At 42.2% G+C, this 72,089-nt stretch overlaps 3 pseudogenes and 3 gene segments (V, D, J or C); all 6 read left to right on the top strand.

The window, feature by feature from the left end:
• Positions 1-4,343: 4,343 nt before the first annotated feature.
• LOC128772856 (immunoglobulin heavy variable 3-23-like) lies at positions 4,344-7,372 on the top strand (annotated as a pseudogene).
• Positions 7,373-13,307: 5,935 nt separating this feature from the next.
• On the top strand, positions 13,308-13,789 carry LOC128773085 (immunoglobulin heavy variable 1-69-2-like). The segment is given in 2 exon segments: positions 13,308-13,396; positions 13,476-13,789. Coding segments are annotated over 2 exon segments (366 nt in total).
• Positions 13,790-22,215: 8,426 nt separating this feature from the next.
• LOC128772854 (immunoglobulin heavy variable 3-23-like) lies at positions 22,216-40,651 on the top strand. The segment is given in 3 exon segments: positions 22,216-22,309; positions 25,734-26,044; positions 40,571-40,651. Coding segments are annotated over 3 exon segments (486 nt in total).
• Positions 40,652-41,095: 444 nt separating this feature from the next.
• Positions 41,096-42,903, top strand: LOC128772853 (disintegrin and metalloproteinase domain-containing protein 29-like; annotated as a pseudogene).
• Positions 42,904-52,876: 9,973 nt separating this feature from the next.
• Positions 52,877-53,432, top strand: LOC128773084 (immunoglobulin heavy variable 3-23-like; the record flags this gene model as incomplete). The annotated part of the segment is given in 2 exon segments: positions 52,877-52,983; positions 53,083-53,432. Coding segments are annotated over 2 exon segments (396 nt in total), but the record flags the coding sequence as incomplete, so codon positions are not given.
• A 15,156-nt stretch (positions 53,433-68,588) lies between these two features.
• On the top strand, positions 68,589-70,813 carry LOC128772852 (disintegrin and metalloproteinase domain-containing protein 21-like; annotated as a pseudogene).
• Positions 70,814-72,089: the final 1,276 nt, after the last annotated feature.

The raw sequence follows: 72,089 nt of genomic DNA, 5'->3' as shown, positions 1-72,089 counted from the left end.
GCATCGGCCCAAAAATTGCGATTTGCCCTGAGGTTACCTAAAAGTCACGAGGGGGCATTCAGGACAACAGGGGTAACTGAGATCTCCTGGGGTGCTCAGGTTACCAGGGGGAGCTGAGGACACCAGGATCGCTCAGTTCTGCATGGAGCACTCAGACCTCCAGGGGGATGCTCAGGTCTCCATAGGGCATTGAGGTCACTAGCTGCCACTCAGTTCACCTGGGGGCACTCAGGTCATCAGGAACACACAGGACACCAGGAGCCACGTAGGGAACCTGGAGGTTCACAGGTCTCCAGGGGGCACCCAAGATCTCAGAATTCATATCCAGAACCAGAGTTACAGGGTCAGGTTTCCTGTGAAGCATCTTTCTCATCAGGCCCTGCAAACTTCAACCTGACCAGCAAACAGTACACACTGTTTCCTAAACCATTTACAAACACAGATGTCTTCTAACATTTAGAGTGAACAGTCATATAGTAGTGCCGACCTTGACAGAGACCAAGCTCGGGGATAAATTAACTCTCATATGATCAGACCTGTGCCTCACAAGTACACGGGCCACCATTTAAAATAGATGTAAGCGATTTTCAAAGAGAGGAGACTGACTCATTCAAGTGATCTAAACTTAATATATTTGAGCAGCTCCTCTCTCCTTTTATTTTCCTTAAGGTTTTCCTTTGATGCCCATGAAGAGAGAGCATGAGTAAAGACTCTTGTATTTGTCGCAACCCCACAGCTTCTTCATCAACTCCACGACTTTCTCTCAAGGATTCTCAGTATATACACGTTCCTGTGAGAGAAAAGAGTAGTTTCTACCCTTCACTCCTTTTGTTCTCCATCCAGTTCAGGAAGCCTGAGACAACCAGTGGGCAGGCACACTGAGTCAAGTCTTACAAAACGGTCAGCCAGGGGTCCATTCTACTGAAGTAGTTAAGGAATCATCCACTGGATCCATCTGTCTCTGCACCTGCCTCTCCACAGAACATGAGGCCCAGACCTTCCTCACACTCAGCTGGACATGAAGTCAACTGTATGGGAGCAGATTAGGAACTCAGTTTAGTGGGTTATTTCGCCACAGTTTTCCATAGTAGCTACACGATGTTGCACTCCCATCAAGTGAATTCTAGGATTGCCTGTTCTCCACATCCTCAACAACACTTGAGATGTTCTCGTTGTGTTTGCCTTATTTTATAATAGCCTTGCTATCAGTTGTAAGGTGATATCTCAGTGGATCGGGGGTGGAATTCTCTGATGATTAGTGATGATGAACAGCAAGTCATATGCTGGATGGACATTTTTTCAACCTTAATAGCAAAATGGATATTTACATGTTTGACCCAAATTTTAATCAGGTGATGCGTTTATTATTATAATTGTGATTTTTGCTATTGATGTTAAGGAGTCCCTCCTGTATTTTCGATATTAACTCCTTTTCAATATTTTTAATGTAATGTCTCCCATTTCATAGACTGCCTTCTCACCCTGCTACTGTTTGATTTGCCCCCTTTCTAGTTTGATGCAGTCCCCCTTGTCTGCCATGGTTCTCTGTGATTTTGCTTTTGTATCAAATAAATCATTGTCAAGAGAATGTCATGATGGTTATCCTGTGTGTTTTCTTCGAAGGCATTTTGGGTCAGCTGTTCTGCTTAACCTTTAATCCATTTTGAGATTTTTTTGTGTTGACGTATATGTATGATGCAAGAGTACGGCCAAATGTCATTATTTTGCACGTGTATATCAACACCATATTTTAATGTTTCTTTTATTTTTGAGGGAGAGAGACAGATCATGATCAGGGGAGGCACAGGGATAGAGGCAGACACAGAATCAGGCTCTGAGCTGTCAGCACAGAGCCTGATGTGGGGCTCAAACCCACAAATCATGACAACAATACGTGACTGGAAGTTGGATGCTTAGCTGACTGAGCCACCCAGGCGCCCCTAGTCAACACCGTGTTTAAGAGACACAATCCTTTCCCCACTGTGCATTGTTGGAAATCTCATGGAGGATTTGCTGACTGCATCTGCACAATTCTACATCTTGGCTCCGTAATGAGCTCCACTGGTCTATATGCCTCATTTCATGCCAGCAGTACACTGTTGGAGCTAATGTATCTCTGCAATATATTTAGAAGGAAGAAGTGTTCTCCTTCTTCCAGGTTCTCTCCTCTTCATGATTTTTTTTTACTTCCATGTGTTTTGTGGTTACATATGAATTAGTATATTTTTCACATTCCTTTAAAAAAAAGGCATTGGTATTTTCATTGCGATAAAAAGATAAATATAAAATTAACATAAAAAGATACAGCAGAGAAAAAAAGACTATCACAAATACAGAAAACAAATCAACTTCATTAAAATTTGAATTTGGAAAGATAAGTGAAATTTAAAAAACATAGGTAGCCTAGGGAAATAGGTAAGATTCAAACAAATGCGATCGGAACTGAAAAAGGAGACATAACTGAACTAAACACATGAAAAGGATCATAAAGGAAAAACTTAGATATTTATAGGTCGATAATTAGATCACCAAGAACAAATTACACATTTTCTAGCATTATATGATCCACCAATACTCTTTCATGCAAAATACAGAGGAACAAAACAAAAATTAGTAAGAAGATATCCTTAATATAAACCTTCACCCTCCAAAAAAAACCAAGGCTTTATTAAAATTCCACCATATTTCAAGAATAATTAATGCCAATACTTCTCAAACTATTACAAATTGCTGATGAAAAAGACCACTCCCAGATGCACTTTATGAGGACACCTTTACGCTCACAACAAAGCCAGAGAAACACACCACAAGAAGGGAAACTACAGGCCAGTGTCTCAGATACACATACATGCAAAATTCCTTGATTAAGTCCGAGCCTACTGAATTCAACAGCACACTGAAAGGATCACACATGATAATCCAGTGTGATGCATCCCTGAGATGCAAGTTTCCTTCAACATACACAAATGCAAAAATGTGATGTCCTCCATTAACAGAGGGAATGATTAAACCAAAGCCATCCTTAATTTATTCATAACATCATTAGAGAAAGTTTTTTCATGAACAAAAAACACATGTTCATCATTTAAAAATAACTCAATTAAAAAGGAGAAGGAAATTACCTCCACATGATCATGGCCACTATGAAAGCCCACACCTGACAGCATATTGAACATAAAATACTAAAACCATTTCTGCCATATCAGGAGCCAGGAAATGATGCTCATCCCCAACATAAGTATTCCACATGATAACGTGAAGAATAACTATGCTGCCTCAAACCATATCATCGTGTCACAGTCCTTATTTGGATGAAAGTCACGGGAGAAACAGCCAGTCCAAGGACTCTCAGACCCTCCTTTGTCCCTTGACAGCAGGATATAAATCTCCCTTGGGAAACTCCCCTTCCCTGTACCAGAAGGGGAGAACCATCCTTAGCACCAGAATAAGGAACTCAGGGACAAGAAAGTTGTGCAAACAAACCTAGTTATTTGTTGACTAATTAAATACCCCAAAACCACACCTTTGCCTTGACTCTTGCCAAATCCAATATTTCGTTGTCTGAAAGTCACAAGTGCCACCTGCTTTGTTCATTGTCTGGGTGTCATATTATTAGCAAGCCCAGGCACTTGCACAATTAAATTTATTCTTCCCTTTAGATCAGTCTTATGTCAATTGAATCCTTACACCAGGTGAAAACCCAGAAGAAAAGAAGGGAAAGGCATTCTTCTCCTACAACTGGAAGAAGTACCCACAAACTTTGGCAATAAGAAGAAATAAAAGACATTTAAATCAGTAAGGAGGAAGGAAAATTATTTGTTTGCAGATGACATGATCTTAAACATAACAAAACCCTAGAGATACCAGAAAAAATATTAGAACCAGTTTTTTAAAATGAGGAAAAGTGCAGGATGCACAATGAGCACAATGAACAAAGAAAATAAATAAAAATAAGCCACCTATGATTCTACACACCAGCATGGAAATATATTGAAAACAAGTAACAAAATTATACAACTGAAAATGGCACAGAATAAAGTACCTGGGATTAAACTTCATAAATTATGTAAAATAATTGTAGAGCGAAAATGACCTTGGTTGATGAAAGACATGTAAAAATGCACGAGTTCCGCAAACATACCTGTGCTCACTGATTAGAATTATTCATATTGTCACAGCACCATCCACACAAACTAATGTAGAAGTGCATCCCTAAAGCTGCCATTCACTTTGAAAGAATCAAATCGAAGTCTGCAGTGTGATATATATGTGAGAGGACATGCAAATAGGGCCCTCTCTGTGCTGATAAAACCAGCCCAGCCCGACCGTGCAGCTCGGAGAGGAGCCCCAGCTCCAGGGGTCCCAGGTGTTCCCATTCTGTGATCAGGACAGAACACAGACACCTCACCATGGAGTTTGTGCTGGGCTGGGTTTTCCTTGTTGCTCTTTTAAAAGGTAATTCACGGTGAATGGGAGACACTGAGTATGTGAGTGGACATGACTGAGAAAGAGTGGATGTGTGACAGTTTCCTGACCAACATGTCTTGCGTCTGCAGGTGTCCAGTGTGACGTGCAGCTGGTGGACTCTGGGGGAGACCTGGTGAAGCCTGGGGGGTCCCTGAGACTCACCGTTGTAGCCTCTGGATTCACCTTCAGTAGCAACAGCAAGGACTGAGTCTGCCAGGCTCCAGGGAAGGGGCTGCAGTGGGTCTGACGGATTGATACTGATGGAGGCGGCACGTACTTCGCATATTCCGTGAAGGGCCGATTCACCATCTCCATAGACAAGGCCAAGAACACACTGTATCTGCAGATGAACCTGAGGGCCGAAGACATGGCCACATATTACTGTGCAAGAGACTGGGTGAGGGGACCTCGCTGGGAGCCCACACACAAACCTCCCTGCAGGAGGGGATCAGCACCACCAGGGGGCGCACACTATGCACAATTCTGCGTTGTGTTGCCAGGAGCAGGTGCATTTGGAGGATACAGGCAGGTTTCCTGTCAGGGTCTGGGGTTTCCTCTCAACACAGCAGTTCCTGGACACAGGATTCTGTGCTTACCTATTAACTTTCTGAATTAGCAACTGTGTTGTCATAGGAAAACTGCACTAACATGCACAAAGACACAGTTGTTTGCATTGCTTACTCCTGTCCCTCAACATGAGTGAATTACAGATTTCCTGAGGCACAACAGCTGAACCATTACAGGAGTCCCAAATGCACTCCCTGTGCAGCCAGGACCACAGGATCCCACAGCTCCCCATTAACTTCACCCAGCCCTTGTCCCAATCAAACAACGTGAGACTTCCCTCCTGGCACTTGCTACTCAGGACGTTAAATGAGCTACAGCTTTATTCAATTCCTCTAAACAAGAGATAAATCATCTCCATGTATTAGTCTGGATTCTCCTGAGGAACAGAACCCAAAGCACATTGGTTTCCATGACTAAAGAGGTTCGGAAGTCCCATGATCTACTGTCACAAGCTGGAGACCCAGGAAAACCAGTGGTGTAATAGGTCTGATTCTAAACTAGGGTCTAGCCTCAGAACGTAGGGATCTGATGATATAACACTCATAACAAGGGCCAGAGGGGACCACTGTTCCAGTTCACACAAGCACATCGGAAGTAAAAATGAGGGAATTCTTCCTCCCTCTGCCTCAGATTCTATTCACAACCTTAATGGAATGCGTGATGCCCAGACAGAAACCATGGAAGGAAATGCCAGTCTCTTCTGGAAACACATCACAGACATCCACAGAAACAGTGGTGAATCTGGGCACCCATGACTCAGTCCAGATAACCCATAAAGTTAATCATGACAAGTCAACTTCCTGTAAACGTGGAGCTCAAAGACTGAAGACTTGAATTTAAATTAAAAATAAAACAAGAAAATTAAATACATACATATATGAACTATTGGCACTACCTCAAAATAGCACGCTTCTGCACAGTGAGGGAAAAAATCAACAAAAGTAAAAGGCAAACTATGGAATGGAAGAAGATATTTGTAAATGACATATCCTCAGGGTTAGTATTCAAACTATGTAAATGCTTTTAAATTATTTTCACATTATCAGTAGAGAGTGTGTCCATGCAGTTCAGCATACTGTCATGTGAGAAGTAAAATTCGTGTCTTCCACTTTTGTTTTGTGTTAGGATCTCACTGAACATGAGACCAACACTCTTCACAAAATTTGAACCGTACAGTACAGTACTGTTAATGACAGGGGTAATGTTGTGGAGACCCCTCTAGAACTTAATCATCTTGCATAACAGAAAATCATAGCCCTTGAGATCTACTCCACATTGCCCCATCCTGCCAGCCCCTGACAACTGCCATTCCACTCTCCATTTTATTGTTATCAAATCCCAAATTCAGCTGAGTATTTCTGGAAAGGTCAATGTTCAAAGTTTTAGTTTTGGTGGGGAAAGAAGTTGAGCTTTATTTAGGAGACCAGCCACCCGGAGCTAAGGCAGACTCTTCTCCAAAAGCCAACTCTGAGGGTTTGTGCCCAACCCAGAGGATTTTAAAGGGCTAGACAGTACTTAAACAAGGGAGTTCCATGGTGGATACCATTTTCAATCATGTGCGTCCTCCATAGTGCAAGCTGCCAAGGTAACCTCAACTCCCCTGCATCTATCTCCACCTGAGGAGAGAAACTCACAGGCATGGGAGAGGACTGCCAGAGGCCAGGAAAGAACCACAATAAGGGATTAGAGGGGAAATCCCCTGGGGCTCACACATGTTCAGCAGTACTTTCTGTTCTCACCAGATGGCATAAGAAAATACTAAAATACAACTTTGTACTTCACCAATAATGACACAGAATACTGGGAAATGTTTCCTCAGTCAACACAGAGGAAGCTTCAAACCAAAAACCAAAAGGATCAAATGGCTTGCAAACTAATAGCCAACCAGAATAAGACATGTAACATTACAAAGCGATGTTTTTCAATACGTACAAAGGTAAAATTGACAGTCTACCTCCATATCCCATGGAAGTAGGAAGCATTGGTCTCCATAATGAGGAAAAGCAGTCATCCAGAGAAAGTGACCCAGCAGTACCACAGGACATGGAATTGGTAGGGAAGTTCAGTGTGTTATAATTGCATATCCCGTATCCAAGTAGAAGGAGAAAAGATGGAATGTGTTGAATAGAGCCGTGTTTCTGGGTCCAAGTCCCTACCCATGTCCATGTGAGCACTGTTGACCATGGCCCACCTGACTCTCCCACATCCACCCCAGGTGAACTGATGAGCAGGGTCACCCAATGCCACACCCTGTGACTGTTACCTAACCCCACAGGTGGCCCCGAGGTGTAGGGTGCTGGCCACCTGGTACAGCCCTCTGTTCTGTCTGATGGTCTAGACCTGGTTTTGCTGAGGATCCTCCATTTATCCATTCTCACTGGCAGATGTCCCTGAGCAGGGGCATGAGGCTGGCAGAGGACCAGGTCACCCTGAGGGCACCCCTCTTGCTGTTTGCGCTCTGGGCATTGCTGGCTCCTGTCCAAGGTTCTCAAGGTCGTCCCTCATGGCGCTACATCTCTTCTGAGGTGGTAATTCCCAAGAAGGAGTTGCACCACGGCAAGGGCGTTCAGATGCCTGGCTGGCTGTCCTATAGCCTGCATTTCGGGGGCAAGAGCCATGTTATCCACATGAGGCACAAGAAACTCTTTTGGTCCAGACAGTTGCTGATGATGACTCAGGATGATCAGGGAGCCTTGCAGATGGACTACCCCTTCATCCCTCCAGACTGTTACTACCTCGGCTACCTGGAGGAGATTCCTCTTTCCATGGTCACCATGGACACGTGCTATGGGGGCCTTGAAGGTATCATGAAGTTGGATGACCTTGCCTATGAAATCAGACCCCTCAGCCATTCCCAACGGTTTGAACACGTTGTTTCTCAGATAGTGGCAGACACCAATGCAACGGGACCTACTTATAACCTGGGATATAAGGAGGTTAGGAACCCCCTGTTCTCTCAAGCAAATATCAGTGCAGCCCCCAGGATCTCTAGTAAGTTGTATTCATCCCATCATGGGATTTTGAAAGGACTTGTTCTCGGTTCCAAAACAATGTATAGTGTGTTCAACAACGTGTCAAAATGTGCCCGATTCCTCATAAGGCTTGTTAGTTTGACTGACTCAATGCTTCAAGGGATTGATGTAAGGCACTATATTTGATGTAAGGCCCTCTTGCACTGTTGGTGGGATTGCAAACTGGTGCATCCTTTCTGGAAACTAGTGTGGATGTTCCTAAAAAATTGAAAATAGGTCTACCCTATGACCCAGCAATAGCACTGCTAGGAATTTACCCAAAGGATACAGGAGTGCTGATGCATAGGGGTACTTGTACCCCAATGTTTATAGCACCACTTTGAACAATAGCCAAATTATGGAAAGAGTCTAAATGTCCATCAACTTATGATTGGATAAAGGAATTGTGGTATCTATTCAAAATGGAATACTACCTGACATTGAGAAAGAATGAAATGTGGCCTTTTGTAGCAACATGGATGGATCTGGAGAGTGTTGTGCTGAGTGAAATTAGTCATATGGAGAAAGACAGATACCGTATGTTTTCACTCTTATTTGGATCCTGAGAAACTTGACCCAAGACCATGGGAAGGGGGAAAAAAAAAGTTGTAGGGAGGGAGTCAAACCATAACAGACTCTTAATAACTGAATAAACTGAGGGTTGATGGGGGTGGGAGGGTGGGGAGGGTGGGTGATGGGTATTGAGGAGGGCGCCTGTTGGGATGATCATTGGGTGTTGTATAGAAACCTATTTGACAATAAATTTCATATTTACAAAATAATCATATTTAATTGTCATTAGTATGTTTTTTTAGTTTTATGTAAATTTTTTCAAATTCCCTTTTATTTCCATCATTTTACTTTAGTCTACTACAGTATATTCACTTTTTCAAATTATCAAATTATTTCTTTTTTTTCTTTTATCTTTATTGTCTTTTTCATTTCTTTACTTTTTTCTTAAATACACAACAAAAAATTCATAATTTTTATTAAAAATATTTTTATTTAATTTTTTCTACTATATACTTTACTTTTGTCTATATTATTTTCAAATTCTATTTTACTCCCATCTACCCATTTTACTCTACATCAGTGTATTCATTTTTTCAAATTCTCAAGTGATTTACTTTGCCCCCTTTTTTTTCCCTAATCTGTCAAACCACTTTCAACACCGAAACAAAACACACCTAGGATCAAGCATTAACTATTAGATTTGTGTGTGTGTGTGTGTGTGTGTGTGTGTGTTTAATTTTTAATTTTAATATTTTTGTAATTTTATTTGTTTTATCTCAATATTTCTACTTCATTAATTCCTTTTCTCTCTTCAAAATGACAAAACAAAGGAATTCACCCCAAAAGAAAGACCACGAAGAAACGACAGCCAGGAATTTAACCAACACAGGTACAAGCAAGATGTCTGAACCAGAATTTAGAATCACGATAATAAGAACACTATATGGAGTCAAAAATAGATTAGAATCCCTCCTGAAGAGTTAAGAGAAGTAAGAAAAAAAATAGCCATAATGAAATTAAAAATGCTATACCTGAACTGCAATCACGGATGGATGCAGCTGTGGTAAGGATGGATGAGGCAGAACAGAGAATCAGCGATACAGAGGAGAAACTAATAGGCAATAATGAAGCAGAAAAAAAAAGAGGGAGATTAAGGCAAAAGGGCATGAATTAAGAATTAGAGAAACCAGTGACTCATTAAAAAGGAACATCAGAATCATAGGAGTCCCAGAAGAGGAAGAAAGAGAAATAGGGGTAGAAGCGTTATGTGAGCCAATCATAGCGGAAAACTTTCCTAACCTGGGCAAAGACACAGACATCAAAATCCAGGAAGCACAGAGGACCCCCATTAGATTCAACAAAAACTGGCCAGCAACAAGGCATATCATAGTCAAATGCACAAAATACTCAGGCAAGGAGAGAATCATGAAAGCAGAAAGGAAAAAAAAAGTCCCTAACATACAAGGGAAGACAGATCAGGTTTGCAGCACACCTATCCACAGACTCTCAGCAGGCCGGAAAGGAGTGGTGGAGTCTATTCAGTGTGCTGAATCAGAAAGTATGCAGACAAGAATTCTTTATCCAGGAAGGCTGTCATTCAAAATATAAGGTGAGATAAAAGTTTCCCAGACAAACAAAAATTAAAAGAGTTTTTGACCACTAAACCAGCCCTGCAAAAAATTTTAAGGGGGACTCTCTGAGGGGACAAAAGATGAAAAAAAAAAAAAAAAAAAAAATATATATATATATATATATATATATCAAAAGCAAGAAAGATGAGAAACGACCAGAGCACACCATCAGAAACTCCAGATCTACAAGCATCATCATGGCAATAAACTCACATCTTTCAGTACTCACTCTAAACCTCAGTGGACTCAATGCCCCAATCAAAAGACATAGGGTAACAGAATGGATAAGAAAACAAGATCCATCTATATGCTGTTCACAAGAGACCCACTTTAGACCTGAAGACACCTTCAGATTGAACATAAGGGGATGGAGAACCATCTATCATGCTAATGGTCAACAAAAGAAAGCCCGAGTAGCCATACTTATATCAGACAATCTAGACTTAAAAATACTGTATCAAGAGATGCAGAAGGGCATTATATCATGATCAAGGGGTCTATAGATGAAGAAGACCCAATAGTTGTAAACATTTATGTGCCAAATGGGAGAGCACACAAATATATAAATCAATTAATCACAAACATAAAGAAACTCACCGATAGTAATACCATAATATTAGGAGACTTCAACACCCCACTCACAGCAATGGACAGATCATCTCAACAAAAAATTGACAAGGAAAGAATGGCTTTGAATGACACACTGGACCAGATGGACTTAACAGATATATTCAGAATATTTCATCCTAAAGCAGCAGAATATGCATTCTTCTCCAGCGCACATGGAACGTTCTCCAGAATAGACCATATACTGGGACACAAATCAGCCCTAAGTAAGTACAAAAAGATTGAGATCATACTGTGCATATTTACAGAACACAATGCTGTGAAACTCAAAATCAACCACAAGAAGAAATTTCGAAAAGTAAAAAATACTTGGAGACTAAAGAACATCCTACTAAAGAATGAATGGGCTAACCAAGCAGTTAAGAGGAAGTTAAAAAATATATGGAAGTCAATTAAAATGATAACACCACAACCCAAAACCTGTGGGACGCAGCAAAGGTGGTCATAAGATGAAAGTATATAGCATTCCAGGCCTTCCTAAAGAAGGAAGAAAGATCTCAGATACACAACCTAACCTTACACCTTAAGGAGCTGGAAAAAGAACAGCAAATAGAACCCAAAACCAGCAGAAGACAGGAAATAATAAAGATTACAAAAGAAATTAATGCTATCGAAACCAAAAAAACAGTAGACCAAATCAATAAAACCGGAAGCAGGTTCTTTGAAAAATGAACAAAATTGATAAACCACTAGCCAGTTTGATCCAAAAGAAAAAGGAAAGGATGCAAATAAGTAAAATCAAGAATGACAGAGGAAAGATCACAACCAATACAACAGAAATAAAAACAATAGTAAGAGAATATTATGAGCAATTATATGCCAATAAAATGGGCAATCTGGAAGAAATGGGCAAATTCCTAGAAACATATACACTACCAAACGGAAACAGGAAGAAATATGAAAATTTGAACAGACCCATAACCAGTAAGGAAATAGTATTAGTAAACAAAAATCTGTCAAAAACAGGACTCCAGGGCCAGATGGCTTTCCAGGGGATTCTACCAAACATTTAAGGAAGAGTTAACACCTCTTCTCTTGAAGCTGTTCCAAAATATAGAAAAGGAAGGAAAACTTCCAGACTCTTTCTGAAGCCAGAATTACCTTGATTCCAAAAGCATACAGAGACCACACTAAAAAGAACTATAGACCAATTTCCTTGATGAACATGGATGCAAAAATTCTCAACAAGATATTAGCCTACCAGATACTACAATACATTAAAAAAATTATTCACCACGACCAAGTGGGATTTATACCTGGGATGCAGGGCTGGTTCAATATCTGCAAAGCAATTAACGTGATTCATCACATCAATAAAAGAAAGGACAAGAACCACATGATCCTCTCCATAGATGCAGAGAAAGCATTCGACAAAATACGGCATCCTTTCTTGATAAAAACCCTCAAGAAAGTAGGGATAGAAGTAGCATAACTCGAGATCATAAAAGCCATATATGAAGGACCCAACACTAATATCATCCTCAATGGGGAAAAAGTGAGAGCTTCAATGTGCTTAGTGTTACTACAGTAGTGAAGAACTAAGGTTTCTCTGCACAGCATTCTGGGGCCTGAATTCCTTTTTCTGGTGCTAAGGACATTTCTCCCCTCCTGGTACAAAAAGGGTGTATTTCACATAGGAGATTTATATTCTGTTTAGGGAACAAAGGATGGTCAGTGCGTCTCTGCACTGACTGTTTCTCAAGCATGTTTCATTCCAGCGGCATATTTGGGGTGGCATATTCTGCTCCCCTCCACCATGTAATGCTGGAGTAGAGACACTGGAATAAATGTCCTGTGAGTCTTGACAGGAACCTCCCTGCAGGGCCGGGTCTAGACTGCAGGGAGCTTTCAGTACTACCCAGCACCAGGCTGCCCCCCCCAGGTGAGTAGGTGCACAAGGGGTGAGGAAGGCTTTCCTGTCGGAAGCCAGTGTTTCCTTTTCCAGAAAGCAATCTAAAATATGAGTAGGATGAGGGATGCTAAAGGGTGTTTAAATATCCTGTTCCATCAGAGCATTTAATGAACTCAGGCAGTGAGAAGACACTTGACGCTGCTACTCCAGGGCTTTTAGGTATCTTCATCTAAGAGATGGAAGCCAGGACGCATTTATTACCCCATTTTGTGCAGCAGTTCGGAGACACGCTTCTCCAGGAATAAGACGTTCAGATATCTGAGCCAACAACAGGTTCAGGTGTTCTCTGCCTCATTCAATACTGGTCCACAATGGGGAGAATTTCCTGTAAGGTCTTATCAATCAGTGGCAGGAGCTCAGTCTGCACACAGTTCAGGAACCTGGCCAAGGACCCATGTCCTCAAACAAGGATTAGACTGGTGCTCTCTGAGTCACAATGTACACAGTCTCTGGGACCGTCTCCAGATGGTTCTGGTCCTGTGTATGAAATACTCTGTCTCATGGCTATGCAAATAGTCCTCAGAGCACTAGGTTAAGTATGGGTGTGTCTGTGCCCTGAGAGCATCACCGTACAATGCCATCCTCTACCGGAGACCCTGAGACACATCCCCTCACAATGGACTGGAGCTGGAGAATCCTCTACCTGGTGGCAGTGGCGACAGCTAAGGGTCAGCCAAGTCCCTGGACACAGGAGAGGACCAGGACCAGTCAACACTGATTTCATCCACTCTTGTCCCCTCTCTACAGGTGTGCACTCCCAGGTTTTGCTGGTGCAGTCTGGGGCTGAATTGAGGAAGCCTGGGGCATCAGTGAAGATCTTCTGCAAAGTATCTGGATACAGCTTCACTGATTACTATATTCACTGGGTGCGACAGGCTCCTGCACAAGGGCTTGAGAGGATGGGAAGCATTGACCCTGAAGATGATTCTACAAGCTATGCACAGAAGTTCCAGAGCAGACTCACTCTGACAGCAGACACATCCACAAACACAGCCTACATGGAGCTAAGCAGTCAGAGGTCTGCAGACACGGCCATGTATTACTGTGCAAGGACACAGTGAGGGGTTGTCAGTGTGAGCCCAGACACAAACCGCCCTGTAGAAGAAGATCAGGACCGCCAGGGGGTGCACACTATGCACCATTCTGTTTGTGTTCCCAGGAGCAGGTGCAGGTAGGGGTTGTTGGAAGGTTTTGTGCCATGGCCTGGGGCTTCCTCTCCATACAGCAGTTTCCCCCAGGAAGCCTCTCTGGACACATGATTCTGTGCTTACCTACTCGGGTCTGGTTTACAAAGTTTGTTTTACCAGGAACACTATACTTACATGAACAAGAGATAGAGTCTCTTACAATTGCTTACCCTTGTACTAAATATCGATGGTTTACACGTATCCTGATGCACATCAACTGAACATTTACAGGAGTCCCAGGTGCGCTCACTTTGCATCTAGGACCACAGGATCCCATAGCTCCTGGTTATCCTCACCCTGCTCTTGTCCCAGTCAAACACCATGACACTTCATTCATGTCACTTAGGTTCTCAGAACTTTATATGTGTTACAGTTTTCTTCAAATACTTGAAACTACAAGAGAAAAAGCATCTACATGTATTAGTCAGGATAATCCTGAGGAACAGAACACATAGCACATTGGCTTACATGACTAAATAGGCTGAGAAGTCCCATGATATACTCTCACATGCTGGATACCCAGTAAAGTCAAAGGTGTAATTCTCATCTGATTCCAAACTAGTGTCAAGTCTGAGAATGTGGGGACCTGATGGTTTAACTTTCACTCCAAGGGCAAGAGGAAGCCAATGTTACAGCTCAAGCAGGCACACAAGAAGTAAAAATGAGAGAATCTGCTTCACTTTTATTTTTATTCTATTCATAACCGTAATGGATTGGGTGATGCCCACTTACCAAGACACCAAAACGCAAGAACACAGTGCACACAGCACTCACCGCAAACCCTTCCTGAAGCGCCAGTCTCCGTACAGCATATGAACTCTTCTTAATGTAGCCATGACTCTCAGAAGCAGAAAACATAACAGGTTTTCTAAAACACAGAAGAAGACAGAGACCTAGACAATATGAGAATATGGAGGAATTCATCCCCAAAGAGAGAACAAGAAAGGATCATATCCAGGGATCTAATCAAAACAGATATAAGGAATAGGCCTAAAACAGAACTGAAAACAACAATAGTAAGGATAATGGATGGGCTTGAGAACAGCATAGAAGACATCAAGGATATGCATACCACAGAGATAAAAGACATAAAAACTGGTCAACGGTGAAATTTAAAAATTCTATGAAAGAGACATGATGCTTACTGCACATAATAATGGGTGGAAACAGCAGAGGAATGACTAAGTGATATAGAAGATAAAATTATGGAAAATAAGGAATCAGAAAAGAGAGGGTAAACTAACTTCTTGGGTTATGGATGTAGACTTAGAGAACTCAGCCACTCTGTACAGTGTAGTAAAATTCCTTTCTGAGGAGTCCCAAAAGAAGAGAGGGAAAAAGGGACAGAAGGTTTATCTGTGCAAATTGTAGCTGAAAGTTGCCTTAACCCAAGGAAGGAAATGAACATCCAAATCCAGAAGGCACAGAGAACTCCTATCAAAATCAACAAAAGTAGGCCATTACCAAGAGAAATCAGAAAATTGACATAATATAGAGATAAAGGAAAAATCCTAAAAGCAGCAAGAGAAAAGAAGTCCCTAAGAAGGGAAGGCAAATAAGGTTAGTTCCCTTCACAGAAACTTACCAAGAGAGAAGGGAGTGTCATCATACATTCAATGTGCTGAATGGGAAAAAAATGGGCAGGGAAGAATACTTTATCCAGGAAGTTTGTCATTGAGAAGAAGGAGAGATAAAGAGCTTCCCAGACAAACAAAATCTAAAGGAGTTTGTGACCCCTAATCCAACCCTGCAAGAAATACTAAAGGGGACTCTTTGAGTGGGAAAGGAAGACCAAAAGCAACAAACATTAGAAAGGAATAGAATAAATCTCCAGAAAAAAAATTACTTTACAGAAACATTGTGATAACACAATTACACTAACATCATATCTTTCAGTAATCACTGTGAATGTAAATGAACTAAAGAGTCCAGTCAAAAGGCACAGAGTATCAGAATGGATTAAAAAAACAAGATCCATGTATATTCTGCCTGTAAAAGACTCCTTTGAGACCTAGAGATACGTGTTGATTGAAAGTGAGGGGTTGCAGAACAATTTATCATGCTACTGGACATAAAAAGAAAGCTGTAGTACCATATTCATGTCAGGCAACCTGGATTTAAAATACAAAGCCTGCAAAAAGAGATGAAGAAGGGCATTATATCATAAAGTGGTCTATCCAACAAGAAGCACTAACAACTGTAAATATTTATGACCACACATTGGGGCACTGAAATATGTAAAGCAATTAATGACATAAAAAAACTCATTGATAATAATACACTAGGAGTAGGGGACTTTCACTTGTAAGTAGGGGACACCCCACTTGCAACAATGAACACATAGTGTAAGAAGAAAATCAAGAAGGAAACAATGGCTTTGAATGACACAGGTGCAGATGGACTTAACAGATATATTCAAAACATTCCATCTTAAAGCAGCAGAATACATTCTTGTCGAGTGCACATGGAACATTCTCCAGAATAGATCACACACTGGGTCATAAATCAGCCCCTACAAGTACAAAAAGATTGAGACTATGGCATGCATATTTTCAGATCAGAACACTATGAAACTTGGAGTCGACCACAAGGAAAAATTTGGAAACACCACTAATAGTTGGAGTAAAAGACCATTGAAGAATAAAGCGGTTGACCAGGAAATTAAAGAAGAAATAAAAATACATGGAAGCAAATGAAAATGTTAGCGTTGACGGTCCAAATCCTGTGGGATGCAGCAAAAGCAGGTTTAAGATGGAAGTAGATAGCAGTACAGGCCTAACACGATAAAAATAAAATTTTAAACACACAACCACTTTACACCTAAAGAAGCTAGAAAAGGAAGAGCAAATGAAGCCTAAAGTCAGACGAGGAGGGTAAACAATCATAGAGTACCTATAAATGGCATAGAAAGAAACAAAAACAGTAGAACAGATCAACAAAACTTTTAGGTTGCTTTTGAAAGAATGAATAAAATTGAACTTCCTGGACCAGATTATTCAAACAGAAAAGAAAAAGGACCCAAAGAGACAAAATCATGAATTTCATGGGACAGATCACAACCAACACCAGAAATACAATCAATTATAAGAGAATATTATGAAAAACTATATACCAACCAATTAGGCCATCTGGAAGAAATGAATAAATTCCCAGAAACATGTAAACTACCAAAATTTCAACAGGAAGAATTAGAAAAGGAGAATGACAGACCAATTGCCCAGGTGAACATGGATGCAAAAATTATCAACAACATACTTACAAATTGAATCCAACAGTACATTAAAAGAATCATTTACCAGGATGAAGTCGGATTTATTCCTGGGGTCAAGGATGGATCAATATTAACAATCAATCAAAGTTATACACCGAATCAATAATAGGATAAGATCCAAATGATCCTTTCAATAAATGCAGAGAAGCATTTGATAAACTACACTATCTTTTCTTGATAAAAACCATCGAGCAAGTAAAGATAGATGGAAAATTCTTCAACGACATAAAGGCCATATACAAAACACGCACTGTTAACATCATCCTCAATGGGGAAACACTGTGTGCTCTCCACATATGGTCAGGAACATGACAGGGATATCCACTGTCACTAATTTTGTTCAACGTAGTACTAGAAGGCTTAGTCTCTGCAATCAAACAATGAAAAGAAATAAAAGGCATAGACATTTGAAAGGAGTAAGTCAAACTTTCACTCTTTGCAGATTACATGATACTCTATGTGGAAAATCCAAAAGATTCCACCAAAAGACTTCTAGGGTGGAGACAAAACTCAGAAAAGTTGTAGGATACAAAGACAACATCAAGTTATTGGCACTATATACATACACCAAAAATGAAGCAGAAAAGAGAGACATTAAGGAATCAGACCCATTTACAATTGCACCAAAAATCATAACATACCTAGGAATAAACCTAACCAAACATGTTAGAGATCTGTATGCTAAAAACTATAGAAAGCATATGAAGCAAATTACACAAGACACAAAGGAAGAGCATTCCATGGTCATGGATTGGGAAACAAATATTGTTAAAATATCAATACTACCCAAAGCAATCTACACATTCAATGTGATCCTTACCAAAATAACACCAACATTCTTCACAGAAAAAGAACAAAGAATTTTAAAATTTGTATAAAACCAGAAAACACTGAATTGGCAGAGCAATGTTGAAAAAGAAATCCAAACCTGGAGGCATCACAATTCTAGACTTCAAGCTGTATTACGAAGCTGTAATCATCAAGAAAGTATGGTACTGGCACAAAAATAGACACATTCATGAATGGGACAGAATAGAGAACCAGATTTGCTGAACAGTCTGTTCAGCAAATGGTGCTGGGAAAACTGGATAGTAACATGCAGAAGAATGAATCTGGCACACTTTCCTACAGCAAACACAAAAATATATTCAAAATGGATGAAAAACCTAAATGTAAGACCAAAAAGCATCAACATCTATAAGAGAAAACAGACAGAAACCTCTTTGACCTCGACCTCAGCAACTTAATAGACACGCCTCTAGAGGCAAGGAAAACAAAAGCAAAAAATGAACTATTGGGACCTCATCAAGATAAAAAGCTTCTGCACAGTGGAGGAAACAGTCAACAACACTAAGTGGCAACTGACAGAGGAGTGAAGATATTTGAAAATGACATACATGGTAAGAGTTAGTATCCAAAATCTATAAGAACTTAACAAACACAGAAGAACAAATAAATATCCAGTGAATGGTCAAAAGACATGAGCAGACACTTTTCCAAAGAAAACATCTGGATGGCTAAGAGACACATGAAAAGATGCTCAACATCACTCATCATTGGGGAAAATCAATTCAAAATCATGATAAGATACCACCTCACACCTGTCAGAATGGCTAAAATGAACAATTCAGGAAACAACAGATATGGGCAAGGATGTGGAGACAGAGGAACCTTCCTATACTCTTGGTGGAAACGCAAAGTGGTGTGACCACACTGGAGAAGAGTTTAAAAAGTTAAAATAGAATTACCTTATGTCCCACCAATTTCTCTACAAGGTAGTTACACAAAGGACACAAAAATTCTGATTCAAATAGCTAAACGGGTGATGGAGATTATGTAGGTCACTTGTGATGCGCACTGGGTGTTAATGTATGTGATGAATCACTAAATTTTATTCCCAAAACTAAAACTACACTACATGTTAACTAACAACGATGTAAATAAATAAAATCTTCAGACATTAAAAAACAGGGGGAAAAAAGGAAGGGGACAAATGTTGTTACAAATGGCCATAACCAATGGGATCTAGGGCAGTGAGTCTAACAACTTGCATTTACCCATTTTATCCCTAACTGGTAGTGGACATTAATTAACAAACATACTCATGATTCCCAATGTAGGTGCCACGTGAGTGGGAATTCAAACCCGAGCTGCCCTTCCCAGCTCCTCTGTGACCACATCTCATGGGCAGTCTGTCTAGACAGCTGGCATCTATGTACTGCCTATGTGTAGACGTCCTTGCTCCTGGACCAGGCTCATTCACCCAGGTCTGCTGGGTACTCAGAAAGCACAGACTAGTGTCACCCGGCATTCCTTGTCCTTCCCATTCCTCACTAGGGAACAAGCTCAGCCTTGAGGATGCATGGTTACCATGTGCTGTTCCACTGGTCTACACCACCTGACACCACCCATGTATTCCAGTACTTGCTTCTGAAGGGAATTTCCAAACAGATGACAATTTCACTAGTGATTTACACCAAAAAATTATTGGGTCCAAGTGAGGGCACAATATTGGATTTTAGCTGCATGTTAAGGGGAACTTTGCTTTCATTCTTAGAAGACAGAGAAGAGGTTTATACCAGAGACAAGGTCACAAGGACGGATCCTCCCAGAACCAGCAGTGGACCATCGCCTTACTGAGAGAGGGTACATTTCACATACAATAGAAGCTGTGAATGTATAACATCTGGAGGGAGTGACCTCAGAGGGTGTAGGGGCCACAGGGTGGCCAGGACATCTCTTTACCCTCAGGTGAGGGACCTCCCGAGTCATGTCACTTGTCCACAATACAGTCAGCTTTGGGGGTGGCTATGGTTCTGGTCTTACATCCCAGAGCCCAGTTTGTAGGGCTGCCCCCAAACTCCACTGGCTAGTGTCCAACATCGTCCCATCAAGGCTGCAGAAAACAGGATGCATGTCAGCCCCAGAATTCCTCTCTCAATGGCAATGACTCCTTTATGTGACTTTCCTTGCTGTTATCTGTCTTTCTTCATGTTTCTTTCCTTACTGTTTCTCTTCACCTCAGAGCATTTTGGGGACATCCATGCATATCCACCTGGGTTCAGTTAGACACTCAGATCCAGAGGGAGACTTGAACTTCATGCAAGAAAGTGTCTGTGCCTGGTGATGAGGGGTTTCATCCCACAATTCTCAAGGTATTCCCTCCCACAGATGTGCTGTCTTCAGGACCCACTCATCTTCAGTTCCGAGGCGGACACTTGGTGACTGCCCATCTGTGTCCTGAACGCCATCCCCAGACTCATACACATGGCAGTAATATCAATGTGTCAAAATTAATCTCATGTGACAAGTCCCTTTGGCCACATAAGTTATTCTACACAGGTTCAAGAATGACATAGATGACCACAGTCCACACTGATGTCAGGGAAAGTTCACCTCCATCCCACATGACACTCACATTACCACACCCCCAAATCCTGCAACATGTCAAATCATTACATATTAAGTCAAGTCCAAAACGTTCCTAAATTTCACTACCTCTAAAACCCCAAATCTAACCATGTAGCTTGGGTAGGGTGAGACCGTGGTACCTTCCATCCTGGGGTGAAACCCTCTCCATCAGCCGACCTGCATTTCTAGAAAACCATTCATGTTCTTCTGAATGCTTCTGCATGGTAACCATAACATAACAGGTACTGACATTTCTATCCCAGAAGAAACACAGTGTAATTTAGAAGTGCATCACCAACAAGAAACAATTTGATTATCAATCTGGGGAAACCCGTTACGTTCAAAGACAGAATGCTCTGAATCTCAGACTCCAACGTGTCTCTGGGATTGACACTTCCTTTTTTCTTAAAGGTGGTACATGTCTGAAGCTGAGCACATTTATCCCAGTTTCATGAAGGTAGAATTTCTGAGCCCAAAAATCTTTCTTTTGTTCTCTCTATTATCAAATGAAAAGTTCTTCTGACTCTTGCCAGCTGATAAGGATAACTATTCAAGATTGTTCCTCACCAATGATTAAAGGAAATATAACTGTATATTTATAGGCAAGAAGCAGAGTGAAGGGTTCAAAGATGGAAAATATGTAGGAGGAGACATCCTGTGAACAGAAGGGTCTGCAGTGCTCATGATGGAAAGGTCTCACCCTTGCATGTTGCATAAATGGGGAGGGGAATAAAGGAGTCACTGTAACTCTGCAGGGGTCTGTGAAACAACAGGAGCACGGGGACCACCGGGGGCAATCACAACCACCAGGGGGAACTCAGAGGCCAGGGAGCTCATGATCCAGGACAAGAGATTGGTTGAGGACTGGTCTCCTCAAAGGGCTTTCAGATCCAGGCTCTGCACACTTCTTCTGACATGAACACAGCAAAGAGTTTGTAAAAGCTGTGGAAACACACAAGTGTCCTCCCTGTTTAAATAAACCATGATAATGGGAATACACAAATTTTCCCAGGGTCAGACACTGGGATAAATACATCTTTGATCATTCTCACATTAACAAGAGTTTAGAAGAATAATGTTCTCCATTTCATAGATGAAGAAATATTTTTAATTAACATCATCCTTCCTGGTATCAGGTGTTTTGCCTTCAACATATTTTAATAAAATTCAACCATTTTAACGTTATTGAGGATTTCTTTTTTAATGTTTATTTATTTTTATGGGAAAGAGAGACAGACTACGAGCGGGCAAGGGGAAGAGAGAGAGAGGAGACACAGTGTCAGAATATGAAGCAGTCTCCAGGCTCTGAGCTGTCAGCACAGAGCCCGACACAAGGCTCAGACTCATAAACTGTGAGACCATGACCTGAGTCAAAATCGGACACTTAACCAACTGAGCCACCCAGAGGCTCCATATTGAGGGTTTCCATTGATGTCCACATAGGGTTCATGTGTAAATGACCCCTTGTGTTTGTAGAAAACCCCTGGTATCTCCATCAGTTCTGTGAGTCTCTGTCGAGGCTTCTCACTCTCTCCAATTTTTGACAGAATAGACCTGGCTTCCACCCATCACTCTCCTGGGACTTCTAGAAAGTCAGGAACCTGCAAACCTCACTGGGATGTCCAGCCTTGTCCTGCATGTGGTTCAGGAGGCCGGTGGGTCCCCTGATGGAGAGCACAGGTCCAGATACTGGGACTACTCTCACCTCATACGTGATCTTGGACATTCACACACTCTGTCTCTGCCGCAGTGTATCTGTTAACCTGTACAATGGTGGTATACTGATTCTTACCTCAAGTGTTTGGGTTCATATGTGAAAATAAGGATTATCATGGGTACTTATAATCACTGCAGCAAAATCACAAATTAATAAATCACAATGTCCTGAAAGATATTGTGACACCAAACACTGCCCCATCCCTTACACCTGCCAAAGGTCACTGGCTTCTTGAGGATTCTGTTGCAAAATTTACCATATTGTCAAAGGACATCTGTATGCTGATTAAACCCTCCCATCCCTGAAACTGTAGCTGGGTGAAGAGCCCCAGCCCCTAAGTGTTCACATTCAGTGATCAGAACAGAACACAGACATCTCACCATGGAGTTTGGGTTCACTTTGGTTTTCCTTGGTTCTATTTTAAACAGTAATTCATCATGAACAAGAAACACTGACTATGTTAGTGGATATGAGTGAGAGAAACAGTGGATGTGTGACATTTTCCTGACTTGTATCCGTAGATGTCTTGTGTGACGTACAGCTGGTAGAGTCTGGGGGAGAACTGAGAAGCCTGGCGGGGGAGGGGGTCCCTGAGACTCTCCTGTGCAGTCTCTAGATTCACCTTCAGTAGCTAATTGATGAGGTGGGTCTGCTAGACTCCAGGGAAGGGGCTGAATGGGGGTCTACATATCTGTATGTTATAAGATAAGGACCAAATGTCATTATTTTACTCACTGGAATTCAAAACCACTTGGGAAAGAGGCCATTTTTTCCCTAATTTTAATTCTATGAAATCTCATGGAGGATTTGCTGACTGCATCCAGACACATTTCACTCTGGTCTCTGTAATCTGCTCCACTGGTCTGTGTGTCTGACTCTGCCAGCAGCACAGTGTTATAGACAATGTACCTCTGCAATATACTTAGAAAGGAGGACGTGTGCTGTCTCCAGGTTTGTTCTTCTTTCTCAGGATTGTTTTCTCACTTCTGTGTGCTTGTGGTACCATATAAATAAGAATTTCCCAGATACATTCATTGGCATTTTTATTAACTCAACTAATATTAGAAATTATTAGAACAGATAAAAGGAATAAAAAGTGTAATAAAACAAAAAATTAACAAATTGAAATTGATATCTGGAAAGCTAAATGCAGTTGAAAAAGCATCTCTACTAGGAAATAGGTAAAACTCAAACAGATACAATCAGAATTAAGGAGGGGACATAACTGATACCAAAGAAGTGAAAAACAATAACAGAAAATGCCTAGATAATTATAGACCCATTATTAGATAACTAAGGGGCAACTAGGCAGTTTCTAGAGTTATACAATGCGCAAGACTGTACATGAAGAAACAGAAAATTAACAGAATTAAAGCAAGTAAGATTGAATCTAAAATCTAATCATACACCGCCCCAAAAGAAAAAAGTCAGCTTGGTAACAGAGGACTTTATCTATGAATTATATCAAAATATAAAAGATATTTAATGACAATATCTCTCAGACTCTTACCAAAAACTGAAAAGAAAGGAATATGCCCCAACTCATCTACAAGACCAACCTTACTATGATGTGAAATCAAAAGACACCTTAAGAGAAACTAAAGGCCAATATCTCAGATGGACATACATGCAAAACTCCTAGCATAGTGAATGCAACAACACAATGAAAGGGTCATATGTGACAATGCAGTCACATCTGTTGATCATCTAGATCATCATCTATTGATACATATAAAACTAGACAAAATTCAACAAATTGTCATTATTAAAAAATCTCAGCAACTGAGGGAAAGAAAGAAATTACCTCCACAAAATCGTGGCCATAGATGAAAAGGCCACACCTGACAGCATATTTAACAGTGAAAAACTGAAGCTTTTCCTGTCACATTAGGAGCCAGGCAAGGATGCTCATTCCCTACATAGGTATTCCACATGGTAACATGAAGACCAGTAAAATATGGCACCCAATGTATGTCATCTTGTCACATGGCTTATTTGGAGGAAAGTCACTAGAGTACAGCTAGTCTAAGCAATCTGTGACCCTTCTTTGTCCCCCTGAGAGCAGGACATAAATCTCTCCTGGGAAACTTCCTTTCCCTCTACCAGAATGGGAGAACCATCCTTACACCAGAAATGGGAACTTTAGCACCAAGAAGGCTGTGCAAACAAGCCTTGTTAATTCCTCACTAATTGACTTGCCCAAACCCAAATCTCTGTCTTGTTAACTCTTCACAAATCCATTTTTTTTTCTAAAAGGCACAAGGGCCACCTACTTTCTTCATTCTCTGGGTGTCATATTATTAGGAAGCTTGTGCCCATGCAAAATGAAATTTATTCTCTTCTGTAGATCTGTCTTATGTCAATTGAATCCTTAGACCAGACAAAGAACACAGAAGCAAAGAAGGAAAAAGCTTGCTGCTCCTATAAGTTGCAGATGTACCCATAAAAATTCGGTAAGAAAATGAAATAAAGACATGTAAATCAGTAAGAAGAAAATTATTTGTTTGAGAATCACATGAACTTACATATAGTGAAACCTTAGAATCTCCACAAAAAAAGTATTAGAACTAATAAACTCAGGAAAAGTTCAGGGTACAAATCAACATACAAAAATATGTTGTATTTCCACACACCTAAAACATAGTATATGAAAAAAATAACAAAATCACACAATTGAAAATGGCACAAAATGGAGCATCTGTGTGGCTCAATCCGTTAAGGGCCTACTGTTGATTTTGGCTCAGGTCATGATCTCCTGGTTCCTGAGTTTAATTCTAAGGCAGGGTCTGCAATGATTGTGCAGAGCCTGCTTGGGATTCTCTGTCCCCTTCTCTCTCTCTGATCTCTCTCTCCTTCCCTCTATCTGTCACACAAAAATAAACACACATTAAAATATATGGCACAAAATAAAGTATTTAGGATTAAATTTCACTAAAAAGTAAAATAGCATACCAAACATGACGTGCTGGGAGAAAGACATGTAAAATGGCAAACACAGAGGAAAAGATCACTGTGTTCACAGATCAGAATTATTTATACTGTCACAGTCCCTTCTGCAAGAAGTGATCCAGAAGTGCCTCTCAAACACTGGTTTTAAATTTGAAACAAATCTAAGTCTGGAGCCTGATATATAGTCAGAGGATATGCAAATAGGGCCCTCCCTGTGCTGATTAAACCAGTCCGGCTCCAACCCTGCAGCTGGGAGAGGAGCCCCAGCCCCGGGAGTCCCAGGTGTTCCCATTCTGTGATCAGCACAGAACACACACACCTCACCATGGAGTTTGTGCTGGGCTGGGTGTTCCTGGTTGCTCTTTTAAAAGGTAATTCATGGTGAACGAGGGACACTGAGTCTGTGAATGGATGTGAGTGAAACAGTGGATGTGTGACAGTTTCCTGACCAACATGTCTTGTGTCTGCAGGTGTCCAGTGTGACGTGCAGCTGGAGGAGACTGGAGGAGACCTGGTGAAGCCGGGGGAGTCCCTGAGACTCACCTGTGTGGCCTCTGGATTCACCTTAAGTAGCTATGCAATGGGCTGGGTCCGCCAGGCTCCAGGGAAGGGGCTGCAGTGGGTCGCAAGCATTTATAGTGATGGAAGTAGCACATACTACGCAGACTCCGTGAAGGGCCGATTCACCATCTCCAGAGACAACGCCAAGAACACGCTGTATCTGCAGATGAACAGCCTGAAGACCGAGGACACAGCCACATATTACTGTGCAAGTGACACGGTGAGGGGACCTCACTGGGAGCCCAGACACAAACCTCCCTGCAGGGGGGATCAGCACCACCAGGGGGCGCACACTAGGCACAATTCTGCTTTGTGTTCCCAGGAGCAGGTGCAGATGGAGGTTAAAGGAAGCTTTCTGTCAGGGTCTGGGGCTTCCTCTCCACACAGCAGTTTCTCTAGGGAGCCTCTCTGGTCACAGGATTCTGTCTTTATCTATTAACTCTCTGAATTAGCAACTGTGTTGTCATAGGAAAACTACCCTAACATGCACAAAGACACAGTTGTTTGCATTGCTTACTCCTGTCTCTCAGTATGAGTGAATTGCAGATTTCCTGACGCACAACAGCTGAACCTTTACAGGAGTCCCAGATGCACTCACTGTGCAGCCAGGACTACAGGATCCCCCAGACCCCCATTATCGTCACCCAGCACTTGTCCCAAACAACGTGACACTTCCCTCCTGGCACTTACTACTCAGGGCTTTAAAAGAGCTACAGCTTTATTCAATTCCTCTAAAGAAGAGATAATTCATCTCCATGTATTAGTCAGGATTCTCCCCAGGAACAGAAACCAAAGAACCTTGGTTTCCATGACTAAATACATTGATAAGCCCCACATTCCACTCTCACATGCTGGAGACCCAGGAAAACCAGTGGTGTAATTCTCATCTGATGCTGAACTAGTTTCTAGTCTCAGAACGTGAAGAGCTGATGATGTAACTCTCAGAACAAGGCCCAGAGGAGACCAATGTTCCAATTCAAACATGCACATGGCAAGTAAAACTGAGGGAATTCCTCCTCCGTCTGCATCAGTTTCTATTCTTAACCTTAATGGAATGGGTGATGCCCAGGCAGACAGAAACCATGGATACAAATGCCAGTCTCTTCTGGAACACATCACAGACATCCACAGAAACAGTGGGGAGTCTGGGCACCCATGATGCAGTCAAGATGACACATAAAGGTAATCATGACAAGTCAACCTCCTGTAAATGTGCAGGTCAAAGACTGAAGATTTAGAAGTCCATGCCATGACTGGCATGGAGCCTGGTGGGCATAGCTGTGCTTCTGTGGAGAAGGAAGGCAGAGTCGCATAGGGGGCATTGTGGTCTGAAATCCCCTGGGGGACTTGGGGAGAGACAGTTCCCTTCTCAGGGTGCATTTCGTAAAAGGTGTATTGCCTCTCGTGGGGCAGGAGAGCTGACAGGCACCATTGCACTGCCCTGGTCATTAGCATAGGAGCCTCTGCTGAGAGCAGCTAACTGAATGCTGCCTCCTTGTTCTTCCTCACCATGAACTCCAAGCCCCTAGTGTTCATGCAACTGCCCTCCTGGGATAAACAGCTCCAGCCACAGCACAGCGAGACCCTCTCACAGAGGATCACTGGGGTCCCAGTCATATTGAGTTCATATAATTTGGAGTTTTCAAACCCAGCTAGAGCTCCTGAGATAAAACATAAGAGCCCTGTGCCACCAGGTGGGCCAAGGGTTTGGACACAGACAGGGTGAAGGCAGGGTTCTGATGGAAGCCCAGGACCCACAGGTACAGATTGTTCTCTCTGTGGGAGGGCTTCCTGAACAGGGGAGGCTGGGAACTCCAACTCAAGGGACTAGACAGGGAGCTGATGCCAATATTTCCTCCCACCAATCAGCATGGACAGAATTCAGTGAGCAGCACAGAACCTCCCAGTAGAAGCTGAGCCACTGACACCAAGCTATACCCCCCCTTGCCTTCCTCAGGTGCTTCCTTACTAGAGAAAGAGGGCCTGGAAACCAGATCAGCACTGCGCCCCTCCATCAAAAGATGGCATATACCCCCAAAGGCACCAAGTCTACTGACCATATAGTGAGGCATAGCTTCACCTCTAGGGGAAATAGGAATTAGCCTCTTTTACAGGCAGAACACACTCACCTGGTTAAAACTCACAACATTGTGGACAATGTCTAAACACTCATCGATGGAGAAAAGGAGAAACTCTGCAGAGGACTTAGCTGAGGGACAGAGCAGCCAATACACAACACCACAGTGCACACAGAATATGCAACAAATGCTTCCTAAAGAGTCAAGCCCTCAACAGCAATTGAACACTTTTCAATAAAGACACTACTCTAGAAGCAGAAAACAAAACAGGATTTTCTAAAACACTTAAGAAAGCAGAGACATAGACATACACCATGATGGAGGAATTCATCCCAAAAGAAAAAACGATAAAAGGTCATTGCCAGGGATATTATTAAAGCACATATAACTAATATGCCTCAAACAGAATTTCTAAAAACTCTCACAAGGAAATAGAATTTTTAACAACTATCATACGGATACTTGCTGTGCTTGAGGAAAGCATAGGAGACATGAAGGAAACCCTTACTGCAGATAGAAATGACCTAAAACCTAGCATGCTGAAATTTTAAATGCTGTAACCAAGATGTGAAACTGATGGTATATAATGACCTCAAGGCGTAAAGCAGATGAATGAGCAAGTGACATAGAAGATAACATTGTGGGGGAAATAAAGCAGAAAGGAAGAGGAAAATTAAAGTATTGCCTCACAAACATATACTTAGGGATCTCAGCAACTCCATAATGTGTAATAAAATTCTTTTCAAAGGAGTCCCAGAAGAAGGAGAGGGAGAAAACAAGGGAAGAAGAGTTATCTGAGTGAATTACCATGGGAAATTCCCCAAAATGGGGAAGGAAACAGACATACACATCTAGGAGGCACAGAGAATGCCATTATTTTAAAAAAGCAGGCCAACACTGAGACATATCAGAGAGAAATTGGTAAAATACACAGAAGAAGGAAAACGCTATAAGCACCAAGACAAAAGAGGTCACTAAATAAACAGGGAAGACAAAAGAAAAGATTATGGCAGATGTATCCACAGAAACCTTCAGGCAAGAAGGGAGTAACATGATATCCACAACATGCACAGTTGAAAATTATGCAGCAAGAATACTTTGTCCAGAAAGGGTCATTCGGACACAAGAAGAGATAGAATTTCCCAGAAAAGCAAAAACCAAAGGAGTTCATGGCCTCTAAACAAGCGCCCTGCAAGAATTATCAAAGGGGACTCTTTGAGTGGAAAAGGAAGACTAAAAGAAACAAAGACTAGAAATAAGCAGAGAAAATCTCCAGAAACAGGGACTTTAGAGATAACACAATGGCAAAAGTTTATATCTATCAATAATCACTGTGAATGTAAAAGGGAAAAATGGTCCAATCAAAAGACAAAGGATATCAGAATGGATTAAAAAAATGCAAGACCTTCTGTACACTACCTACGATAGACTCATTTTCAACCTAAAGCAACTGTAGATGGAAAGTGAGGGGAGGGAGAACAATTTATCAGGCTAATGGACATCAAAAGAAAGGTGTAGTACCATACTCATATCACACTAACTAGATTTTAAACCAAAGTCTGTTACAAGAGATGAGGAAGTCAGTACATCATCATGAAGGGGTCTATCCAACAAGAAGATATAAAGCTTTAAATATTTATACACCAAAAGGGTAAGCACTGATATATACATAAATCAATTAATAAGAAACATCAAAAAACTTATTGATAATAATAAAAGAATAATAATAGAGAACTTCAACACTCCACTTACAACAATGGACACATCACCTAAGCCAAAATTAATAAGGAAACAATGGCTTAGAAAGGCACACTGGACCAAATGGACTTAACAGATATATTCAGAACATTCCACCGTATAGCAGCAGAATACTCATTCTTTTTGACTGCACATGCAACATTCTCCACAACAGATCACATACTATGTCATAAATCAGCTCACTACAAGTTCAAAAAGACTGAGATCATACATGTACATTTTCATACCAAACACTATGAAACGTGAAGTCAACCACAAGAACTTTGGCAACACCACTAATACCTAAGGTTAAAGAACATTGTGGTAAAGAATTAATGAGGTTTTCAGGAAATTAGAGAAGCAATAAAAAATACATAGATGCAAATTAAAATGAAAACATGCCAGTGCCCCATCTGGATGCAGCAAAAGTGGTTGGAAGAGGGAAATATATAGCAATACAGGCCAAACTCAAGAAAGAAGAAAAATCTCAAACACACAACCACTTCACAACTAAAGAAGCTAGAAAATGAACAGCAAATGAACCCTAAAGCCAGCAGAAGGTAAATAAAAAACATTAGAGCACACAAATGATAAAGAAACAAACAAAACATTAGACAGATCAATGAAAATATAAGTTGGTTTTTGGAATCATAAATAAAAATGATAAACCCAAGGCCAGGTTTGCCAAAACCAAAAGAGAAAGACTAAGTAAATATAACCACAAATTTAAGACGAGAGATCACAACTAATAGCACAGAAATACAATTAGAAGAAAATATTTTGGAAATTTATATGCCAACAAACTGGTCAATCTGGAAGAACTGGATAAATTCCTACAGTAATGTAAACTACAGTAACTGAAATAGGAAGAAACAGAAAACCTGAACTGACTGATAATGAACAAAGCAATTGATCCGTAATCAAAACTCTACTGAAACACAAAAGACCAGGGCCTGATGGCTTCACAGGTGAATTCTACCTGATATTTAAAGAAGAGTGTAAATAATCTATTTAAGTAGCATAGAATATTCTAGTCTTCTCAAACTGTTCCAAATAATAGAAATGGAAAGAAAACTTCCAAACTCATTCTATAAGAACAGTATGACCATGGTTCCAAATCAAATAAAACCCAACTAAAAAGGAGACTTAAAAGCCACTAGCCCTAATGAGCATGGATGCAACAATTATCAAGAAAATAATTGCAGCTTGAATCCAAAAATACGTTAAAATTATCATTTACCACGATCAGGTGGGATTCATTCCTTGGTTGTAAGGGTGGTTCAATATTCACAAATGACTCAATGTCATACAACACATCGATAAGATAAAGGATAAAAACTATATGATCCTCTCAATAGATGTGAAAAAGAGCATTTGACAAAGTACAGCAACCTTTCTTAATAAAAACCCTCAACAAGGCATAGAGGAAACACACCTTAACATCATAAAGACCATATATGAAAACCCCACAGGTACTATCCACAGTAGGGAAAAAACCTTTTCCTCTACTGTCAGGAACACAAGAGGGATGCCCACTCCCATCATTCTACTTAACATAGCTGGAAGTCTTATCCTCACAAACAGACAACAAAAAGAAATAAAGGCATTCAAATTGGCAAGAAAGAAGTCAAACGTTCACTCTTCACAATGACATGACACTCTATATAGAAAACCCAAGAATCCACCAAAATATTGCAAGCACTGATACACAAATTCAGCAAAGTAACAAGATACAAAATCAACATGCAAAAATCTATTGCATTTGTATATAGTAATAATGTAGAAACAGAAAGACAAATCCAAAAAAATTCCATCCCCTTTACAATTGCACCAAAAATAATAGGATAACTAAAGGGTTAAAAGATCTATACTCTGAAAAATACAAACACGATGAAAGAACTGAGGATGACACAAAGAAATGGAAACACAGTCAATGTTCAGGATTGAAGGAGCAAGTATTGTTGACATGTCTATTCTACACAAAGAAACAGGAGACTTTATGATTGCAGACTTCATGGTATATATTACAAAGCAGTAGTCATCAAGACAGTATGCTACAAGCACAAAAGAGACACACAGATCAATAGAACAGACTAGTAAGCCCAGATATGGACTCACACATGTATGGTCACCTCATCTTGAATGAAGTAGGAAAGACTATGTAATGGGAAAAAAAAAGACAGTCTTCTCAATGAAGGGTGTTGGGAAAACTGGACCAGAACATGCAGAAGAATGAAACTGAGCCACTTTCTTACACCATACACAAAAATAAATTCTAAATGGGTGAAAGACCTAAATGTGAGACAGGAGACCATCAAAATCCTAGAGGAGAACTCAGGCAGCAACTTCTTTGACATTGGACATCGCAACTTCTTACTAGACGTGTCTCAGAAGGCAAAGGAAACAATAGCAAACATTAACAGCCAGGGCCTCATCAAAATGAAAAGCTTCTGCACAACTAAAGAAACAATCAACTACTCTAAAAGGAAACCTACAGAATTGAAAAATGTATTTGCAAATGATATATCTCATAAAGCCTTTCTATCCAAAATCTATAGAGAACATATCAAACTCAGCATCCAAAATACAAACAGTCCAGTGAAGAAATGGGCAGAAGACATGACTAGACACTTTTCCAAACAAAGCATCCAGATGGCTAATGAAAAATACTCATCATCACTCAACACCAGGGAAACACAAATCAAAACTTAATGAGATAGGACCTCACAAGTCTCAGAATGGCTAAAATTAACAACTCAGGAAACAACAGATATTGATGAGGATGAGGAGAAAATGGAACCCTTTTATACTCTTGGTGGGAATGCAAAGGGGTGTGGCCATTCCAGAAAACACTTTAAATACTTAAAACTGAAACTACCTTGTACTCCAGTAATTGCTCTACTAGGTATTCACCCAAAGGATACAAAAATTCTGATTTGAGGAGGCACATGCACCCCAATGTTTATAGCAGCATTAACAATGAGAGCCAAAGTGAGGAGAGAGACCAAAAGTCCACCGAGTGATGAATATGCATATATATGTATAGACTAGAATATTATTCGGTCATAAAAAAGAATGAAATCTTGCCATTTGCAAAGATGTTGACGCAGTTAGAGGATATCATGCTAAGTGACATAAGGCAGTCCAAGAAAGACAAGCATGATATTATTTCCTTATATGGGGAATTTAAGAAACACAGCAGATGAACATAGGGGAAAGGGAAAAAAAGAGCAAGAAAAAATATAAAAGACTCCAAGGATAGAGAACGAATTGAGGGTTGCTGGAGGACAGGGGTGTAGGGGATGCGTTAATGGATGATGGGGATTAAGTAGGCCAAGTGTTCTGATGCGTACTGGATATGAATGTGGGTGATGAATCAGTGAATTCTACTACTGAAATTAATATCACACAGTATGTAATCTAATAAAAATTTAAACACAAACTTAAAAAGTTAGAAAAGTGGAAAAAAAGGAAGGGAGAAACATTGTCACAAATTGTCGTGAACATGGAATCTAAGGTAGTGAGTCTAACTTCTTGCATTTACTCATTTTATCCCTAACTGCTAGTGGACATTAATTAACATACTCATGACTTTTACAGTGGTTCCAGGTGGGCTGGAATTCAAACCACAGCTGCCCTTCCCAACTCCACTGTGCCGACACCCCATGGGCAACTTGTCCAGACACCTGCACAAGAACCCAGGTTGGACCACAGCAGGGACCCTCATCTGCAGGACTGAAAAGTGTGGAGAGATGACCATTCCTGCCAGGCTCTGGGTTTCCTCCCACGACCTTGCTGGCTCCACTCCCTTTTATTCCTTTCCCTTCTCTTTGAAAAGAAGCATGTCCCCTGTTTCTGGTGCATGAAAGTGAGGGGCTCTGTGTTCTATAAATGTTCAACATGACCGATCACTTACATGGGGACAAATAAAAACCCATATGGTGCAGCCTGTCTCATGGGCTCCTATCACCCAAAGTGGCAGAGTACAAATAAACCTAAATATGCACTTAGTGAAACACTGTACAGCACGTTGCAAAAGCATTAGGACATGAGAAGCCTGGAATAATTCCACAAATGCTGTATGAGCTCCCCTTGGAAGGAAGAAGAAATCTTATACTCCCAAACATGCAAAACAAAAAATAAATGCAGGAAATGATAAAACAGTTTCATGTGTTCTATTCATGAAGTGTCTGACAGTGACAATGCACAGAATGAATTGTCAGCGTTTCGCATAGAATTGTGAAGGAAACATCTTGAGTCATGAACTTGGTTGTGGGCACAGAGCTCAATGGCTCCTGACACATATAGAAACCCCAAAACTTGGAAAGGTTAACGTGTTTTTTGGCCCCGGAGCACATCTATCAAATCTGATGAACAATCTGTCCAAAAAGACACACACAGCATATCTTGTGAAACTTGAGTTCAATTTCAGCATGAGAACAGAATTTCCATATATTATGAAAAAAACATGCCATGAAAATGAGTTACTACACACTATAAACTTAAAAACAAACAACAGAGACCAGAGACCAGTTAGCGAACAAGTCAGCATTGAGAGACACCAGAAAAAAAAAAAAAAAGATTTTAGTTATATTGTAAATCAAGAAATTACTGGGGTGCCTGCGTGGCTCAGTCAGTTAAGCATCTGACTTCAGCTCAGTTCACGATCTCACGGTTCATGGGTTTGAGCCCCGTGTCAGTTTCTATGCTTACAGCTTGGAGCCTAGAGCCTGCTTCTGATTGTGTCTCCCTCTCTCTGCCTCTCGCCCACTTGCACTCTCTCTCTCTCTGTCTCAAGAATAAAAATTAAAAAAAAAAATTATCAGTCACAAGCAATCAATCATTATGAAAACCAAAATTATACCTAAGAACCAAAGGCCCATAAAAAGAAATAGTATAAATGGGCTTTGTGAAAATCAAATAATTTTTTTCTGAACACGTGGCAATCAATAGTAGTAAGACAAGTTACGGAGGAAAAGACAATATTCACAAATTGCGTAACCACCAAGGGACTTGCATCCCGAATATGCTAAGAACCCTCAACAGTCAATAGGAAGAAAGGAAACAACACTCTATAAAACAAGCACAGCCTTGCGTAGTAAACATCCCATCCTAGAGGTTATAGACACATTAGGTAAGGACAGGAAAAGACTCTTCACACCATCGACTGTCAAGGAAATTCAAATCAAGAATGCAATAGATGCCCTATGCACTCATCCTGAGGGCTCAGGTATGAAGGGAACACTGGCAACACCATCCAGGTGAGCATCCAGCACACGTGGGGCCTCAAACACTGCAGGTAGGAATGAAACATGAACACCAGCTCTGGAAAACTGTTGGCTGTTGCTTATGTAATTATACATGGATGACTTAACATGTAACCTGGAAATACCACTCCCGAGTGTCTGCTCCAGAGTGAAATCCCATGCTCACAAAATAAATGGTGTGTAAATATTTATAGCATCTTAGTGTTAGAAGCTAGGAATAAGGCAAAAGTCTTTCTAAATAAAAAGGAATAAACCAAGTATGAAACTTCCATCAATGGGATGCTTTGCCACAGAAATGTGACGCTATTGATGCAGAATTGAAACTAGGAGAACCTCAAAGACATGATATGAGGGAAGGGAAGTCGTCTCAAAGACTACAGAGGTGGTGTGGCCTGGGACATTCACACAGCCAGCCCAGATGACAGTGTTTGGCTGGGTTTCTTTATCTCTTTCTGCCCAACATTCACATGACAAGTTCCTCTGCCTCATGTTGAATGCTGTCCTGCGCTCAACAATGCTCTCATGTTTCAACTCTCCACAGACTAAACCCTACAACCTCGGACTCCTCTGAATGGAGAGTTGTTGAGGCCATAATCTGACATGTGTTCTGACAGGAGCTGTTCCCTCCACTGTCCCTGGCTCTGGCTCTCTCCTGCAGGTGAGGGGGAGTAGGTTAGGAATCCTCCACTGAAACCATCTGTCTCCTGCACCTGACTCTCCCACAACATGAGGCCCAGACCTTCCTCACCCTCAGCTGGAAATGAAGTCAGTTGTACCGGAACAGATCTGCACCTTGGTTTAGAGAATTGCTCCAGCTCCCCCCTGCCCTGGGCAAAACTCTGCAGCTGCAGGTGGGGACAAAATGAGGGATCAGTTTAGGGGTGAGTGGCAGCTGCACTTCTTTGAGCCTTGCTTGTCCTAGTGGCATGAGACCCCTGCCGTACAAGTCAGGTCTGGGGCGACCAGGCTCCCAGCATCCCGATTGGACTGTGCCCAGGGCAGAGTTTCCATCCTGGGAGTGGGGCTGCAAACAATGAGTGAGTCCCACATCTCAGTGGCACCTGCTGGGGCTTGGCCTCAACAGCAAACAGCTTAGGGCCACTGACATCCTGTCCCTCTGGGAAAGAGTCCTCTGAACAGGAGCTGGTCACCAGGAACCCTGGTATTGGTTGCAACAGTCTGGAGGGGAGGTTGCAGCCAGGCTCAGTGGCACATGCCTATAGTCCCAGCTCCTTGCACTGGAGTTTCCATTTGCTGAGCTGGGGTGGGGAAGGAAAGGCACATACCTTAGCTCAAAATTCTAGCTTTGCCGTCTGTCAGTATATTTTCTGGAATAAATGTTTCTTCATGGGCTCTATGCCAAGAAGGCCATTTGCAGACACTGTAAATACATCATTTGAGATTTTATTCATATTCCACATAGTAAACATTCAATGTAGTATTACTTTCAGGTGTAAAATATAGCGATTCAACATTTCCATACAACACCCAGTGCTCATTATGAGTGCGGCCCTGCAACCCCATCACCTACTTCCCCAAACCTCCTCCCACGTTCCCTCTGGTAACCATAAGTTTGTTTTGTATAGGTAAGAATCTGTTTTGTTGGGTTTATATGTTCCATGGCTTAAGCCTAAGACTCTTGATTTGGGTTCATGTCTTGATATCATGGATTCTGAGATCAAGCCCCATTTTGGTTTCTGCACTGACAGCAAAGAGACTGCTTGGGATTCTCCTTCCCGCTTCCTCTGCCCCTCCCCCCATTCTATCTCAACATAAATTTTAAAACATTGAAAAACGTTTATTTCTTGGTGTAGCTCTTCTCTCTTCTTTGTCCCATTTCCCATTTGAAGTTTCTTAAATTCTACATATGAATGAAAGCATATATTTGTCTTTCTCTCACTTGTTTCAGTTAGCATAATACTCTCTAACTCCATCCGTATCATTACAAATAGCAAATGTCATTCCTTTCAGGGCTGAGAAACATTCCAGTGTATGAGTATGAGTGTGTGTGTGTGTGTGTGTGTGTGTGTGTGTGTGTAGATATACCACATATACTTTACCCATTTATGAGTCAATGCTTACTTGGACTGTTTCCATAGCTGGGCTGTTTTTGATAGGGCTGCTATAAACATAGAGTTGCAATCCCCTTTAAATTAGTATTTTTGTATCCTTTGGATAAATACCTAGCAGTTCAATTGATCAATCATAAGGTAGTTATATTTTTAGCATTTTGAGGAATGCCCATGCTGTTTTCCAGACAAGCTGCACCAGTTTCCATTCCCACAAGCAGTGCAAAAGTGTTCCTCTTTCTCTGTATCCTCACAAACACCTGATGTTCCTTATATAGTTGAGTTTAGTCATTCTGACAGGAGTGAGTTGATATTTCGTTGTAGTTTTGATTTATATTTCCCTGATGATGAGTGATGTTGAGCATCATTTCATGTGTTTATTGGCCATCTGTATGTTGCATTTTGGAAAATCTATTCATGCCTTCTGCTCATTTTTTAATAGGATTATTCAGTTTTGGAGTTGGATTTTATACTATATATAGAAAACCTAAAAAATTCCACCAAAAAAGAAACCCCACTAGAACTGATACAATAAACCAGTAAAGCTGCAGCATACAAAATCAACATACAGAAATTTGTGCATTTCGATACAACAATAATGAAGCAGGAGAAAGAGAAATCAAGGACTTTATCCCATTTACAATTACACAAAAAAACATAAGATACCTAGAAATAACCCTCACTAAAGAGTTACAAGAGCTTTACTCTGAAAAACCTGGGACATTTATGGTACCAATTGAAGAAGACACAAAGAAATGGAAAAATATTCCATGCACATGGATTAAAACAAAAAACATTGTTAAAATGTTGATACTACCCAAAGCAATCTAGACATTCAATGCAAATAATTCAATGCAAATATCCCTGTCAAATAATACAAGCATTGCTCACAGACCTAAAACAAATAATTCTAAAATTATCATGGAACCACAAAAGACCTTGAACACCCAAAGCGAGCCTAAAAAAGGAAAAAATGGAGGCATCACAATTCTGGATTTCAAGCTATGTTACAATGCTGTAGTCATCAAGACAGTATGCTCCTGGCACAAAAAGAGACACATAGATTAATGGAACAGAGTAGAAAACCCATAAATGGTCAACTAATCTTCAACAAAACAGGAAACAGTATCAAATGGAAAAATGACAGTCCCTTCAACAAATGGTGTTGGGAAAACTGGACAGCAACAGGAAACTCTAATGGAACCGGACCACTTTCTTACAATATACACAAAAACAAATTCAAAATGCATGAAAGACCTAAATGTGAGACAGGAAACCATCAAAATCCTAGAGGAAAACACAGGAACCAAACTCTTTGACCACGGTCAGAACAACTTCTTACTGGACATGTCCCAGATGCAAGGGAAACAAAAGCAAAAATGAACTATTGGGACCTCAAGATAAACAGCTTCTGTACCGCAAAGACACAATCAACAAAACTAAAAGGCAACTGACAAAATAGAAGATATTTGCAAAAGGCATATCAGATAAAGGCTTAGTATCCAAAATCTATAAAGAACCTCTCAAACTCGACACTGAAAAAAACAAATAATCTGGTGAAGAAATGGTCAGAAGACATGAATAGACATTTTTCAAATAAGACTTCCAGATAGCGAAAAGACACGTGTAATGAAGCTCATTGTCACTCCTCGTCAGGGACATACATCAAAACCACAATGAGATAACACCTACACCTGTCAGGATGGCTAAAATTAACATGGTGGGAATGCAAACTGGTGCAGCAATTCTGGAAAACAGTGTGGAGATTCCAGAAAAAAATTAAAAATAGAACTATCCTGTGATCGAGCAATTGTTTTACTAGGATTTATCCAAAGGATACCAAAATGCTGATTCGAAGGGGCACATGGACCCCAATGTTTACAGCAGCCCTATCAACAATAAGCAAATTGTGGGAGAGTCCAAATATCCATCAGAAGATGAATGCATAAAGAAGAGGTGGTAAATATATACAATGCAATATTACTCAGCCATCAAAAAGAATGAAATCTTGTCATTTACACCAATGTGGGTGGAACAACAACGTATTAACCTAAGTGAAATAAGTCACTAAGAAAAAGTCAAATATCATATGATTTCATTCATATGTGGAATATAAGAAACACAACATAGGGGAAGGCAACATAAAATAAGATAAAAACAGAGAATAGGAAACTGGAAGAGACTCTTAAATACAGAGAACAAACCAAGGGGAGGGGGGTAAGGTGGGCTAAAAGGGAGGTGGGATTAAGAAGGGCACTTGTTGAAATGAGAACTGTGTGTTATATGTACGTGATGAATCCCTAAATTCTACACCTGAAATCAATACTACACTGTAGGTTAACACACTTAAATTTAAATTAAAACTATTACAAGAAAATTAAATACATACATATATGAACTCTTGGGAGTACCTCAAAATAGCAAGCTTCTGCACAGTGAAGGAAACAATAAACAAAACTAAAAGGCAACCTATGGAATGGAAGAAGATATTTATAAATGGCATATACTCAGGGTTAGGATCCAAAGTATGTAAATTTTTTAAAATTATTTTCACTTATCAGTAAAGAGTGTGTGTCCATGCATACTTTGTGTGAGAAGCAAAACTCGTGTATTGTGGTAAGATCTCACTGAAACTGAGATCCACCCTCTTCACTAAATTTTAACCGTACAGTACAATATTGTTAACTACACATGTAATGTTGTGGAGAAGACCTCTAGAAATTAGTCATCTTGCATACCAGAAAATCACACCCCTTGATAGCTAACCCTCATTGCGCCTTGCTGCCAGCCCCTGGCAACTGCCACTCCACTCTCTGTTTTATTGTTATCAAAACCCAAATTCAGCTGCCTGTTGCTGGAAAGGTCAACGTTCAAAGTTTTAGTTTTGGTAGGAAAGGAATTTGAGCCTTATGCACAAGGCCAGCCACTGGTGAGAATGCAGACTCCTGTCCAAAAGCCAACTCTGAGGTTTCTCCCTGACGCAGGGGGTTTTAAAGGAGGAGAGCATATTTAATCAAACAAGGGGGTTCCATGGTTGATAACGTGTTTTGATCATGTGCAGACTCCATGGTGCAAGCTGCCAAAGTTACCTCCACTCCCTGGCATCTCCAGCTGAGGAGGGAACCACACATGCATGGGAGGAGACTGCCAGAGGCCAGGAAAGAACCCCAATAAGGGATTAGAGCGGAAAACCCCGGGGACTCACACATGGTCAGCAGTACTTTCTGTTCTCCCAAGCTGGCATAAAAAAAATACTAAAATACAACCTTGTACTTCACCAATCATGACACAGAATACTGGGAAATGTTTCCTCAGTAAACTCAGAGGAAGCTTCAAACCAAAAACCAAAGGATCAAATGGCTTGAAAACTAATGTCTAACCAGAATGAGACATGAAAAACGACGAAGCTATTTTTTTAGTCACCTATAAAGGTAAAATTGACAATGTCCACCTCCACATCCCAAGGAAGTAGGAAGCATTGGTCTCCATAATGAGGAAAAGCAGTCGTCCATAGAAAGTGACCCAGCAGTACCACAGGACATGGAATTGGTAGAGAAGTACAGGGTGTTAAAATTTCATATCCCATATTCACTAGCTGGAGGAAAGATGGAATGTGTTGAATACAGCCATGTCTCTGGGTCCAAGTCCTTACTACGTCCATGTGAGCACGGGTTGAACTGGCTCACCTGCTTCTCCCACATCCACCCCAGCTGAACTGTTGTGCAGGGTCACACAATGCCACACCCTGGGACTGTTACCTAAACCCACAAGTGGATCCCAGGTGCAGGGGACTGGCCACCTGGTACAGCCCTCTGTTCTGTCAGATGGCCTAGACCTCACTTTGCTGAGGATCCTCCACTTATCCACTCTCACTGGCAGATGTCCCTGAGCAGGGGCATGAGGGTGGCAGAGGGCCAGGTCACCTTGAGGGCATCCCTCTTGCAGTTTGCATTCTGGGCAGTGCTGGCTCCTGTCCAGGGTTCTCAAGGTCGTCCCTCATGGCGCTACATCTCCTTGAGGTGGTAATTACAAAGAAGGAGCTGCACAATGGCAAGGGCATTCAGATGACTGGTTGGCTGTCCTGTAGCCTGTGTTTTGGGACAAAAGACCCGTTATCCACATGTGGCCAAGGAAACCCTTTAGGTCCAGACATCTGCTGATGATCACTCAGGATGATCAGGGAGACTTGCAGATGGACTACCCCTCCATGCCTCCAGACTGTTACTACCTCGGCTACCTGGAGGAGATTCCTCTTTCCATGGTCTCCATGGACACGTGCTATCAGGGCCTTGAAGGTATCATGAAGTTGGATGACCTTGCCTATGAAATCAGACACATCAGCGATTCCCAACATTTGAACACATTGTTTCTCAGAGAGTGGCAGACACCAATGCAATGGGACCTACTTATAACCTGGGATATAAGGAGCATAGGGACCCCTGTTCCTCAAGCAAATGTCAGTACAGTCCTCAGGATCTCTAGTAAGTTGTAGTCATCCCATCACGGAATTTTGCTCTCAGTTCCAAAACAATATATAGTGTGTTCAACCACGGGTCAAAAGGTGCCCAATTCCTAATAAGGCTAGTTAGCTTAATTGACTCATTGTTTCATGGGATTCATGTAAGTTACTATATTGGTTTCATGATAATTTATAATGAGAGAGATCCAGCTAACATGGGCAAATACGTGTTGCATCAGAGTCCGTTTTTTTCGATACTATGAGTCCAAGGGTTTTCGAATTCTTAAACCACATTCATCCTTAGTTGCGATTCGAAATGGATCCCATGAAGTTAATTTCAATCCAGTTGTATGTAGTATATGCCATCCACAAAGCCCCATCGTGATGGGTTATTTAGGCAGATATTATTTACTCTTGTCTGTCATAGCAACACATCAGATTGCAAAAAATATTGGTTTGTGGGTTGACACTGATGAATATGCTTGCCAGAAAAGGTCCAACTGCATTAGGACCCAATTCCCTTGTATACCTGAAGATTTCAGGAAGTGTTTCTTCATTCACATACAGCACAAAATGAGTGGCAGATTAGGCAAGTGCCTCTTCAACATCTAAATGGTGCATTGAAATAAAAGTCTGACCCACAATCATTTCGGAAACTACTTAGCTGACCCAGGCAAGCATTGTGACTGCAGCTCCTTAGAGCAGTGCTATAGCAATCTATGCTGTATGAGTGATTGTATTTTAACCCCTCGGGACAAATGTAATACAGGCAGATGCTATACAAACTGCACCGATTTCGATGCTGGGACACTTGGCAGGCCAATCCAAAATATATGTGATCTTCCAGAGTCCTGCCGTGGGGTGTCCTTGTCGGGCCCTGATGACTTCCATATGCAAGATGGAACCCCGTGCACTGAAGAGGGCTGCTGCTATCATGGGAACCGCACTCACTGCATTATGCACTGTCAAGAAATCTTTGCAAAAATTCTGGAAAGGTGAAGATGTCTGCTAGACCATAAATCAAAAAAGCAGCCGACATGGACACTGCAGAAGACCCCGGGGAATGCAACACTGAACCCTGTTCCCACACAGACGTGCCGTGTGGAAGGCTGCAGTGTAGCAATATCACACATCTCCCTCAGCTGCAAAAGCATGTTGGATTCCATCCGTCTGAGATCTCAGGGTTCTGGTGTTTGCGGCTGGGTTCATTTCATAGCACAACTGATATTGGTCATGTGAGAACTGGTATCCCCTATGCTTCTGGAAAGCTCTGTCAGGACACCTACTGCACTGGCAGTGTGGCTCAGCTGAATTATGACTGTATCCCGGAGAAATGCAGTCACAGAGGGTCGTGTGACAATGACAGGAACTGCCATTGCCACATAAGCTGGGATCCTCCATGGTGCACTGGACGAGGCACTGGTGGGAGCACAGGCAGTGGACCCCTCCAAGAAGAAGGCGGCCAGTGAGGCAAACTCATGAATCCCTGTTATATCTCAGAGCGGTTTTTGGTCCCATTTAAGCCATAATAGCTGCATTCCTTGTGTTGTCGCCACAAATGTCAAATTATCAACCCCGAGAAAGTTAAGGGACTGATTGTTGCTGACGACAATCCATAATTAGCCTCCTGACTGCTGAACAACTATAGACAATCCAACTGGCACATGTGTGAAAATACAGTAATGAGGCTGCAGAACTGACATCCACGTTTCGGGGGTCTGCAGGAGACACAGGGGTCGACAGGCACATCACGGCTCTGACACACATCTCTCATGGCTCACTGACCAGAACGCTGAATTAAAACTTAAACACTGCATGCTTGTGGCCTCTACGTACATATCTAAGCTTCCAAGAGCCCAAACTGAGCCCGAGATTATGTGAAGAGGATCTGAGTCAGCATCTGGGTCTTGAACTGAGGTATATGCTTCCAGAATTAAGAGACGTTCACACAAGCTCTTTCAGGGACAAACTCATGAGTTGTCTCCAAAACTGTGCTGTTGCAAACTGAACATTTTCTCATTCTCAGGTAATCTGTCTTCCCCCAGTCCCAATGTGGGTTCAGGATAATGGAGGGCTACCACCCACCCACACTGCCAGTTCCACACTGGGGTGTCTGTGGGCTGTGAGGGAATGGGACTGGCATTAGGTTCCACCTGGCACAACCTGTGCCTCCCTGGAGAGCAAATTTCCAAATGTGGGAGACTGAGACCATGAGATTAAAGGAGCACCAAATGAAATGAATCAGAAAGGCAGGCACAAGTGCCTATGGATGACCTGGTACCCAGTTGGAGCCCGATAAATGTGAATCCCTGCTCTCTTTCTCTTGCCTACTTTGCAGTGAGTTTAACCTTAGATAAGGATCTGCCTAGGATTCCCACTGGTTTTCTGAGAGCCTTCTCGAATAACCACACAGATGTGAGCCTGTGAAAAGTTAGGGACTTCAGCCCCATCCATTCTCAAGTGATCAGGTACTTGCTACCCTGTTTTCTATGTCCTGATCACTGGGGCTGTGGGAAGGAGGCCTGCCCTTCCCAAGGTCCTTGTGTACGCTTGCTTCTGAGCCCTGTGAGTCATAAATCCTGTGCCTCCATTTCCTATGTTGGGGGTGCACTGAAACCCCACCTTGAGTCAGGAGGGCTCCATGCATCTCATGTATCCAAAGCCAGAGCTCAGATGCCTAGGGAGCCACCTGTCCACCCCCTGAGCAATGGCTCTTGCCTATTCCTTCAGCAGGATACAGTCTACATGTTCTTAATTTTGTACAACAACTGGGGTCCCCAACACATTTGTCCCCAGGGATGGGATTGGGGGCCTAGGTGGTGCCCTCCAACAATGTGTTAGCACTGAGAATGGCTCACTCGTTCCTCACCCCCACATCTCAGCTGCTCTGGGAAGGAGCTGGAGCTTGCCGGTGGTCTGTAGCTTTGCTTTGGGCTGATGCCAGGTGTTGCCAGAAACCCCCACCCTAAGTTACCAGTGCCATAAAAGGTCAGACTCCCTGCAGAGACCAACAATCAGGCACCATCCTGGGGTTCCAGAGGTGTGTATTTCCTACTGATCTCCAAGTGAGATATTGCTGGACACCGAAGACCATATCCCTAGATTGGTGTCGAAGAAGACGCCAGCTGCTGGGTCCACTGTGTTGCAGCCAGTACCCTGGTGTTGTGTTTGCTTAGCCACGCCTACCTAGTGACAGAGGCAACTCTACCAGGAGCATCATGTCTCCCTGGGAGGAGGACACGACCGCAACCTCCCCCTACTGGCTGTATTCCTCACTGCTGCTGACAATGGCTCCCTACTTAACAGGTGTTGTCAGGGACACCTCAGTGTGGGAGGCCTCAGCACACGTGTCTGGGAAGACCTAAATTCTATCCCAGGTCCTCCCTGTCAAGACCACTACACCAACATATCCAAGGAACAGTGTGAAAGAGAGATATGGTGACAGGCACTACACCATCATGAAAATGCAAGGTTTCCTGGAATTCCTTGTTAATGATGTGGATGCCCTCACATGCCATCAAGGCCAGTGGGAACAAACCCAGTGCCTGGCTTTCCTGGGGGGAACTACATATCAGGAGTCTGTAGGACTGCAAATTGCACCCCCCTACATCCAATTAAGACAGTATATGCACATCAATATTGTGTGCAATAGAGGACTGAGTAATTGCACCCCATAATTCAAGATTTACTGAAGGAGCGGGGACAGTAAACACACCATTTCTCCTTTCAGTCTGCCCACTTGATGGGCATTAAAGCCCCCTCCTAACAGGTGGCGCTTTACACTTGACTACTGAAATGTAAATTCCCAGCTGTCCATAAGATGGCTCACATTTCCAAGACTGTCTAGGCAGTTGAGGGTATCTCAAGGGCCACAGGGGAGACTCTGTCATGACTGAGCTAGCCAGTATGTCCCATTCAGCATCGATGACCAAGGAGTCCCAGCCACAGTCTGCTCTCAACCTGTACATCTCTACCCTGCTGCCTTGGGAATTCCTAACAGGCCAAAGAGTGCCAAGATGTTACCCTGACCAGCTCATGTAGAGCCTGTCATGTGTTCCCACTGGTCTGGGCAATTGAGGGTCACTGTCACTGGTCAATTATCATACATTCCTGAAAGTTTGTGAGACATGGGAGGCCTGCAGTCCTTCAGCAGCTATAAGGTGGGTTTTGTCACCTGACTGAGCTACTCCAGATTTTCGGTCTACTCTCATATGACTTGTGCTGTTAGGCAGCCTTACCTGGAAGTGGCTGAGCTATGCCACTTGATGCATAGGTAGTCTGAGTGCCATTGAAACATTTTGGGATCTGGACAGTGTTTGTGCCATGGGAGTTATGCTGGAGCACCTAGTGACCATCTGGCACCAGATTGCCTTGCTACGTCACCGAGAGAGAGAACATAGCACCATGACTGTCTTCATACAAAGAGAAATATTCTCTCCCAATACTTCACCTGAGCAAAGGACCATCCTGAAGCTTCCATCAAAGTTTTGGTCCCAATCAATGCAGTGGAAGGAAAGGCAGAGTGACATTGTCGTTCTGGTTGTGGATACCACACCCTTCCATTTGTCCATCCACATGGTGCATTCACCTGCTTGCACTGGCAGGAAATAACACGACTTTGGGGGCTTACTTGCTATCCTGATGTCAAAACGATTGACAATCAGACTGATTATTTACTGTAGACGGGATTTGGAAAACTGGTGTAAGGGTCTGTATCTGACCTGCTGAGATAACTACACAGGTGAATGGGGCAGATGCAGTCTGAAGACAGACAGTCATAGAGGTTAAGAGAGAGAGCAGGAAATGTAGTGAGTCTTTTAATAGTGGGGAAAAGGGTAGGCTCCAGTTTTAAAAGGTTTTTTTTTTTCCTGACAGGAAAGAGCTGGAAGATGAAACTAGGTGGAAATGCAGTTTTTTGATCCATGACCTACTATGTGATGCCATGTGCTTCCGGAGCCTGGGAATTCGCTCTGGGAATCCTTACCAATGGTCATCATGGGGATGGTCATACACGGTCTTGACAATAGTGATCTGGAACTATTTTGTGCAGCTTGCGTGAATCCAGAAGAATCTTTCCCTAATTCTGATGGCAGTGTAGTCGGTTAGCAGTCCGTCATAAGGTCCTTCTCAGCGAGGTGGCACTGGGTGCTCTCTGAAGACCTGATGAGTGTCCCATATTCTGTAGAAAGGGTGGCAAGGCTAGTCAGTGGCAGAGGCCATGTTCTTATTGTCTGTGGATGATATGACCCAAGTGCACCTGTTACTTCTTGGACATGGCTATGCATGGCATCAACTTGGTCATATAAGTTATCATGAAGTTCACCCAATCAGTAGAGAAGGGGTTAAGGATTCCTTTCTAAAATACTTTGCAAAGGGGGTCAGTCACTGCCTGATGTTTGGAGAATTCCAAATCTCATTAAGGGCCAAGGACAATGATTCTGGATGTTCCAGGCCAGTTTCTAGGCGGATTTTTCCTGAAGGACTTTTGTGTCTAGTTTTTCATGTTCCATATCTGTTCCCCTAATCCACATATCCTCATCGTCCTCTTCTGTGATGATGAAGGATGATGTGGGGTATGAAATTCTAATTATCACCCCCAAGTCTTTGCAAGTATGTAGTTTGTCTATGTGCTGAAGTGAGTTCCTTGGTCTGGCTAAATCCATAATGGAATGGCAAATCCAGGAACCATTTCAGGCATTACATTCTTTACCACAGTCGTGGCATTGGCATGTCCAGTCAGACAGCATCAGTCCATCCACCAAACATGCAGCCATTAACCAAACAGGAAGCCAATTTGTCAAATCCATCTGGAGAGCCCCAGTGGGTAGGGAGGGGCTAGAGGGACTCGCTGGGGCCTGCTGATATTACACAAAACTTGGAGAGATTTACAAGTAGTGCCCTGGGAAATAATTTAGTCAGAGGTTTAGTGGATGCCTGGGAAGAACCCGCTGTCTCTCTGTTTCTTAATTATCCCATCTGATGGGGTTGGTGCAAGACCAAAGGAGAGAAGAAAGGGGCCTCAGCAGGCCCACTCAACCCCGATGTACACCCCATCTGATCATTATCTGTCCACCTGTCTTTTCCCATTGTGAGGAACTTACATGATAAACAGTAGTCCAAGTTAAGGAAAAAGGCAGGCTTCTAAAGTGAAGGAAAGGACAGGGGCCTCTGATCTTGGCTGTGTATTTGACAGCCTTGTGAGCTCTGTCAGTCGCTGGAGAGATAGTGACAGTCTCCTCACGGTTTGGGCTGGAGAGTGACTGTTAGCAATTTTAGCAGAAAGATCAGTTGCGTATAATAGGGCAGCAATTATAGGCCTGCTGGAAAAATGTCCTCTGTCCTCTGGTACTTATGGCCGTTAGGACCTGTGGGATTTCCAGAGGGTGCCAACAGCCCTGAGACTCCAGCGTATGTCTGAAATGCCTGTGAATAGTGGCGGTCTTTCCCTTTGCAGATGTGCAAGCTTGGGAAAACCTGGGAGTGCAGTGGCTTAGAATGATTTTACAGCAGGCAGAGAGGACGCCTGGAGTACTTCTAATAGGGACACTGGCCTGAGTGGTTCCTATGTTTCCCCACATACAGAAGCTGTCACAAAACAGAAGTCAGGGTGGGGCACCTGGGTGGCTCAGTTGGTTAAGCTATGGACCTCAGCTCAGGTCATGATCTCGCAGTTTGTGAGCTCAAGCCCCACATCGGGCTCTATACTGACAGCTCAGAGCCTGGAGCCTACTTCAGATTCTATGTCTCCCCCTCTCTCTACCCCTCCCCTGCTCACGCTCTGTGTCTCTCTGTCTCTCAATAAGAAATAAATGTTAAAGAAAAAAATTTTTTTTAAAAAAATAGAACTCAGGGTTGACCACCAGATGTCCCGGAAACCATTCCTGTAGCTGAGGGCAGTCGTGTGGAATGAAGTAGGGTCTCCCCTTTTAAATGTTTTTAATGTTTACTTATTTTTGAGAGAAAGAGTGTGAGTTGGGAGGAGCAGAGAGGGAGGGGGACACAGAATCTGAAGCAGGCTCCAGGCTCTCAGCTGACAGCACAGAGTCCGATGCAGGGCTCAAACTCACAAACCACGAAATCATGACCTGAGCTGATGTAGGATTCCCACCAACTGAGCCACCCAGGTGTCCTGGGTCTCCCTTTTTAGGGAGGGGAGTGGGATAGCCCAACTTAAACTGTTAACATGACACAAGATGATGGAGGGGTTGGTCAGTGGCCTGCTGGTAGGTAGGTGGTGGGCCTGGAAATTACAAACTTGTCAGAGAGGAATACAGAGGTGAGTGGGGATCCTAATGTATCCAGACAGCAGCTGTGGGGGTGCAAGCATGCAGTGGGGCCTGATGGCCCAAGGTCTAATTTTCATGGGAAGAAAGTTATAGGACATATCCGAGAGGCACAGGTTGTCACAGGATACCTGCAGCCACTCCATTTCCATGGAATGAAAGGTGAAACATGTTGTTGATATACAGTTGAGAGTTTGGGGTGTGCACAGAGCTAATATTAACACTTTAAAGTAGGTTAATGACTCTGAAAGCCACGAAAAGAAATCTGTGGCCGCATCAGGTAGGGGTGAGGGGCTCACAGAGACAAAGGCAGTGAAGTTAGGGGTCCTTGGGAAGCAGTAGCCAGGTTTCCTTAGAAGCTTATGCAACTGCATTTTTGTACCGGTGAGAGGGATGTGAAAAACTGACAAGACACTTTGTGGTGATTTTCGAAGCACTGTGACATAGTCCTCGTTGGCAGTAGCTGTTTGCAACCATGGACATTAAGAAGACAGGAGGGTGTATGGCCCTGACCGGCTGGTGCTTTAGGAGGGTGGGGGAGTCTGCAAGGGCTCTCTGACTCCTTTGGTAATAGAGTGACAAGTCACAGACATACGAAACAAGAGTGCAGCCTTGGGTGAAGGCACAGAATGTAAGTTGGCTTCAAGAACTTGGAGTACTATTGAGCCCAACTTAGTTGCCTTCCCCAAGCATACATGAAAAGAGAACTTATGAATCAGAGTGCAATGGCATTGACAAGAAAGTTGAGCAGATGTTCATCCCAGGAATGCATCTTCATCACCAGGAATTGAGGCATGAGCGGCAGCCTGGTTAGGGACAAAAGATGGGGGGGGGTAATAGATGACAAAAGACTTTATGGTTCCTACATTGTACAAATCAGTAGCTTTGATTTCCATCTGAATCAAATTCTGTTCTTTCTTTACTCACAAGATCGGGGTGTTACACGGTGAGGAGGTAAAGCAAGAACATCCTGCGGTAACAGAGTCTATTACAGGGTCAGGTCCTCCCTCTGCTGCAAGACAGGGCATCTGGCTACTGATGGGTGGGGGCAGTTCCTTTCTCAGGCCCCCTGAGCACAGGCTCTGCACTGGGGGCAATCCATCCTCTTGTGCATGTGAGGCCCAGACACCAGTGGGCACATCTTTAAGACTCATCCTCTGAGGAGCACTTTGAATGGAGGTGGGTCTCCAATAGGGAAAGGGGGAAGCTTGAGGTGTGGTCTGATGGCAGGGAAATGAGAACACCTTATTGTCCCTCCTGCATTTTGGATATTAACTCCTTTTCAATATTTTTTATTGTAATGTCTACCCTCCCATAGACTGCCTTCTAGCTCTGCAAATATTTGCTTGCCCCTTTTCTGGTATGATGTAGTCCCCCTTGCCTGCTTTGTTCTCTGTGACTTTGCTTTTATATCAAATCAATCATTCTCAAGTGAATGTCATCATGTTTATCTTTCATGTTTTCTTTGAAGGCATTTAGGTTCAAGTGTTCTTCTTAATCCTTCATCCATTTTGAGATTTTTTTGTGTCGACGTATATGTATGAAGCAAGATTATGGCCAAATGTTATTATTTGGCATGTATATATCAATACTATTTTTTAATTCTTACTTTGGTTTTGAGGGAGAGAGACAGATCATGAGTAGGGAGGCACAGAGATAGAGGCAGAAACAGAATCCAGGCCCCGAGCTGTCAGCAGGAGCCTGATGTGAGGCTCGAACCCACAAACCGTGAGATCATGACCTGAGTGGAAGTGGGATGCTTAACTTACGGAGCCACACAGGAGCCCCTAGTCAACTCCATGTTTAGGAGACACTATCCTCCCCCCACTGTGCATTGTTGGAAATCTCGTGGAGGATTTGCTCACTGCATCTGCAAACTTCTACTTCTGGGCTCCGTAATGAGCTCCACTGGCCTAAATGTCTCATTTGATGCCAGCAGCACACTGTTGTGGTTAATGTACCTCTGCAATATCTTTAGAAAGAGAGAAGTGTGATGTCTCCAGGTTCTCTCGACGTCATGATTGTTTTGTTGCTTCCATGTGTTGTGTGCTTTCATATGAATTGTATATTTTTCAGGTTCCTTAAAAAAGTCATTGGCATTTTTACTGACATAACAAGATAAACATAAAAATAACATAAAAATATAAAGCAGACAGAAAATAGAGACTATCACAAATACAGAAAACAAATCAATTACATAAAAATTTGTATTTGGAAAAGTATATAAAATTTGAAACAAATAGGTAGGCTGGGGAAATAGGGAAGACTCAAACAAATGCCATCAGAATTGAAAGAGGAGACATAACTGAACTAAAGACATGAAAAGGATCATTAAAGAAAAACTTAGGTATTTATAGGCCAACAATTAGATCACCAGGAACAAATTACACATTTTATGCCATAATGTAGTCCACCAACACTGTTTCATGGAAAAATACAAAATGAACAAAAGAAAAATTAATAAGATTTCTCTATCTAAAACCTCACCCTCCAAAAAATCTGCCTAGGAGTCCATGGCTTTATTAAAACTTCTACTAAGCATTTAAAGAGGAATTAATGCCAATATTTCTCAAACTATTACAAACCACTGATAAAAAAACAGCACTCCCAAATGAAATTTGTGAGGACAGCATTGTTTTCACACCAAAACCAAAGAAAGACACCACAAGAAGGGAAACTACAGGTCACTATCTCAAATGAACATACATGCAAAATTCCTTCACAAAATCTGAGCATACTGAATTCAACAGAACATTGAGAGGATCATACAACATAATCCAGTGGGATTCATCCAGGGATGCAAGGATCCTTCAACATACACAGATGCATAAATGTGATGTCCTCCATTAACAGAGGGAATGAGTGAATCAAAACCATCATTAATTGATTCAAAAAAACATTAGACAAAATTCAACACATGTTCATCATTTAAAAAGAACCCAATTAAAAAGGGACTGAAGGAAATTACCTCCACATGATCATGGCCACTATGAAAAGCCCACACCTGACAGCATATTGAACGGTAAAATGCTGAAGGCTTTCCTGTCAAATCAGGAGCCAGGCAATGATGGTCACCCCTAACATAAGTGTTCCCCATGTAACGTGAAGAATACATATGCCACCTCAAACTATGTCATCTTGTCACCCTGCTTATTTGGGTGAAAGTCACTTGAGACAGAGCCCAAGTACACTCAGACTCTCCATCGTCCCTTCACAGCAGGATATAAATCTCCCTCCCGTGTACCAAGAGGGAAGAACCATCGTTAGCACCAGAATAAGGAACACAGGGACAAGAAGGCGATGCAAACAAACCTACTTACTTGGTGACTAACATAATACCCCAAACTTAACTCTTGCCAAACCCAATGTTTTTTTTGTCTGAAAGACACAAGTGCCACCTGCTTTGTCCTTTCTCTGGGTGTCATATCATTAGGAAGGCCATGCACTTACAAAATGAAATTTATTCTCTCCTGTAGATAGGTCTTATGTAAATTGAATCCTTACACTGGCTAAATCCCAGAAGAAAAGAAGGGAAAAGCTTCTTCTCCTACCACTGGAAGACATAACCAGAAAAAAATAGGGAATTAAAAAAATAAAAGACATTTAAATCAGTAAGGAGGAAGGAAAATTACTTGTTTGCAGGTGACATTGATCTTAAACATAACAAAACCCTAGAGATACCACAAAAAAATATTAGAACCAGTTTTTTTAAATGAGGAAAAGAGCAGGATGCAAAATGAACAAAGAAAATAAATAAAAATAAACCACCTGTGATTCTACACACCAGCATGAAAATACATGCAAAATAAATAACAAAATTATACAAGTGAAAATGGCAGAGAATGAAGTATTTTGGGTTAAACTTCAAAAAGTATGTTAAATACTTGTAGAGTGAAAATGTTCTATGTTGTTGAAAGACCTGTAAAAATGCACACAGGACTGCAAATACACCTGTACTCACTGAATACAATTATTCAAATTGTCACAGCACCATCTACACAAACTAAACTACAAGTGCGTCCCTAACCCTGTAGTTCACTTTTAAAGAATCGAATCTAAGACTGGAGCTTGATATATATGTCAGAGCACATGCAAATGGGGTCCTCTCTGTGCTGATAAAACCAGCCCATCCCAGACTCTGCAGCTGGGAGAGGAGCCCCAGCCCCGGGAGTCCCAGGTGTTCCCATTCTGTGATCAGCACAGAACACACACACCTCACCATGGAGTTTGTGCTGGGCTGGGTGTTCCTGGTTGCTCTTTTAAAAGGTAATTCATGGTGAACGAGGGACACTGAGTCTGTGAGTGGATATGAGTGAGACAGTGGATGTGTGACAGTTTCCTGACCAAGATGTCTTGTGTCTGCAGGTGTCCAGTGTGACGAGCAGCTGGTGGAGTCTGGGGGAGACCTGGTGAAGCCTGGAGGGTCCCTGAGACTCACCTGTGTGGCCTCTGGATTCACCTTCAGTAGCTACTACATGCACTGGGTCCGCCAGGCTCCAGGGAAGGGGCTGCAGTGGGTCGCACAAATTAGTAGTAGTGGAAGTAGCACATACTACGCAGACTCCGTGAAGGGCCGATTCACCATCTCCAGAGACAACGCCAAGAACACGCTGTATCTGCAGATGAACAACCTCAAGACCGAGGACACGGCCACATATTACTGTGCGAAAGACACAGTGAGGGGACCTCACTGGGAGCCCAGACACAAACCTCCCTGCAGGAGGGGATCAGCACCACCAGGGGGCGCACACTATGCACAATTCTCCTTTGTGTTCCCAGGCGCAGGTGCAGATGGAGGTTACAGGCAGGTTTCCTGTCAGGGTCTGGGGCTTCCTCTCCACACAGCAGTTTCCCCAGGGAGCCTCCCTGGTTATATGATTCTGTGTTTACCTATTAACTCTCTGAATTAGCAACTGGGTTGTCATAGGGAAACTAGACTAACATGCACAAAGACACAGTTGTTTGCACTTGCTTACTCCGGTCCCTTAACATGAGTGACTTACAGATTTCCTGAGGCACAACAGCTGCACATTTACAGGATTCCCAGATGCGCTCCCTGTGCAGCCAGGACCACAGGATCCCACAGCTCCTCCTTATCCTCACCCAGCCCTTGTCCCAGTCAAACAACGTGACACTTTCTTCATAGCCCTTTGCTACTCAGGACTTTAAATGAGCTACAGCTTTATTCAATTACTCTAAAGGAGAGACAACCAATCTCCATGTATTAGTCAAGATTCCCCTGAGGAACACAACCCAAAGGTCATTGGTTTCCATAACTAAATATGTTGAGAAGTCCCATGATCTACTGTTACAAGCTGAAGACCCAGGAAAACCAGTGATGTAATTCTTGTCTGATTCTGACTAGAGTCTAGTCTCAGAACGTGGAGAGCTGATGATGTAACTCTCAGAAAAAGGGCCAGAGGAGACCAATATTCCAGTTCAAACAAGCACATGGGAAGTAAAAATGAGGGAATTCGTCCTCCATCTGCATCAGATTCTATTCACAAACTTAATGGAATGGGTGGTGCCCAGGCAGAAAGAAGCCATGGATGGAAATGCCAATCTCTTCTGGAACACATCACAGACATCCACAGAAACAGTGGTGAATCTGGGCACCCATGACACAGTCAAGATAACCTATAAAGTTAATCATGACAAGTCAACCCCCTGTAAACGTGGAGCTCAAAGACTGAAGATTTAAAAGTCAATCCCATCATTGGGGTGGAGTCTGGTGGGCACAGCAGTGCTCCTGTGGAGGAGGGCAGAGGCCCATAAGGGGAACTGTGGTCTGAGTATCCCCTGGGTCGCATGGGGAGAGACAATTCCCTTCGTGGAGTGCATTTGGGAGACGGGGCATTGCCTCTCATAGGACAGGAGAGCTGACAGGCACCATTAAAATTCCCTGATCATTAGCATAGGAGCCTCTTCTGAGAGCAGCTAGCTGGACACTGCCTTCTGGTTGTCCTTCACCATGCACTCCAAGCCCCTAGTATTGATGCAGCTGCCCATCTGGGGTAAATCAGCTCCAGGCACAGCACATCAAGACCCTCTCCCAGAGGATCAGTGGGGTCCCTGTCATATTGAGTTCACACAATTTGGAGTTTTCAAACCCAGCTAGAGCTCCTGAGAAAAAACATAAGAGCCCTGTGCCACCAGATGGGCCAATGGCTTGGACGCAGACAGGGTGAAAGCAATTCTGACGGAAGCCTGGGACCCACAAGTGTTCTCTCTGTGTGAGGGCTTCCTGAACAGGGGAGGCTGGGAACTCCAACTCCAGGGACTAGAGAGGGAGCTGATGCCAATATTTCCTCCCACCAATCAGCATGGACAGATTTCACTCAGCAGCACAGCATCCCCAGTGCAAGCTGAGCCACTAACACCAAGCTCCACCTACTCCAGCCCCCATCAAGTGCTTGCTTACTAGGAAAGAGTGCCTGGCAACCAGACCACCACTGCACCCCTTCCTCCAAAGACCACCGTAAACCCCCATACGCACCAAGTCAGCTGATCATACACTGAGGCATATCCTCACCTCTAGGGGAGATAGGAATTAGCCTCTTTTAACAAGCAGACCAAACTCACCTAGTTAAAACTCACAACACTGGGGACAAGGTCCAACACTCCCCACTGGAGGCAAGGAGAAACTCTGCAGAGGACTGTCCTGAGGGACAGAGCAGCCAAAACACGACAGCCCAGTGCCACGGAACATAAAACAAATGCTTCATGAAGTGTCAGGCCCTGGACAGTATGTGAACACTGCTCAATAAAGATACTACCCTAGAAGCAGAAAAGATAACAGGATTTTCTAAAACATTTAAGAAGGCAGAGACATAGACAACAACATGATGGAGGAACTCATCCTAAAAGAAAAAATGATAAAAGGTCATTGTGAGGGATATAATTAAAACACATAAACTAATGTGCCTCAAACAGAATTTCTGAAAACTCTCATAATGAAACAGGATTTTCAAAAAGTATCATAAGGATGCTAGCTGTGCTTGAGGAAAATATATGAGACATGAGGGATACCCTTACTGCAAACAGAAGAGACCTAAAAACTAGTCAGGATGAAATTTTAAATGTTGTAACCGAGATGTGAAACTGATTGGATATAATGACCTCAAGGCGGAAAGAAGCAGATGAATGAGGAAGGGACATAGAAGATAAAAGTATGGGGGAGATGAAGCTGGAAAGAAGACGAAAATTAAAATATTGCATCACAAACATACACTTAGGGAAATCAGCAACTCCATAAACTGTAATAACCTTCTTTTGAAAGGAGTCCCAAAAGAATAAGAGGGAGAAAAAGGGGGATACATTTTAGCTGAGTGAATATAGTGAAAATTTCCACAAGCTGGGGAAGGAAACAGACATCCACATCTAGAAGGCAGAGAGAACACCCAATAAAATAAAAAAAAAAAAAAAAGCAGGCCAACACTGAGACATATCATAGGAAAATGGCAAAATATCCAGATAAAGAAAAACCATAAAAGCATCAACACAAAAGAAGTTGCTAACTAACAAGGGAAGATTAAAAAAAAAAACTATGGCACATGTCTCTACAGAAACCTTCATGCAAGTAGGGAGTGGCATCATATCCTCAACATGCGCAATTGAAAATTTTGCAGCTAAGAATACTTTCTCCAGTAAGGCAGTCATTCAGATACAAGGAGTGATAGAATTTCCCAGACAAACAAAACCCAAGGAGTTCATGGCCTCTAAATCAGCCCTGTGAGAAATTAAAGGGGACCCTTTGAGTGGGAAAGGAAGACTAAAAGTAACAAAGACTAGAAATAAGCAGAGAAAATCTCCAGAAACAATGACTTTGGAGGTAACACTATGGCACTAAGTTTATATCTATCAATAATTACCGTGAATGTACATGGGCAAAATGCTCCAATCAAAAGACATAGGATACCGGAATGGATAAAAACAAATACAAGATCCTTCTACACACTGCACACGATTGACTCATTTTCAACCTAAAACACCTGTAGATTGAAAGTGAGGGGAGGGTAATCAATTTCTCATACTAATGGACGTCAAAAGAAAGTTGTAGTACCATACTCATATCACACTACCCAGTTTTCAAACCAAAGTTTGTTACAAGAGATCAGGAAGGCAGTATATCATCATAAAGGGGTCTATCCAACAAGAAGATCTGAAGCTTTAAATATTTATACCCCCAAAATGTAAGCACTGAAATATATAACTCAATTAATAAGAAACATAAAGAAACTCATTGATAATAGACAATAGTAATAATAGAGAACGTTAACACTCCACTTACAACAATGGAAAGACAATTTAAGCTGAAAATCAATAAGGAAACAATGGCTTTGAAAGACACATGGACTGAATGGACTTAACAGACATATTCAGAACATTCCATCCTAAAGCACCAGAATACACATTCTTTTTGAGTGCGCATGGAACATTCTCCAGAACAGATCACATACTATGTCACAAATCAGCCCTCTACAAGTACAAAAAGACTGAGATCATTCCATGCGTATTTTCAAACCACAACACTATGAAACTTAAAGTCGACCACAAGAAAAATTTGGGCAACACCACCAAAACATTAGGTTAAAGAACATTGTAGTAAAAGCTGAATGAGATTTTCAGGAAATTACAGAAGCAATAAAAAATACATGGAAGCAAATGAAAATGAAAACATGCCAGTTCCAAACCATCTGGAGGCAGCAAAGTTGATGGAAGAGTGAAATATATAGCAGTACAGGCCAAACTCAAGAAAGAAGAAAGGTCTCAAACACACAACCACTTTACAACTAAAGAAACTAGGAAAAGAACAACAAATGAACCCTAAAGCCAGCAGGAACAGGTAAACAAAAAAGATTAGAGCAGAAATAAATGATATAGAAACAAAGAAAAACAGTAGAACAGATGAATGAAACTATAAGCTGGTTTCTGTAAGAATAAATAAAAATGAAAACCCATGGGCAGACTTGGCAAAAAAAAAACAGAAAGGACGAAAGTAAATATAATCAGAATTTGAGAGGAGACATCGCGACTGACACCACAGAAATACATCTATGAGACAATAGTTTGGAGATTTATATGCCCACAAATTGGGCAATCTGGAAGAAATGGATAAATTCCCAGAATAATGAAGACTACCTAAACTGAAAAAGGAAGAAAGAGAAAACGTGAACAGACTGATAATGAGCAAAGAATTTGAATCTTTAATCAAAAATCTACTGACACACAAAAATCCAGGGCCAGATAGGTTCACAGGTGAATTCTACCAGATATTTAACAAGAGTGTGAAATATTCTATTTAAGTAGAATAGAATATTCCTGTCTTCACAAACTGTTCCAAATAATAGAAATGGAAAGAAAACTTCCAAATTCATTCTACAAGATGAGTATGATCACAGTTTTAAACCAGATTAAACCCCACTAAAAATGAGACTTACAGGCCACTAGCCCTAATGAGCAAGAATGCAACAATTGTCAAGAAAATACTTGCAGGGGCGCCTGGGTGGCTCAGTTGGTTAAGTGTCCGACTTTGGCTCAGGTCGTAATCTCGCGTTCCGTGAGTTCGAGTCCCGCGCGGGCTCTGTGCTGATAGCTCAGAGCCTGGAGCCTGTTTCAGATTCTGTGTCTCCCTCTCTCTGACCCTCCCCCATTCATGCTCTGTCTCTCTCTGTCTCAAAAATAAATAAACGTTAACAAAAAAAAAAAGAAAGAGAATACTTGCAAATTGAATCAACCAATACATTAAGAGGATCCTTTAATGTGACCAGGTCGGATTTATTCCTTGGCTGTAAGGGTGGTTCAACAGTCACAAATAAATCAATGTAATACATACCATCAATCAGAGAAAGGATACGAATGATATGACCCTCTCAATAGATGAAAAAAAAAATTTTGACATAGTACAGCATCCTTTCTTGATAAAACCCTCAACAAGGGGTAGAGGAAACACACCTCAAATTCATAAAGTCCATACATGAAAACCCCACAGCTAATATCCTCAGTGGGGAAAAAAACTTTTTCCTCTACTATCAGGAACACAAGAGGGATGTCCACTCCCATCATTCTACTTAACACAGCAGTGAAAGTCTTATCCTCAAAAACAGACAACAAAAAGAAAGAAAGAAAGAAAGAAAGAAAGAAAGAAAGAAAGAAAGAAAGAAAGAAAGGCATTCAAGTTAAAAAAGAAGAAGTCAAACATTCCCTCTTCACAGATAACATGACACTGTATATAAAAAACTCAAGACTCCACCAAAATATTGCAAGAACTGATACACAAATTCAGCAAAGTCACAAGATACAGTATCAACATACTGAAATCGGCTGCATTTCTACACAGCAATAATGAAGAAACAGAAAGAAAAATAAAAAAACTATCCATGCCGTTTACAACTGCACCAAATATAATAGGATACCTAAAGAGTTAAAATATCCATAATCTGAAGACTCTAAAAACGGTGAAAGAAACTGAGGATGACACAAAGAAATGGAAACACCTTCATGTTCATGGATTTAAGGAGCAAGTAGTGTTGAAATGTCTCTACACAAAGAAACGGTGGCTTCATGATTATGGATTTCATGCTATATTACAAAGCTGTACTTATCAAGACAGTAAGCTACAAGCACAAAAGAGACACATAGATCAAGAGAACAGAAGAGTAAACCCAGATATGGACTCACAAATGTATGGCCACCTCATCTTGGATGAAGTAGGAAAGACTATGTAATGGGAAAAAAGACAGCCTTGTCAACAGAGGGTGTTGGGAAAACTGGACCAGAACATGCAGAAGAATGAAACTGAACCACTTTCTTACTCCATACACAAAATAAATCCAAATGGGTGAAAGACCTAAATGTGAGACAGGACACCATCAAATCCTAGAGAAGAACACAGGCAGCAACCTCCTGGACTTCAGACATAGCAACTTCTTACTAGACATGTCTTGAGAGGCAAGGGAAACAACAGCAAACTTGAACTACTGGGACCTCATCCAAACAAAAACCTTCTGCACAGCTAAAGAAACAATCAACTAATCTAAAAGGCATTCTACAGAAATTAAAAAGGTATTTGCAAGCCACATATCTGATAAAGGCCTACTATCCAAAATCTATAAAAAAAACTTCTCAAACTCAACACCCAAAATACAAAGAATCCAGTGAAGAAATGGTCAGAAGACATGAGGAGATACTTTTCCAAACAAAGCATTCAGATGGCTAACCGACACACGAACATTCGCTCAACATCACTCATCATCAGGGAATTACAAATCAAAACTACAATGAGAGATGACTGCACACCTGTCAGAATGGCTACAATTAACAACTCAGGAAACAACAGATATTGATGAGGATGAGGAGAGAAGGGAACCCTTTTACACTCTTGGTGGGAATGCAAAGTGCCCGGACCATTCCAGAAAACAGTTTAAAAACTAAAAATTAAACAACCTTCCACTCCAGCAATTGCTCTACTAGGAATTCATCCAAAGCATACAAAACTTCTGATTTGAGGAAGTACATGCACCCCAATGTGTACAGCAGCATTAACTATGACAGCCAAACTGAGGAAAGAGACCAAAAGTCCACCATGTGATTAATCTGCTATATGTATAGAATGGCATATTACTCAGTCATAAAAAAGAATGAAATCTTGCCATTTGCAAAGATGTTGATGCAGCTACAGGGCATCATGCTAAGCAAAGTAAGTCAGTCAAAGATGACAAACACCATATGATTTCCTCCTATGGGGAATTTAGATCTAGGGGAAGGGGAAAAAGAGCAAGAAATCATAAAAAAAAAAAACTCTAAGGTTAGAGACCAAACTGAGGGTTGCTGGAGGGCAGGTGTGTGGGGGATGGGATAATGGGTGTTGGGGATGAAGGAGGCCCCGTGTTGTGATGAGTACTGGGTGTTAATGTAAGTGATGAACCAATAAATTCTACTACTGAAATTAATATTACACAATATGTTAACTAACAAATATTTAAACACAAACTTAAAAAATTTAAAAAGTGGAAAAAAGGAAGGGAGAATTGTTGTCACAAATTGTCATGAACATGGAATCTAAGGTAGTGAGTCTAACGTCTTGCATTTACTCATTATATCCCTAACTGATGGTGGACATAAATTAACATACTCATGAATTTTCACAGCAGTGCCAGGTGAGCTGGAATTCAAACCACAGCTGCCCTTCCCAACTCCACTGTGCCCACACATCATGGGAAGCTTGTCCAGACACCTGCACAAGAACCCAGGTTGGGCCTCAGCAGGGACCCACATCTGCAGAACTGGAAAGTGTGGACAGTTGATGCTTCCTGAGAAGCTCTGGGGTTCCTTCCCCGACTTGCTGTCTCAGCTCCCTTGTCTTCCTTTCCTGTCTCTTGAAGAGAACCATGTCCCCTGTTAGTGGTTCATGAAAGTGAGGGGCTATATGTTCTATACACATTCAATATGACAGGTAACATACAAGGGGACAAAAAAAAAAAAACCCATATGATGCAGCCTCTCTCGCGGCTCCTATCACCCAATGTGGTAGAGTACAAATAAACCTAAGTATTCATTTGGTCAAATATTGCACAGCACGTTGGGAAAGTATTAAGAGATGAGAAGCTTGAAAGAATTCCACAAATGCAGATATGAGCTCCCCTTGGGAGGAAGAAGAAAAATTACAGTCCCAAACACGCAAGAGTAAAATAATTTTAGGAAATGATACAAGAGCTTCAATGCATTCTATTCATGAAGTGTCTAAAATTGGCAATGCAAAAATGGATTTTGAGGGTTTCACATAGAATTGCGAAGGAAAAATTGTGTCAAGAACTCAGTTGTGTGCACAGAGCTCAGCGGCTCCTGAGACATATAGAAAGCCCACCACCTGAAAAGGTAAACGTGTTTTTGACCCCAGGAGCATATCTATCAAATCTGATGAGCAGTCTGGCCAAAGAGACACAGAATGGCAACTCTTGTGAAATTTGAACTTCAATTTCCTATATTTCCACTTAATTTCCATATATTAGGAAAAACCATGCCACAAAAATGATTTGCTAGAGTCTATAAATTTAAAAACAAACGACAAAACTCTAAGTCACCAGAGACCAAATAGGGAACATGTCAACATTGAGAGAAACCAGAAAAAAAAACAAGACTTTTAGTTACATTGTAAGTCAAGAAATCAGTGGGGTGCCTGGATGGTTGAGTCAGTTAAGTGTCTCACTTCAGCTCAGGTCTCGGTGTCACAATTTGAGGGTTTGAGCCCCGTTGTCAGGCCCTATGCTGACAGCTCAGAACCTGGAGCCTGCTTCAGATTCTGTGTCTCCCTCTCTCTCTGCTTTTCCCCGCTCACGTTCTGTCTCTCTCTCTATCAAGAATAAACATTTTAAAAAAATATTAGTCATAAGCAATCATCAAGAAAAGGAAAACTATAGCTAAGAACACAAGACCCATAAAAAGAAATGGTATAAATAGACTTTGTGAAAATCAATTCCGCTTATCTGCCCACGTGAATACCAATAGTAAGATAAGTTACAGAGTAAGAGACAACATTCACAAATTGCATGACCACCAAGGGACCTGCATCTTGAATATGCTAACAACCCTCAACAGTCAATAGGAAGAAAGGAAACAAACCTCCATCAAACAAGCACAGCCTTGTGTAGTAGACATCCTATCCTTGAGGTTATAGACACATTAGTTACTGACTGGAGAAGACTCTTCACACCATCGACTGTCAGGGAAATTCAAATCAAGAATGCAACAGATGCCCTATACACACATCCCAATGGCTCAGGTAGGAACAACTCTGACAACAACATCCAGGTGAGAATCCAGCATACGTGGGGCCTCAAACAATGCAGGAAGGATTGACAAACAAACACCAGCTCTGGAAAACCGTTGGCTGTTGCTTATGAAATTATACATGGATGACATAAAAAGGAACCTGGAAATACCACTCCCGAGTATTTGTCCCTGAAGAATGAAATCCCATGCTCAGAAAATAAATGGTGTGTAAATATTTACAGCATCTTTCTTAGTGTTAGAAGCTCAGAATAAGGCAAAAGTCTTTCTAAATATAAAGGAATAAACCAACTACGAAACTTCCATCAATGGGATGCTTTGCCAGAGAACTGTGACACTACTGATGCACACCTGAAATCAGGTGAAACTCAAAGACATGATGTGGAGGGAAGGGCGGTAGTCCCATAATTACAGAGGTGGTGTGACCTGGGACATTCACACAGCCAGACCATGGTGACAGTGGTTTGGTTGGACATTCCTTATCTCTTTCTTTCCCAAACCACAGGATGAGATACTCTGCTTCATTTGACAGCACTCCTATGTTCAACCACCCTCTGATGTATGGAGTCTCCACAGACTGAACCCTACAACCTCGGACTCCTCTGAATGGAGAGTAGTTGAGACCATAGTCTGATATGTGTTCTGACAGGAGCTGTTGCCTCCACTGTCCCTGGCTCTGGCTCTCTCCTGCAGGTGAGGGGGAGTAGGTTAGGAATCCTCCACTGAAACCATCTGTCTCCTGCACCTCACTCTCCCACAACATGAGGCCCAGACCTTCTTCCTCACACTTAGCTGGAAATGAAGTCAGTTCTATAGGAACGGATTTGCTCCTTAATTTAGAGGATTGCTTCATGTCCCCCTTACCCTGGGCAATACTCTGGGCAAAGGTCTGCAGCTGCAGGGCGTGTCGGGGACAAACAGGATTCCAAACAGTTTGGAAACTGAGGGCTCTGTTTAGGGGTGGCTGGCAGCTTCACTGCCTTGTGGCTTGCTTGTCCTGGTGGCATGAGACTCCTGCCATACAAGTCAGGTCTGGGGTGATCAGGTTCCCAGCATCCCTAGTGGACTGTGCCCAGGGCAGAGCTTCCTTCCTGGGAGTGGGGCTGCCAACAATGAGTGAGTCGCACATCTCAGTGGCACCTGCTGGGGCTTGGCCTCATCAGCAAACAGCTTAGGGTCACTGACATCCTGTCCCTCTGGGAAAGAGTCCTCTGAACAGGAGCTGGTCACCGGGAACCGTGTGTATTGGCTACAACAGTCTGGAGGGGAGATTGCAGCCAGGCTCAGGGGCACATGCCTATAGTCACAGTTACTTGCACTGGAGTTTCTTCTTGCTGATCTGGGGTGGGAAAGGAAAAGAACATACCTTAGTTCAAATAGTCTAGGTATTCTTTCTGGTAGTATATTTTCTGCAATAAATGCTTCTTCATGGGCTGTATGCCAACATGGCCATTTGCAGGCACTATAAATACATTATTTGAGTTTTTCTTCAAATTCCAGTGAGTTAACATGCAATGTACTATTACTTTCAGGTGTAAAATATAGTGATTCAACATTGCAATACAGCACCCAGTGTTCATGACGAGCGCTCCCCTTAATCCCCATCAACTACCTCCCCATCCCTCCACACACCCTCCCCAGGGTAACCATCAGTTTTTCCCCTATAGTTAAGTATCTGTTTCGTGGGGCTTACGTGGTTCCATGGGTTAGGCCCACGACTCTTGATCTGGGCTCTTGTCTTGATCTCATCATTCCTGAGACCGAGCCCCACTTTGGTTTCTGCACTGACAGCACGACGTTTCCTTGGGATTCTCTTCCCATCTGCCTCTGCCCCACCTCCCATTCTCTCTCTAAATAAATAAGTGAACATTGAAAAAATCGCCTATTTCTTGGTTTGCCTCTTCTCTCTTATTTGTCCCTTTGCCCATTTGTTGTTTCTTAAATTCTACATATGGAGGAAATCATATATTTGTCTTTCTCTGACTTATTTCCGTAAATATAATACTCTCTAGGCCCATCCCTGTCCTTAACAATAGCTAATGTCATTCCTTTTACGGCTGAGAAATATTCCAGTGTGCGTGGACGGGGTTATGTAGATATACCACGTATTCTATACCCATTCATCAATCAATGCATACTTCGGCTGGGTTGTTTCCATAGCTGGGCTGTTTGTGACATAGCTGCTATAAACATAGAGGTACAATTCCCTTAAATTAGCATTTTTGTATCCTTTGGGTAAATACCTAGTAGTGCATTTGTTCTATCGTAACGTAGTTGTATTTTTAGCTTTCTAAGGAACCTCCATGCTGTTTTCCATAGTGGCTGTGCCAGTGTGCATTCCCACCAGCACCTCCAAAAGGATCCTCTTTCTCTGCATCCTCACCAACACCTGTTGTTTCTTGTGCTGTTGAGTTCAGCCTTTCTGACCAGTGTGAGTTGATATTTCATTGTAGTTTGGATTTATATTTCCCTGATGAGGAGTGATGTTGACCATCTTTTCATGAGTTTACTGACAATCTGTAGGTCACATTTGGAAAAATGCTTATTCATGTCTTGTGGCCACTTTTTAATAGGATTATTCAGTTCTGGAGTTGAACTTTATACCATATATAGAAACCTTAAAGACTCCACCAAAAAAAACCCCGCTAGAACTGCTACAATAAACCTGTAAATTTGTAGCATACAAAATCAACATATAGAAATTTGTTACATTTCTATACACCAATAATGAAGCAGGAGAAAGAGAAATCAAGGAATCAATCCCATTTAAAATTACACCAAAACCATAATATACTAGAAATAAACCTAAGTAAAGAGGTACAAGATCTGTACTCTGAAAAGTCTGGGACATTTATGGAAGAAATTGAAGAAAACACAAAGAAATGGAAAAAATATTCCATGCACATGGATCAAAAGAAAAATCATTGTTAAATGACAATACTATCCAAAGCAATCTAGACATTCAATGCAAATAATTCAATTTCCTGTCAAATAATACCAGCATTTTTCCCAGAGCTAGAACAAATAACTCTAAAATTATCATGGAACCACAAAAGACCCCAAATAACCAAAGATCTTGAAAAAGAAAAAAACCTGGAGGCATCACAATTCTGCATATCAAGCTATATTACAATGCTGTAGTCATCAAGACAGGATGATACTGGCAAAAAATAGACACATACATTGATGGAAAAGATTAGAAAACCCTGAAATGGACACATCACTATATGATCAACTAATCTTTGACAGAGCAGGAAAGATTATCAAATGGAAAAAGTCCCTTCAAAAACTGGTGTTGAGAAAACTGGACAGCATCGTGAACTTGTAAGGAACCTGGACCACTTTCTTACAGTACACACCAAAATAAATACAAATTGAATGAAAGACCTAAATGGGAGACAGGAAACCATCAAAATCCTAGAGGACGACACAGGCACCAACCTCTTTGACCTTGGCCAGAACAAGTTCTTACTAGACATGTCCCCAGAGGCAAGGGAAACAATAGCAAAAATAAACTATTGGGATCTCATCAAGATAAAAAGCTTCTGCACAGCAAAGAACAAATCAACAACACTAAAAGGCAACTGACAAAATGGGGGGAGATATTTGTATGACATCTCAGACAATGGGTTAGTATCCAAAATCTATAAAGAGCTTACCAAACTCAACACTCAAAAAACAAATAATCCAGTGAAGAAATGGGCAGAAGACATGAATACATATTTTTCCAAAGAAGACATCCAGATGGCAAAAAGACACGAATAAAGATGCTCAACAACACTCTTCTTCAGTGAAATATAAAGCAAAACCACAATGAGATACCAACTCACACCTGTCACAATGACTAAAATTAACAATTCAGAACACACAAAATGTCAGCAAGGATGCAGAGAAAGCGAAACCCTTTCGCACTGTTGATGGTAATGCAAACTGGCGCAGCCACTCTGGAAAACAGTGTGGAGATTCCTCAAAAAATGAAAAACGGAACTATCCTGTGATCAAGCAATTGCATTTATCCAAGGATACCAAAGGTATCCAAAGGATACCAAAATGCTGATTCGAGAGGGCACGTGCATCCCAATCTTTATGGCAGCCTTATCAACAAAAAACAAATTGTGGAACAGCCCAAATATTCATCAACACATGAATGCATAAAGAAGAGGTGGTAAATATATACAATGCAATATTACTTAGCCATCAAAAAGAATGACATCTTGCCAATTACAATAATGTGGATGGAACTACAGTGTATTATGCTAAGTGGAACAAGTCAGTCAGAAAAAGTCAAATATCCTATGATTTCACACATTAGTGGAATATAAGAAACACAACATACAGAAAGGAAAAATAAAATAAATCAAAACAGAGAGGGAGGAAACCAGAAGACACTCTTAAATACAGAGAACAAACTGAGGGGAAGTGGGGGAGGTGGGCTAAATGGCATGTGGCCATTAAGGAGGGCACTGGGTGAAATGAGAACTGGGTGTTATATGTATGCGATGGTTCTCTACATTCTACCCCTAAAATGAGTACTACGCTGTATGTTAACAGATTGAATTTACATTAATATAATACAAGAAAATTATATATAGAGAGAGACTACCTCAAAATAGCAAGCTTCTGCACAGTGAAGGAAACAATCAACAAAACAAAGAAGCAACCTATGGAATGGAAGAAGATATCTGTAAATGACATATTCTCAGGGTTAGTTTCCAAAACGTATAAGTTTTTTTTAATTGTTTTCAAATTATCAGTAGAGTGTGTCCATGCAGTTCAGCACACTGTTGTGTGAGAAGCAAAACTCGTGTCTTCCACTTTTATATTGTGGTAAGATCTCACTGAAAATGAGACCCACACTCTTCACAAAATTTTAACCATACATTACAGTATTGATAATTACAGGGGTAATGATGTGGAGACCCCTTTAAAACTTGTCATCTTGCATAACACAAAATCATAGCCCTTGAGATCTACTCCTCATTGACCCTCCCTGCCAGGCCCTGGCAACTGCCATTCCACTCTCCATTTCATTGTTATCAAAACCCAAATTCAGCTGCCTGTTGCTGGAAAGGTCAATGTTCAAAGTTTTAGTTTGGGTGGCAAAGGAATTTGAGCTATATTCAGAAGGCCAGCCACTGGGGAAAAGGCAAACTCTTGTCCAAACGCCACCTCTGAGGTTTCTCCCTGACCCAGGGCGTTTTAAAGCAGTAGAGGGTACTTAAACAAGCAAGGCAGTGCCATGGTCAAAACCATCTTTTGATCATGGGCAGACTCCATGGTGCAAGCTGCCAAAGTAACCTCAACTCCCCTCCATCTCCAGCTGAAGAGGGAACCAAACTACATGAGACTGCCAGAGGCCAGGAAAGAACCCCCATAAGGGATTAGAGGAGAAAACCCCTGGGGCTCACACATGGTCAGCAGTACTTTCTGTTCTCCCCAGCTGGCATAAGAAAATACTAAAATACAACCTTGCAGTTCACCAATCATCACTCAGAATACTGACAAATGTTTTCCTCAGTGAACTCAGAGGAACCTTCAAAGCAAAAACCAAAAGGATCAAATGGCTTACAAACTAATAGCCAAGGAGAATAAGACACACAAAACTACAAAGAGATTTTTAGCATCACCCCTAAAGGTAAAATTGACAATGTTTACCTCCGCATCACAAGGAAGCAAAGCAGTGGTCTCTGTAATGAGAAAAAGTAGTCATCCAAAGAAAGTGACCCAGCAGTACCACAGGACATGGATTTGATAGAGAAGTTAAGGGTGATATAACTGCATAGCCCATATGCAAGTAGCTGGAGGAAAGATTGAAGGTGTTGACTAGAGCCATGCCTCTGGGTCCAAATCCCTACCCATGTCCATGTGACCACTCTTGACCATGGCCCACCTGCCCCTCCCACATCCACCCCAGCCGAACTGATGTGCAGGGTCACCCAATGCCACACCCTGGGACTGTTGCCGAACCCCACAGGGGGCCCCCAGGTGCAGGGTGCTGGCCACCTGGCACAGCCCTCTATTCTGTCTGATGGTCTAGACCTGGCTTTGCTGAGGATCCTCCATTTATCCATTCTCACTGGCAGATGTCTCTGAGCAGGGGCATGAGGCTGGCAGAGGGCCAGGTCACCCTGAGGGCGCCCCTCTTGCTCTTTGCACTCTGGGCAGTGCTGGCTCCTGTGCAGGGTTCTCAAGGGCATCCCTCATGGTGCTACATCTCCTCTGAGATAGTAATTCCCAAGAAGGAGCCACACCACAGCAAGGGCATTCAGATGCCTGGCTGTCTGTCCTATAGCCTGCGTTTTGGGGCAAGAGACATGTTATGTACATGCGGCACAAGAAACTCTTTTGGTCCAGACTCTGCTGATGATGACTCAGGATGCTCAGGGAGCCTTGCAGGTGGACTAACCCTTCATGCCTCCAGACTGTTACTACCTCAGCTACCTGGAGGAGATTCCTTTTTCCATGGTCACAATTGACACAGGCTATGGCAGCCTTGAAGATATCATGAAGTTGGATTAACTTGCCTATGATATGAGACCCCTCGGTGGTTTCCAATGGTTTGAACACTTTGTTTCTCACATAGTCGCAGACATCTGTGCAATGGGACCTACTTATAACCTGGGATATAAGGAGGACAGGGGACCCCCTGTTCCTCAAGGAAATGCCAGTGCAGCCCCAAGGATCTCTAGTAAGTTCTGTTCATCCCATCACAGAATTTTCAAAGGACTTGCTTTCAGTTTCAAAACAATGTATAGTGTGTTAACCACGTGGAAAAAAGTGCCCAATTCCTAGTAAGGCTAGTTAGCTTAATTGAGTCCATATTTCATGCTATTGATGTAAGTTATTGGTTTCATGGTCATTTATAGTGAGAGACATCAAGCTCACACAGGCAATTATGTGTTGCATCAGAGCCCCTTTTTTTTCCTCTTCAATAGTATGAGTGAAAGTATTTTCGATTTCTTAAAACACATTCACCCTTAATGTGATTTGAGATGGGCCCCATGAGGTTCATGGCAGTCCAGTTGTATATTCTATATGCCATCCACCAATGGCTTATATGCCATCATTCTGGGTTATTTAGGCAGACATTATTTACTCTTGTCTGTCATACCAACGCATCAGATGGCAAGAAATTGTGGCTTGTGCATTGACACTGATGAATGTGCTTGCCAAAAAAGGTCCAGCTGCTTTAGGACCCAACTAACTGGTATAATGGAAGCTTTCAGTAACTGTTCCTTCATTCATATGCAGCACATAATGAATTGTGGAACAGGCAAGTGCATGTTCAACACTGAACTGGTGCATTTAAATAAAAGCCTGACCCACTATCATTATGGAAACTACATAGTGGATCCAGGAAAGCAGTGTGACTGCGGCTCATTCAACCAGTGCTACAGCAATCTAGGCTGTATGCGTGATTGTATCTGAACCCCTGGGGGCAAATGGAATACAGGCAGATGCTATACAGACTGCACCAACTCCGCTGCTTGGACACCCTGCAGACCAATCCAAAATATACGTGATCTTCCAGAGTTCTGCCATGGGGTGACCTGGCGTACCCTGTGACTTCCATATGCAAGATGGAACCGGGTGCACTGAAGAGGGCTGCTGCTATCATGGAAACTGCACTGACCGCACTATTCACTGCCAAGAAAGCTGTGGCAGAAATTCTGGGAAAGGTGAAGATGTCTGCTATACCATAAATCACAAAGGCAGCCGACATGGACACCGCAGAACACCCCGGGGAAGTCAACGCTGAACCTGTTCCCATACAGGCGTGCCGTGTGGAAGGCTGCAGTGTAGGAATGTCACACATCTCCCTCAGCTGCAAGAACATGTTGGATTCCATCGGTCTGAGATCCAGGGTTCTGATGTTTGGGGCTGGATTCACATCGTAGCACAGGAACAACCCAGATCGGTCATGTGAGAACTGGTACTTCCTGTGCTTCTGGAAAGTTCTGTCGGGATACCTACTGCACTGGCAGTGGGGCTCAGCTGAATTATGACTGTATCCCAGAGAAATGCAGTCACAGAGGGATGTGCAACCATAACAGGAACTGCCACTGCCACACAGCCTGGGATCCTCCATGGTGCACGGACAAGGCACTGGTGGGAGCACAGACTGTGGACCCCTCCAAGAAGAATTCAGCCAGTCAGGCAAAGTCATGAATCCATGGTATATCTCAGAGTGGGTTTTGGTCACATTTATGCCATAATAGCTGCATTCCTCTTTGTTGTTTCTGGAAATGCCAGAACTATAAACACAGAGAAAGTTAAGGAAGAGATTTTTCGAGAAGACAATCCATAATTTAGCCTCCAGACCCCTGAACAACTATACACAATGCATCTGGTGCATCTGTAAAAATACAGTATTGAGGCAGCACAGCTGACATCCATGTTTCCAAGGGTCTGCGGGAGACACAGGGGTCCTCAGGCACATCACAGCTCTGACACCAGGTCTCTCATGGGTCACCGACCAGCACTCTGAAAGAAAACTTGAAAACTGCATGCTTCTGGCTTTTATGTAGTTTTTAAGCCTGCAAGAGCCCAAACTGAGCCTTAGTTTCTTGGAAGAGGACCTGAGTCAGAGCTGTGTCTTGAGCGGAAGTGTCTGGTTCCAGAATTAAGAGAAGTTGACACAAGCTCCTTTATTGGCAACTTCATGAGTTTTCTCCAAAACTACGCTGTTGTGGACTGAAAAGTTTCTCATTCTCCAGGTAATCTGTCTTCCCCCAGTCCCGTGTGGGCTCAGGATAATGGAGGGCTACCACCCACCCATACTGCCTGTCCACACGGGCGTGTCTGCGGGCTGTGAGGGAAGGGGACTGGCATTAGGTTCCACTAGCGCAAGCTATGCCTCTCTGGAGAGCAAATTTCCAAATGTGGGAGACTGAGACCATGAAGCTGAAAGGAGCACCCCATACATCAATCAGAAAGGTAGGCACAAGTGTCTATGGATGACTCTGGCATCCAGAGGGAGACCGGGAAAGGTGAATCCCTGCTCTCTTTCTCTTGCCTACTTTTCAGTGAGTTTAACTGTAGATAAGAATCTGCCTAGGGATCTCACTCTGGTTTCCCAAGCACCTTCTACAATAACACAGAGATGAGCCTGTGAAAGTTAGCGAATTCAGCCCCATCCGCTCCCAAGAAATCCTGTACTTGCTACCCTGTTTTCTATGTCCTGATCATGGCGAATGTGGGATGGAGGCCTGCCCTTCCCTGGGTCCTTGTGCCCTCTTGTTCCGGGCTCTGTAAGTCATAAATCCTGTGCTTCCATTTCCTTTGTTGGGGGTGTACTGAAACCCCACCTTCAGTCACAAGGGGCCCACACATCTCATGTACCCCAAACGAGAGCTCAGATGCCTAGGGAGCTGCCTGTCACCCACTGTGACTTGCTGTTGCCACTTCCTTCAGCAGGTCACAGTCTACATGTTCTTAATTCAGTCCAGAAGCTGAGGTCCCACAATACATTTATCCCCACGGATGGGATTGGGAGCCTAGCTGATGCCCCCCCACAATGCCTTAGACCTAAGAATGGCTCACTCATTCCTCACCCTCACGTCTCAGCTGCTGTGGGAAGGAGC

Source organism: Panthera pardus, unplaced genomic scaffold, assembly GCF_024362965.1.
Source record: "Panthera pardus isolate Hobbes unplaced genomic scaffold, ASM2436296v1 HiC_scaffold_24, whole genome shotgun sequence".
Lineage (NCBI taxonomy): Eukaryota > Metazoa > Chordata > Mammalia > Carnivora > Felidae > Panthera > Panthera pardus.
Note: the sequence above shows the minus strand (reverse complement) of the source record. Positions and strands in the feature narration are given on the sequence as shown.